Source organism: Neophocaena asiaeorientalis, unplaced genomic scaffold (genome assembly GCF_003031525.2).
Source record: "Neophocaena asiaeorientalis asiaeorientalis breed wild unplaced genomic scaffold, Neophocaena_asiaeorientalis_V1.1 scaffold124, whole genome shotgun sequence".
In the NCBI taxonomy this organism is placed as follows: Eukaryota; Metazoa; Chordata; class Mammalia; order Artiodactyla; family Phocoenidae; genus Neophocaena; species Neophocaena asiaeorientalis.
The window spans coordinates 12,747,637-12,819,559 of record NW_020174135.1 but is presented as its reverse complement, the minus strand read 5'-3'; the positions used below and the strand labels follow the sequence as shown (position 1 = coordinate 12,819,559).

Below are 71,923 nucleotides of genomic sequence, written 5' to 3'. Positions count from 1 at the left end.
CAAACTCTTTATTTAGCGTTTTGGGAAATAGCATAACCAGTTTGCATTCGTGGGGCTCGGCTCAAGGAGGTACATTTATTGAGGCCTTTCTGTTGTTAACTGTCATTGAGCAGAAGGAAGAACACTATGACTTTAAGGCTGAGTTTAAACAGGCACCCTGAGCAGTCTCAGCATAGGGTCCATGTGCCAGTTGGTCCCTGACTCAGGAGGAAAAGAAATGTGACATTTTGAATCATCTTTGCCACTTCCTGAAGCAAAGGCATCTCTGACTCCTCTATGCCACACACACCCCCACCAGAAATAAACTGTACTGTACCACTGACTATAGCCCTGCTCCTGTGTTTGTCAAGACAGTTCACAGGCCATGTTTATCCCACTTCTGCCACCTGCCAGGCTCTGTCCTGGACAGGGTGGGTTGGGGGGAAAGTGCCTCTTCTGATGGGCTTAGGTTTTCTGTGTCCCAGTTGGGATCCCTGTGACCAGGCCGTTGAGGTCCTACTTAGTTGTAAAATTACAAATAACCAAAGCACTAGAATGCACAACCAGTCATTTTTTTTTTTTTTTAAAGAGATTGCAAGTTCTAGAAGGAGGACATTTTTGGGGGGGCGTGCTGCATTGGGTCTTCGTTGCCACGTGGGCTTTCTTTAGTTGTGGCGAGCAGGGGCTACTTTTCGTTGTGGTGCGTGGTCTTCTCATTGCGGTGGCTTCTCTTGTTGCAGAGCACGGGCCCTAGGCACACAGGCTTCAGTAGTTGTGGCTCACGGGCTCTAGAGCGCAGGCTCAGTAGTTGTGGCGCGCGGGCTTAGTTGCTCCACGGGCATGCGGGATCTTCCCGGATCACGGCTCGAACCCGTGTCCCCCGCATTGGCAGGCGGATTCTTAACCACTGCGCCACCAGGGAAGCCCACAACCAGTCATCTTAACTGCATGGAGCAGTCCTCACGGGCAAGGGAGTGCAGGTGTGACTGGCACCCGGCTGGTCTGTGCCTGGACAGCGAGTCCAGGGTGGCCTGGTGAAAGGGGCCTCATCCAGTGTGAGAGGCATTCTGTTCCCAGCATGAGGGGCAGCATAAGAGGCTGGAGGAGCTGTGTTGTGTGTTGATTAGGCGGACCTGTGTTCTATTCCTATTAGAAAAGACAGTTTGAGCCCAGGAAGAGATTTCTGATCTTGATTTTGCCACCCCTTTCCCGCAGGGTGTCTCTAATTTTGCCCCCAATTGGTGCAACCTTTCCAAGTCCATGCTTGGGAGTGTGAATTTGATTCAGAGCTAGTAGGAAACCATCATAGTTTTCTGTAAAGGGAAGTTATAAGATCACAACGGTCCTTCAGGAAAAATTATTCATTAATTTACCTAGAATTAGAGCATTTGCTCTGTGTCTGGCACTGTGCCAGTCGGCTTATCGCTATCTGAATGGGCTGCCTTGTCTCTTTGTGAGGAAGCAGAAATATGAGGAAGGGAAAGCCTCAAGCATGGTGCCTGGCACGCAGTAGGTGTTGCGTGAGGCCCACTCAAGATAAATGTCTGTCTCCAGCGATGGGCGAGGTTGTTCTCAATGTCCATTACGTAAATGGAGACAACTGTACAGCGTTTGGGAATATGAGAAAGTTCTGGCTCTCGGTCTTTAACGTAATCTCTGACCTTGCTATTCAAAGACCAGCAGTGTCAGCATCACCTGGGGGCTTGTTAGAAAATCTGCATTTTAGAAAGATTTCCCGTTGATTCTTTTTCACGGTAAGGATCGAGAGGCACTGCTCTGTGAACATGGCAGTGGAGGAGAGTCAGATTCCCGTACCTGGCACAGTGCAGCACTTAAAAGTACCGAATAATTTTGAGTGGTTGAGTTCGTTTTTTATATTTTTAAAATTCTTTATTGGAGTATAATTGCTTTACAACCTTGTGTTAGTTTCTGCTGTATAACAAAGTGAATCAGCTATACATATACACATATCCCCATATCTCTTCCCTCTTGCGTCTCCCTCCCACCCTCCCTATCCCACCCTTGTAGGTGGTCACAAAGCACCGAGCTGATCTCCCTGTGCTATGCGGCTGCTTCCCACTAGCTATCTGTCTTACATTTGGTAGTGTATATATGTCCATGCCACTCTCTCACTTCATCCAAGCTTACCCTTCCCCTCCCCATGTCCTCAAGTCCATTCTCTATATCTGCGTCTTTATTCCTGTCCTGACCCTAGGTTCATCAGAACCTTTTTTTTTTTTTAGATTCCATATCTATGTGTTAGCGTACGGTATTTGTTTTTCTCTTTCTGACATACTTCACTCTGTATGACAGACTCTAGGTCCATCCACCTCACTACAAATAACTCAATTTCGTTTCTTTTTATGGCTGAGTAATATTCCATTCTATATATGTGCCACATCTTCTTTATCCATTCGTCTGTCAATGGACACTTAGGTGGTTTCCACGTCCTGGCTATTGTAAATAGAGCTGCAGTGAACATTGTGGTACATGACTCTTTTTGAATTATGGTTTGTTTTTTTAAAAAGTGTAGGTTAGTTGTGGCTGAGACAAGAGAAGATGAAGCTCAACTGTGTTAAAAAAAAAAAAAAAGGAAGAAGAGAGACGAGTTCAAACAAGTCCAGGGATAGCAGTAGGTGTGGGGTGTAAAGTCTTGAAAAGCAAGATAGATGAAGGGTGCTGAGCATGACAGTGATTATTCCGGAGGTCAGGGCAGTGGTGTCTGGTGCCCCAGCCACCTCGATGGGGAGGGTCCCCCCGCTGCATCTCCCCCCAGGTCCAGCATCCTGTGAGCACCTGCTCAGTCGCCAGCACTGGCTTATCCTTCCAGAAACTTCGAATCTAGTTGATGTCCTTGCATGTGGCCCTGTGAGGACATCAGAGCGTGTGAGATGTGGGATACATGAGATACATGGTGGGATACAGGAAGGGTGGAGGGTCTCGTGGGTCAGAGTGCCCAGGCAGGGCTCCCCAGGAGAGGTGGGATGGGCTGAGGCAGGAGGGAGTGCTGGCCTTTGGATTGGTGGTAGAGGCGGGGAGAGCCGAGCAAAGCACGGGGACAGGGTTGGCACAGGAGCAGGCGCGCTTAGTAGAGTGGCGTGTGGGTGGTCAGCAGGCACGGGGGACGCAAAACCAGGTGAGGGGGCTTGGAATGCCGGCGAGTTAATCGAGGATCCTGAGCGGGGGGTGACCCTGAAAGTGGTGTAGGGCCATCTGTTGAAAAATGCTGGGGACAGGCGACTGGGGGATGGGGGCGGTGTGCTGAGGGCCTAGTTGCGAGCTTTCAGTCTACCAGGAGGAGCAGACACACGAAAAACAACCGTAGAGCATCAAAGGGATTGGGACAGGAGACAGTCCTGGTGGATGTGAGATCATCTAGTGCAAGGGGCTAACCAGTCCAGGTGTGAGATCTGAGGTTAAACCAAAGTGGCCAGTGTGGGCGAGGTCATGTGTCAGACTGGTTGACTTAGGCTCCAGGGTTGAGTAGGATGACACGGATTGGCTGGACGGTATGGAGCGGGGTGGAGGCCGGGGGCCGCAGTGTGTTTTAGGCCTAGGATCCAGGGCAGGGCTGCCGAGGAGACAGTAGGAGGAGGGGTTGGGGTGAGACTGAGCACACATGCGGGTCCAGGGAGCCTTGCTGAGGCGCTGGACTTCATCTTGGTCTTGAACGATCTCTGACCTTGCCACTCAACAGCCAGCAGTATGGGCATCACCTGAGAGCTTGTTAGAAATGCAGGGTGAGGCCCCACCCCACACCCACCCAATGAAATCACCTTTTAATGAGATTTCCAGGTGATTCTGTGCACTTTTAAGAGGCGGGCGGGGGGAAGTCTAGTCCCTGCCCCTGCCACTTTGGGGGCTAACCACCTTATTAGCTTGGTCCACCCCCAGTATGGAGGCAGAGCCTAGGAGGGTCCTTGGCGTCCAGCAGATCAGCACACGCTTGGAAGCACAGGGGCCATTAGCGCTTACTACAGGAAAGAAGAGAAAGCAGTTCTCATCTCAAATGAATAAAAGTTAAAAAAAAAAAAAAATTCAAGAATGGCAAAAAAAAAAATCCTTTCACACTGGGAGAATAAAGGGGCATTCACTGGAGCCTGTGGGGTGACAATGTGAGGACAAGGCAAACCCATCCTAATTACTGTGTTTAGGAAGCTAACCTTCCTTGGATCTTCAGTTCAGGTAGCTCACGGCTGCAGACTTTTCTCACCCATTATCTCCTCGGAAGACAAAGAAACTTGCAATTAAAGTTTTGGCGTGCAAAGTTATTTCTTCTTTTCCCTTAGGCCCTATGTTTTTTTGTCTAGGAGCAGAGATAATAAATACATTGGGAGGAAAGTAAGAAGGAGAGTTGAGCAAAAATCAATAGACCTTTGATATGCTCCTGTCTAAATAAGTGCAGCACTATTTTTCTTAAAGGAGCTTATCTGGAATCAAGGTGGTCAGAGAAAAAAAATACTGATGGGACCATAAAAAGCAACTTTCAAGACAGCTCATGAAATCAACTGTAAGGTTTGCTAAATCGAAATGGTGAATATACCAAGACTTCTAATAGGCCACAATTACTCTACATTTTTAAGGGTTTTTTTTTTTTCTTTTTTTAATCAAACCTGACCTGAGTCAGATTTTTTTTTCTCTGTATAATATCTATTTTTTTAAAATCTGGTGGCAAAACGGTGAAGACAGCAAATTTTATGTTATGAGTATTTTATCACAATTAAACGTAAAAATTAAAAACTCTTATGGCAAATATTATATTTCCTGCCTGGTGATAAAAATAGTATGAAGTGCTTATTATTTAAAACGTTATGTCCACCACGAACCTAAAGTCAGTATCACACAGTCCTGGAGCTGCAGGTGCATATTAACTCACGATCTGGGTAAATTATGTCATCAGTTGTGTGAGTTTATACTCCAGCCTCTCCTCGCTGCGCTAGTCACACAGGCCTTCCTGCTGTTCCTGGTCCAGCCAGGCACACACCCTCCCGGGGGCATTTGCAAATGCTTTTTTGTCCACCTGAACTACTGCTCTACCTGACACTTGCTATTAATTTGGCTTGTTCCCTCACTTCATGCAGGTCTCCACTCAAAAGTTCATCTCATCTGATGAGGCTCCCCCTCATAATCCCATTACCTTACTTATCCTGTTTTATTTTTTTCATCGCAGTCATTCCAACTAGATTCCGTTACATGTTTGTTTACTGTCACTCTTCTCCCAAGAAGTACAATGTAAGCAAGGACTCTCTCTGTCTAGTATCTACTGTATCCAAAAAACTTAAAATTGTCTCTAGCACATAGGATGTGTTCAGTTAACCTTTGAGGAGTAAGTGAATGCATATTTAATTTGTTCCACTTTTAGGTTGTAAACTCACTGAGCACGTCTTACTTAAATGCTAAACCTCCTTGATTGTTTTCTAGAGAGCCATGCAGTGATGCCGTTTAGACTGGGAAGGTTTTTCTTAAACAGGAAAATCAAAGATTTCTTTCAAGTTGGTAAAAATGAACCCAAGGGTCCTCCTACAGCCCTCTAATAACCATTCCAGTCCTGTATAGTAAGTCAGTGCTGTTGACAGCTAAACTGAGTCCTGTGAACAGGTGCATGCAAAATGAAATTACCCCATAAAAATGGGCAAAGGACTTGAGTGGACATTTCTCCAAAACTGGCCAACAGGCACATAGAAAAGATGTTCAGCATCGTTAGTCATTAGGGAAATGCAAATCAAAACCACACTGAGAGACCACTTCATACCCATTAGGATCGCTATTACCAAAAAAATGGAAAATAGTAAGTGTTGGTAAGGATGTGGAGAAATTGGAACCCTCCCGCATTTCTGGTGGGAATGTATTAAAATAGTGCAGCAACTGTGGAAGAAAGTTTGGTAGTTCCTCAAAAAGCTGAACATAGAATGGCCATATTTGTGTGCCAGTGTTCACTGCAGCACTACTCACAACGCGGAAAAGGTGGAAACAACCCACGTATCCATCAACAGATGAATGGATAAACAAACTGTGATGTATTCATACAATGGAATATCCTTCTGCCATAAAAAGGAATGAAGTTCTGATGTATGCTACAATATGGATGAACCTTGAAGACCATGCTAAGTGAAATAAGCCAGACACAAAGAGACAAATACTGTATGATTCCGCTTATATGGGGTACCTAGAATAGTCAAATTCACAGAGACAGAAAGCAGAATAGAGGTTACCAGGGGCTGGAGAAAATGGGGCATTATTGTTTAACTCCAGGGTTCCCAGGTGGAGGGGAAAATGGGGAGTTACTGTGTAATGGTTAAAAGAGTTTCTGTTTGGGGTGATGAGAATGTTCTGGAAAGAGACCATGGTGACGGTTATACAACATCATGAATGTAATTAATGCCACTGAATTGTACACTAAAAAAATGGTTTAAATGACAAATTCAGTTATATATATATATATATATATATATATAACTGAATTTGTCATTTAAACCATTTTTTTAGTGTACAATTCAGTGGCATTAATTACATTCATGATGTTGTATAACCGTCACCATGGTCTCTTTTTATGCTAACACATATATATGGAATTTAAGAAAAAAAAAATGTCATGAAGAACCTAGGGGTAAGACAGGAATAAAGACATAGACCCACTAGAGAATGGACTTGAGGATATGGGGAGGGGGAAGGATAAGCTGTGACAAAGCGAGAGAGTGGCATGGACATATATACACTACCAAACGTAAGGTAGACAGCTAGTGGGAAGCAGCCGCATAGCACAGGGAGATCAGCTCGGTGCTTTGTGACCACCTAGAGGGGTGGGATAGGGAGGGAGGGAGGGAGGGAGATGCAAGAGGGAAGAGATATGGGAACATATGTATATGTATAACTGATTCACTTTGTTATAAAGCAGAAAGTAACACACCATTGTAAAGCAATTATACCCCAATAAAGATGTAAAAAAAAAAAAAGCTGTGTGTAAAATATATTTCCATAAAGTGAATTGTAGTATTTTGGACACTCAGGGAGTTCTCTACCCTCTGATTCTCTGTATCCACTTCCATCATGACTTAGACCACATACCTGGCTTGCATAACGTGGGGTCTTCACACTCTTAACATGTTCCACAGTTCAGTGTTCTCCAGGGAGTGCGTGGGGTGATCTGCTGGGGTGCACAGGAGATCCCCAAAAACTGCTCCTTTATTTTGTCTCTTTAATTGATAACATACTATCTTCATAGGTGCCTGTGTAATGTTCTGAAGTATGAAATGTGAAGCTTTGGTTTGTGCAGAAGAAAAACAAGTCTGATGTTTTCTCTGTAAACCTGTAAGCTTGAAATTCTTTCTGCTTGAAATTCTGAGTTTTTCTAAAATGAAAATGTCTAGAAGGGCATTTGGTCATAGCTCGATTCTGTCCCAGTTGACAGAAATCACTGACAGAATCTAGCAAACACTTTATCAGCAGAAGCTTTGAGTAAGCTTGCTCCCTCCCCAGCCCAGCTTCCATCCCCATCACCAACTGAAGCTCCAGACAGAAAGCCACTACCATGACTCGGGCCACCTGCCACCATTTCAGTCTCATGAGAAAGCACTTCTTTATGTGAAGTCAAACATGCATTAAAAAAAAAATAAGCCTTTTGGATTAAAAACATGTTTCTCTGGGAATTCCCTGGCGGTGCAGTGGTTAGGACTCCACACTTCCACTGCAGGGGGCACAAGTTCTGTTCCCAGTCAGGGAATTAAGATCCCGCAAGCCTGGAGGTGCAGCCAGAAAAAAACCCCCAAAATCATGTTTTTCCAGTTGCCCAGCTGAAACACTCTGCCGTCAGCTTTTGTCATCAGAGCCATGTTAAAACTAAACAGGGATGGTACGCTCGGGAAAATTGCCAGGCCTTCAGAATTTTTCTACGAGAACGATCTGATAAAAATAATTGGTGTTCACCGATTCTGCCCAGGTGCCTACAGTAGCATCCCCCCTACCGACCGCCAGCCAGGTGTGCGCCCCTCTGCTGAGTGAGTGAGTGACGCAATTCCCGTCCCGCCTCATTCCCCCAGCTACCTGCTAGAAAGTTCCTTCGTTTCAAAGTGAAAAAGCAGAGCCTTCATTTTTCCTGAGTATTGCCACTTGCCATTGATACATCATTTTCCATGAATTATACCGTCTCATCCTCACTGCGGTGGGATGGATGCAATTATTTGCCCCATTTTACAGGTGAAGAGACTGAGGCTTAGAACTGACTTTTTCCCCCCTTGTCCTCAAATTGTAGAAATGTAGACAGTTTTATTAAAGAAATGTCAGGCATTCTTCTATCCAGGCCAATCTGGAAGCTCAACTCTAAGAGCTGCCCTGGTTGGAAGAATCCTGTCCTGAAGTCTGCCCTGCCCTAACCGACCAGGGGAGCTACCTGGCCAGGCAGCTTCTTCCGTCTTCACCAGCACGCTGGTACCATGCTCCCTTCTCCCTGTGTCTTTCTGGCCCTGGCCTCTGCTCTGCTAAATCCCTACATTCTGGCATGTCAGACTTTACTTCAGTTAGTGTTTCATTTTTCTCTTTTCTCTGGAAACCTGCCTTGTCTGATGTGCAAGCTCAAAATGATTCCTCTATGATAAACACTTCCAATTCTGAACTTTTAACCGAGAGGCATGACAGTGGATGCTTTCTTTGCAGTAACAGACATATAACTGTGCCATGTTCAAGAGTAGAAAGCCGGATAAAATAGAGCAGGACCACTGGAAGCTTCTGGAGAAAAGGAGCTAAGAAAGGGACCAAACTGAGCAGGTCCCCTAGAACATCTCGGTTGAAAGGGTCTGTGTTTGGATTCACTAACTGAAATTTTTTGAGGGGAGAAACTCAGACTTCGTCTCTGGCCTGACTGCTCAGCCAGCTAAAAACACAGACATTCAAAGAAATGGACAAGAAGGAACAGCATTTGTTTGTCGGTTCCTCTGGCCTATGACTGAGACCTTTTGTTTCTTTGTTGTTCATTTATTTCTAAAAACAAAAGCCTTCAGATAGAAACAATTTCCTGGTGTGAGACCCTCATAGTAAAGCCGCTTTCTTGGTGTTCTCGGGAACACAGGTCACTAGTAATTGATTTCTATTCTATTCTGGATTAGAGCACTTTTTATTTGTGACTTTTTTTTTTTTTTTTGCGGTACGCGGGCCTCTCACTGCTGTGGTCTCTCCCGTTGCGGAGCACAGGCTCCAGACACGCAGGCTCAGCGGCCATGGCTCACGGGCCCAGCCGCTCCGCGGCAGGTGGGATCTTCCCAGACCGGGGCACGAACCCGTGTACCCTGCACTGGCAGGCAGACTCTTAACCACTACGCCACCAGGGAAGCCCCGTGACTTTCTTCAAGGATATTTTTTTCAAGGGCAGCAGAACTATTAGGTGTTATTTTCACATCTAGTAGTTTCTCTCTTACGAAAAACCACATCTTTCAGTTGACTGTAACATTCAGAAATTTGATACCACCTTTACTTAATTTACAGCCAAATTCTCAAGTATAGTCATGGATGATATTTTATAAAATGAAATCTATGGAAAATCCCTCATTTGTTCGTCTGGGTTGGGTTCTTTTCCCCTTGGTTTGACAGAAGGAGCCAAGCTTCTTTCTGTTTTGTTATATGTCAGCATGAATTTTTAGTAGAGCAGAAAAGTAATTTTAGTATTCATAACGGCTTTCACTACAATTGGGTTGATTAACAGCACGAAAAATAAATATTTAAGTCAACCTTCCCTGCAGGATTCTGAATACAGATCCTCCGGTCTCTGCAGCTCAGCTCACAGAAATGTTTTGTTTCTTCAGCTTGGGTTTTCTCAGGGTTAGACCCAACATGACATTACATTGGGAAATAAATCCGCAGAGCTTTATAAAGACGATTTTGATGTACAATTTATCATCTCCCTCCGGCCTCCCAAAGCCTCGCACGGACTGTAGACATGCTTATTCCAGAAGAGTTTGTCAGCCGTTAAAATTAAATACCAGCCCGTATGCCCTGAAACAAATACACACATGACACAAAACACACAAGAAAGTGAGGCAACAGATGGCCAATAAATCAGATGTATTGTCTTGCCATTTTAACTCCTGTATTTAGACTTTCCAAGGAATTTATATGGGGGGAAGGAAAGGCAGGGGATGTAAAGGCTATTTGCCATAAACAGACTCTAGTGTTTCTTACACATTCAGGGGAAGTCTGTCAGAAAGCAGAAGTTAGTCGATGTAAACTCTGGGGGCCAAACATTACTTTTGTAGTTTATTGATTAAGAACTGTGGTTGGTAGGACATGGCTGGATTTTTACGAGACTTCTAAGTACCATGCATGAATCAAATCATATTCCCCAAAACACAAGCGCTGCAACAGACCTGATTTTGAATGTATGTGACTATATTCTTTATTCAATAAATAGACATTTTGGAAGTGGTTCTGCTTTATTTGCTTAATGAAAACAACGATGGTTCCGAAGCTCTGTTGTTTTAGAGGGAAACAAGTCAATCCAGAAGGCAAACTAGACAAAAACGTAGGTAACTCAAAGTTTGTACGTCTCAACTCGGTCACCAAAAGCCTTCTGTTGCTACATCTTGGGCAAAGAGAGGAGACTGGAGGTGGTTGACAAAATCACCCGATGAACTGAAAATCTGCAGCCTTCTGCTGAATCCCCCCATTCCCTGGGAGGTTGCTTCCGAAACACTGAAGCAGGAACATGTTTTTATCAAATTACTGCCTTACTAGGATTGCTACCAATAATAAGAGCTACTGCCTCATAACCGTTGGGAGTTTGGTCTTGGGGGCTAGAGTCAGGCCCAAATTCTGAGCTGTTGGGAGGGAAGGGCCAGAGGACCAGGAGGGGCTTGAGCAGCCTGGAGGCTCTCCCAGCTGCTGTTGAGATGGGAGATGTCAGAGCTAGAATCTGTAGGAAAAAGAAGGGGTCATACCATACGCTAACACATATATATATTGAGTCTAAAAAAAAATGGTTCTGAAGAACCTAGGGGCAGGACAGGAATAAAGATGCAAACATAGAGAATGAACTTGAGGACACGGGGAGGGGGAAGGGTAAGCTGGGACGAAGTGAGAGAGTGGCATGGACATATGTACACTACCAAAGGTAAAATAGATAGCTAGTGGGAAGCAGCCGCATAGCACAGGGAGATCAGCTCAGCGAGGTGCTTTGTGACCACCTAGAGGGGTGGGATAGGGAGGGTGTGAGGGAGATGCAAGAGGGAGGGGATATGGGGATATGTGTATATGTATAGCTGATTCACTTTGTTATACAGCAGAAACTAACACACCATTGTAAAGCAGTTATACTCCGATAAACATGTTAAAAAAGAAAAAGAAGGGGTCAGACTGGGAGGGGCTGAAGGGCATTCGTTCATTCACATCAAAAAAACGCCAGTCTGGGGATGTATTTGGCAGGCTATCCAGACAGGGAGGCTGGTGTCAAGGAGATCCAGCTCAGGCTAACCGGAAACCGAGCCCAAGAAGGTTGGATGTGGGAACTTGGGATCCAGGAGGCAGGCAGGTAGAGCCCTTCTGGCCTGTAGCATGGAGGGACAAGTCCTCAGGGGATCAGCAAAAGGTGACAGGCCAGGGTGTCCAAGATCTGGACTTCCTAATAGTTACAAATGCGGGGACTGCAGTGCAGAGAGCAAACCACAGGGTTCCTGGATGTGGAGCTTAGGATCAGGGTGAGACCAGCACAGGGCAAGCTTTACATGCTATGTGAGGTCCGGGGAGCTGCAGATCCTCTAATAAGAAGGTCATCCTAGAGCTGCAGCTCTGCCAGTGGTGGAAAAGAAGCAGAGAGCTTCTTAGAAGCAGAGAGGCAGAACAAGAGAAGGAAAAAAAACAACAAAGGCACATCTTGCCTTCTGAAGGTGTAGGCCTACAGAGAGTTTTCCAGATTCTTTTTATTTACCCACAAACCACATTTCCTTAACCGTATCTATGTATGTATGTTGCCTTTTGAGTTGTATATTTATTGCCATTTTGAAGGTTTGAAGGTGTACTGCAAAGTATCTGATGTAACTCAAGAATAAAATAGGGTTCAGTTTAAGCTATACCTTAAATTAGATTAATTCCATAATTTTCTGCCTCACCATAGCCAATTCTCCCAGTAGCAGAATTGCTTATGCAACTTAAAAGATCTGTGATCCTAGAGCTGTGTCAAACAGACATATCAGTTTTGGAGTGATGCAGGTGTTCTGGAGTTAGCAGCGGTGGTCGCACAACTTTGTGTATATACAAAAAAAACACAAAACAAAACACTGAATCGCAGCCTTTGAAAGGGTGAGTTTCATGGTGTGTGAATTATATCTCCATTTTTAAAAAAGAAGACATGTCCAGGTGTAAAGTCACAGTAAGCTTAGGAGACAGATACGGATTCTAAGGAATAATCTGTGAAAATCTGTTTCAGAGCTAAGACATCTGGTTACCTCTGGAATCAGTAGCTTCCCCATTTTTGCTAGGAGGTATTACGCTCCTGGGTTAGACGGTGGATGGGTTGAATGAATCACTGCCACTCTCCTAAACGTGTAAACAAATTGTCCACATATTCAGGTCAGTGATGCTCACCAGGTACCAGGATTTGGAGCCCAGGGCACAGCCTGTAGCACCTGACAGACCTTCTAAGCTGCTGCCTGGGGGGAGTCCTTTTACCAAATCCCCCTAAAGAGAAGCTGTGTGTGTAATACAGACAAAGTCTGTGCTCATCTTACAGAGACTCTTGCAGCTTTCTTATGGGTCTCAGGCTCAGACAGATCCTGTGTGTGAGACAAAAGTTGTCCTGGCCGAATTCAGCTTCACCGTTTTGCCTCTGCGTGTCTTTCTTCTGTGTGCACACGTTACCGTGCCAGGCGCAGAGAAACAGATTCCTATAAAAACAGAGAGAAAAAGACCCGAAAGGAGCGGTGGGGTGATTTCCGTTACATCATTCTTCCTAGTGTCCAGTGGGCTCACTGCACTGTCCACCAGACCCTGTCATGTGGTGAATGCTCGGGGAACATCAGTCCATGTTATCAGGGGTCCACAGAGAGTGTTAGACAGGTCTCGGAAGCAAGTCCGAATACAACCTTCCTGGCATACCTGGCTCCAGAAGCACATTTGACATTCTCATCAGCCTCAGTGTAACTGTCCCTGGCCCCAGCCCTCCCGGAAGCCCTTTACCTGGCCTGGGGGAGGTCGGAGAGGTCCATACTGGGGGCATCCTGCACACCCTACTCAGCTAGCCTGGGTTTTTCTGGGTGTGGTGCTCTCTCTAGAAAACTTCCTTCATAACTGAGGTACTGTGAGGATGCATGACTTCTTCCAGGCTACGCTATTTCTACACCTCCCATCCAAGCTCTTGAATAGGCAGGTGAAGCCCTCTGATTGCTCTGACCATCCTTGGTCTCGTCTCCCAGGACTCTGCTGATGGTCTCCACTGCCAGCCCCACCCGACATGCCACTTCAGGCCTCAGTATCCCTGTTTGAACATCTCATACTCTGCCAAAGACAGCTGCCTTGCCCTGCCCTCCACTTCCACGGGCCAGCTCCTTTTTCCTCATCTGGCTGAGTTCTTTTTTATCCTGCCAACCTGTGCTCACTTGTCACACTCCTTGGGACACCTCCCATGGCCTTCAGCTGAGGGAGGGACCCACCTGGCTCCATCATAGCACACACCCTGGTGTGCGGAAGTCCCTTGAGGGCAAGGTTGTAACTCTGGATCCCTGGGACCCAGCAGGAGCCGGACTCTTGGTACGCACAGTGTGAAGTCTGCAGCTGAGCCCAACGCTTCCACTACTGCCTGCCTGTCAACAGGAATGTGTGGTTTTTTTTCTGACACTGAGAAAGCTGATAAAGAAAAGAGCTTTTCTGTGGCAAACTGAGAAGAATCTGAGTGATTGTAGGGGACTTGGCTTTTTGTTTTGTTCTGCTTAGATGAGCAGACTTGGAAATTAGTATTGGTATTAGAATCATACAGAAAGGAGACAAGGTTCAAAGAGCTGAAGCAGCTTGTCAGGGATCCCTCAGCCAGCGGGCGGTAAGCCAGAAGGCTTCCTGTAACCCCTTGCTGTCCCACTTTTTCAGATTCTCTGCATGTTTAAAATCTTAAAAGGTAAGCGGTATTAAGCATCTTTTTAAAATCAGAGTTAGCTTGTAAGACCACAGTTGGCCTCCCCTGGTATGAGACACATGTTAAGGGGCCCCATTCTGTCCTTCTACAGTTTTATGACCAAAGTGGACTGACCAAACTGTCCACCATGTGATGACACAGAAGTGGGACCAATTTCGTACGTGGGTTGTGTAAAGTGGTTTTCAACCTTCTGTGTACCATTTGTAAATTTCCCTTTCATCCATCCTATTACCATGAGCATGACCGATATTGTTTTAAATGCTTTTAAATGGATTTGGGTGCCAGAATCATTGGTTTTGTACATTGTTAGGGAGAAATGGGCTAGAATAGGAAAGCGACATCTTTGGGAGGGGGGTGGTATTATGCAGAGCTGTTTCAGGACTGTTTATGGTGATTTCTTATACTTTTCAGAAATGTGAGTCAGTAATTCATTTTCTGTTTTCTCTAGAAAGAACTTGTGCCTAATCTCTACCTGATGCGCACTTTCTCTTTAGGTGACTTTTCAGATCACCTCTCCGTGTACTAGCGAGAGGCATTACGAGCACCTTGGACGATGCTGTAACAAATGTGAACCAGGTTTGTACTTCTAAACCTCCTGTCATTGTACTCCACAAGCGGGTGGGGTTCTTTTTTTAATCTAAGGAACCATTTCTATCCTGCCAGATAAAAAAAAGAAATTGGGTAGGCTTTTTATGGCGGTGGCAGGTAGTGGTGTTTGTCACTCTGAAGACAAAAACTTTTCTCTCAGTAGATGAGATCACCTAAAAATCAAGAACAATTTCAGAAACTGGTACTTGAATTAAGTACATGCTGGAACATGAATTAAGTACCAGCTTTCCAAAACGCTGTTTCTTGAGAAGGCAAGATGGTTTCTGAAACTCTGTTTTAGAAGTTTGTGATTCAAACTCTCAAAATATGAGATACAACTCTTATTTAAAAGTATTATTTTGCAAAATTCCCTGGCGGTCCAGTGGTTAGGACTCGGCACTTTCACTGCCAGGGGCCCAGGTTTGATTCCTGGTGGGAGAACTAAGATCCTGCAAGCCATGCGGTGTGGCCAAAAAAAAAAAGTATTATTTTCACAGAAATTAGCGGAGAATGGGGGTGGTAATCTATCCTAGAATCACTGCTAAAAATTGCCGAAACCCTGTTATAACTCCTCCCCACAATACCTGCTGAGGGGTAGAAGGTGGACTGGTCACCACTTCCCCAAAGTTGTTCTGCCAGAAGGTGACCAAGTATTTCTATGGCCTCAGTGAAGCCCCAGGTCCAGAGGGTCCTCACTCACTCACTGTTCTGGGGAGAGGAGGAGAGCTTTGAGGAAAAGGTGCTTACCTTATAACAAGATCCTTTAGATATTTCAGCTACAAATACTTTTTGGGTTCGTAGAATGAAGATCCAGTGATTTTCATGCGTGCATGTGTGTGTGTATTACTCTCTGATCAAACTAAGTTAACCGTGAGCCCACAGTATACTTGGGACAAAAGAAGTTAACTATCCAGGTTGACAGTAGAGGGGTTTTGAAGATGGGAGGGGAGAGGTGAGAGGAAGTTCCTCTTGCTTAGCCCCCAGGGAACCCCTCAAGTTCTGTAGGCACCAGTTTGAAAACCATAGTTCTTTTTCTTAGTCAGCAGAGGTTTGGGGTGGAAGGGGTGATCTTTTACTTAGAAGATCTAAAAGACTGCCATGAACACAGGCACAGCAAACCCAGGAGAGGTTACCTGAGCCAGCCGGGAGGGCTGAGGAGCCGTCTCTGTGAGATGTGGTCTTATCTCATGTATCAGTCTACCTTTGGGGGATGTCCTGGGATTATGGTCATGTAAGGGGTCCAGTAGATTGGTGCTTGTTTTTTTTTTTTGGCCACACCCCGTGGCTTGCAGGATCTTAGTTCCCTGACCAGGGATTGAGCCTGGGCCCACAACAATGAAAGCACGGAGTCCTTACCACTGGACCACCAGGGAATTCCCAGATTGGTACATTTTTTGTTGATTTGTTGGCTTTTTTGGGAGGAAGTATTTTTGATTGGTACATGTTTCCCCTTCTAATTCAAGGAAAGTACTTGTCTTCCAAATGCACTGCTACCTCTGAAAGCGTCTGTCTGCCCTGTGGCCCGGATGAATACCTGGACACCTGGAATGAAGAAGATAAATGCTTGCTGCATAAAGTTTGTGATACAGGTGAGTCAGTCATGTCGGGGGCTGTGTGGATAAATGATATTTTTAGATACAGCAATATTGTCTCTTTTAGGGGCCATGGGAAGAAGTTTTGACCACAGACACCCAGAAAGATGTGCTTCGGATCCCAGAAGGATTGTGTTAAAATTCTTCATGTAGAACTTCTGTTCTGGAATAGTTTTGTTTTGTTTTGTTTTTATTGAAGTATAGTTGATTTACAGTGTTGTGTTAGTTTCAGCTATACAGCAAAGTGATTCAGATATATATATATATATATATGAATGAATATTTATATCTCCGATATTTCCTGTAAAGGGGTTATTAGATCTAGAAGGCTGATCAGAATCTGGGTTTTTCTGCTTTGTTTTTGACAAAACTCCTTCAAAGGTGAGCATAATGTGATGATGTCAGTACTCACAGAGTAGCTGCTGCTCTCTCTTTTGGGTGATATTAGCAGCTGTTGATGATCATGGCCTAGATCCATTTTCATTAGGGGCTGCAGAAAGGTGATGTTCTAATTCCATCATCCCTTCTTCCTTTATTGGCTGGAATGCTTTCTAAAGAGAAACTTCCCTCATCAACGGGTTGTTACCCTGAAGTACAGTATATACAGGAAAGGCAGAATGAATGCTTGTAACTTTATTTACCACTTTTCAAAATAATGACTTGATCACCAAGTTGTCTCCAAAGGAATTGTACGAATGTTATGAACTCATGCATTTACGTCTTTGAGGTGTTTTAATCTATTGCGGTTACTAGTTTTACTGGTGCTTGGATTATCTCACCTCTCCCAGGTGGCCCCCAAGTCTTTTGATGTGGACCCCGGTGTCCTGAGCTCTCTTGCTCCCAGCCTCACCTTGGACGTTTCCTGCCCTAAAGGTGGAATCAGCCATTTCTCCAAGGATTTCTCATTGCTTTCAGCAGAACATCTTATTTAGCAGCTTCAGTCTGGGTGCTGGGAAGCACTCATTGCTACTGGATTGATCCTTGTATATAGGTTGGTTTGTTTGCTTTTTCAGTAGACAGAACTAGGAAATAAGCATTTTTCTAAACATCGTAATTTTTCTAAAGTGTTAGAGACAGCTGGCGGACTTTGTCCAGAGAAGGTAACGTGGAAACTCCATTGAGCAGAAGCGTCTGATCGTCTTTTTTCTTTCCCACTGCTTAGTAATGAGCTTGACTCATTGCTGTCTCTTGGAAAGAAAGATTCACTCTGTCTACTGCCAAAACTGATGAAAGCCCCAAACCTAGCGCATTAAGATATTTTAAAATGTAGTTGTGGCGCACGGACTTAGTTGCTCCCCAGCACGTGGGATCTTCCTGGACCAGGGCTCGAACCCGTGTCCCCTGCATTGGCAGGCAGATTCTTAACCACTGTGCCACCAGGGAAGTCCACATGCACTTACTTTTGAGTGGGATACTGGAATTCAAATTTTCCAAGGAAAATGACACTTGTTCGTATGTTCCAGACAGTATGTCCATGTTTATGCAAGTTGGTCTTGGTGCTTCAGAGCTGACCTGGGCCTTGGAGAGTGGACACAGAAGGGAGTGGAGACTTCTCAGGTTCACCCAGCTCTGGTCTGAAAAGAATGGGAACAGGAAGCATTCCCTCCCTGCTGGTTATAACTTGAGACAGTGAAGGAGGGAACAGGTTTCTGGTTTCTTTGTTTTCTCTTGGAACTCTGTCCTAGGCAGTTCAGGCTGCTATAACAGAATACCACAGACTCAGTGGCTTAAACAACAAATATATATACAGAACAGTTCTGTAGGCTGAAAGTCTGGGATAAGGGTGCCAGCATGGCGGGGCTCTTGGTGTGTTCCCTATTCTTTGTTTCAAGACAGCCACTTTCTTGTGTCCTCACGTGGTGGTGAATGGAGAGAGAGCGGAAGCAAGCTTTGTGCCGTCTCTTATTATAAGGACACTAATCCCATTCATGGGGGCTCCACCCTCATGACCTAATCACCTCCCAAAGCCCCCACCTCCTAATATCATCACACTGCGGTGGGGGGGGGGGTTAGGATTTCAACATATGAATTTTGAGAGGACACAAACATCAGCCCATAACAAACTCTGATAAGTATTCAGAAATATAAAGTACAAGGGCTGTTTGGATAATCCAGGTGAGATGGGGATGTATAGGAGGAGTAGGAAGTCTGTTTTAAATAAACGTTATTGTGTTGTTTCATGTATGCATGTGTGTGTGCAGGTAATTCTTGTTATTCATGGTAGTTATGTTCTATAAAGTCACCACAAACACTGAGCTAGCAAATACTGAACCACCACTCCTGGGTAGGTGAACATAACCTCATTTTGTATGTGTTTCTGTTTAAAGACACCTTATTTAAGAAATATTTTGATTCATTAACAATGAACTCACAATAAACAGCCTTGAACAAAGTTTATCTAATGCATGGACTTTCTCCAGAAGACAAATCATGGCCTTCTTGGACTTAGAAACACTCGACAGCACTTCAGCCCTATGCTTGGGGGCCATTTTAAACAGTGAACTCACCAATAAAAAGCACAAAAATGCCAAAAATAGGACACTAAATAGCCCACAAAAAGAACTCTGATTTCCAGTGTGACAGCTAAAACTAGAAGGCAGTGTCACCCCATTTGCCCTTGGCTGGGGACATCCACGTCCAGCCGGTGACTCAAAATTTTTTCACTGTTCTGCATGTGTTGGAGGATAACTGCAAAAGTACCAGGAGTTATTGATTTGGGGGTTACGATTAAGTTTTAACTAGTAGGCGAAATTGCCTACATGAACCAGCGAATAATGAAGGTCGACTGTGTGTGAGCATTTACCTCTATTCCACAAAAACTGGAAAGGGCCAGGAGGTTTGAGATAAGGAGAGAGTGCTTTGCTATGTGTTGTGAGAAAAGAGACAACGAACGTGTTATCCTAAGTTTGGGGGGAGAGATTAATTTCCAAGTTTGTCACCAGGCCCAACCTCCTTACTTTGCCCGTATCTAATCCCACAGTGACGCCTGTTTTCAGGACTCTGAATAATCCTGCAGTCCTGCGGGATCCCAAGATGACTCCCCAGTCTCCAGAAACCCAATTCTCTTAGGTCTGATCTAGCATTGGTGTTAAGAATGTTTATCACATTTGAATTTACTAAAACTCAAGAAGCTGTAAGTCGATTATTTTGCATTCGTCAAAATAGTCAATGATCAGAAACTCCCCAGGCCTTAATCTTCCTACCAACATGAAAACTGACTTTTCAAAAACCACAAGGCTCTTAATTATTGAGAGAGAGAGAAAAAAAAACCCAACAAAACCTTCTAGGATGTTTTAGTGCCAACACAGGAAGTGTGAGGGGGAACTTGGGAGTTCCTGAATCCCAGTGTCCTGAGTGATTCATCCGTGCGCTGCGTCCGGGGGGGTCTGGGTGGTTTGGGGCTGGTGGTGCTGGAGAGCGAGTGGCACGAGGTGGAAGGTGTGTATCCGCCCTTGCTCCCGCTGCCTCGCTGCCCTCTTTCTCTCCCGCAGGCAAGGCCCTGGTGGCCGTGGAGCCCGGCAACCGGACGGCTCCGCGGCGCTGCGCCTGCACCGCCGGGTACCACTGGAGCGAGGACTGCCGCTGCTGCCGCCGCAACGCCGAGTGCGCGCCCGGCTTCGGCGCCCGGCTCCCGGGTACGAGCCGGGGTCCCGCGTCGGGCGGCGCTCCCAAAGCCGTGCAAGTACCCCCAGGCCAAAGCGGCCTCTCAGACGGCTTCCCTGAGTCATGACACTCTTCGGGACCAGGGGGCGCTGGAGGAGGCTTAGGGTTCCCTGGGAACGGACTGCAGGTTGTGCGCCTCCGGGGGAATGTGAGAGCTGGGCCCACGCGCTCTTATCAAGGCTCCTCCTTTTGAACCTTCCCATGCCCACTAAGGGGGGAACCGGATCATGCAGGGGTCCCCAAACTTTTTTTAAAACATGTGCACCCTCTTAGGAGAATTTTGAAAAGCTGTGCACCTCCTGCCAACATTTTAAATAGACAGCTATACATTTTTATTACAAATTGAAAGAGTCGCTTAAGGACTTAGTTTCCAGGGAATTGGAACAGCAGTAAGTTACACTTTCTAAAATATTCAGCGGAATCAAAACATGGGATAGCAACTGAATAGCCATCATCATCCATTTAAAAATGCACTGATCGTCTTTAACTGTTGGAAATTTTATATAGTTCTTTTCTCTCCTTTGATTTGTATCCATTTCACCTTCCCCACAGAGTTTTATCATAATGTATTTTTAGGCTCGGGGAGGTTTATGCTAATCACCTTTTCATACTCTTTCACATGAAAAAAAAATGCGCCTATTTGAAATTTTTATTTTTAAAAATTTCTTGTGACTCAGGGGTTCTAAGCGTAAAAACATTTCTTCTGGACTGAGTTGTTACTACAGTTATTATACACAGTCGGTCCAAAACCCGAATATATTATATTTTGCTCTATTATAATTACAAAAGTAAAACACAGGGTTGGGAGAATTTAAAATATTATTCATTTCATTTCGTATGGAGGAAAATGTCCATCACAGAGTCTGACACAGTCAGTCCTTCAATTAAACCAGACAGGCTTTCTCGTGGGAAGAAGTCTGACGATTTTTTAATTACTAAAATAAATCTCCCTATGACAGCCTGCTCCCTTCTGAATTCTGGTTCTGAGATATAGGCAAGACCCAGAGCCTTTCCAAAAGTTTGTTAGCTGCATGAAAAAAGGTGCTGGTAAAAAAAAAAAACAAAAAAATAAAAAGGTGCTGGTCCCTTTCTGCTTTTTTTTTTCCTCTGCTCAATGTCCTCTCTGCTTTGCTCCTTTGGAAATGGTGCATTCTTCAGCAATAGGTGGAGGGTAGAGGGGGTGACGTGGATGACTGAAAATTTTACCCCTGCCTTGCAGTATATTTGAACTCAGAACAACTGAACCTGATCCCAAATACCCCATATCTGTTGTCACACCCTTGCCCATGTACTTCCCACTTGACTTTGGACAAAGAAAATGTAATTCCTTATTTTAGGGTTTTATTCATGAAAGTAAACCACAGAAGTGCTACTAATTTCAAGAGTGATTTGTGGTTTTGGCACAAGCCAGTTGCTTATTATGATATCACATGGTAGCCAGTGTCCTTTTTTACTGGAATTACCAAAGGGTCATCATGTGTCAATTGCAGTAAAGGTAATAGACATAGGAAATCTGAGACATTTCCTATTTTGATAATGTAGTTCATGTGGAATATGAGAGGTAAAGACAGCTTACTAACCAGGATCAATTCCTGCTTTCAGTGCTATGGCTTAAGGCAGGGGTCCAAAATCCATCCCACCACTTTTGTTTGTGTAAGTAGGATGTTATTGGGACACAGCCCCATCCATTTATTTTTAACACATTATCTGTGACTTCTTTCACACTACAAGTAATTTGCAGAGACCAGAGGGCCTGCAAAGCCTAAGATATTTATTGTATGGCTCTTTATAGAAAACTGTTACTACCAACCCTTGGTTTAGGGGAAAGAGACCTATATTGTAGGTTGGTTCGTTTTTTTCTTTTCTCTTTGTTTTGTTTTGTCAACACTCTGATACTTAGACTGGTGAGAGTATTGATCAGAAAGGGTCAAGACAAGAAGTTTCCTTTAAAAGCGGTAAATGGGCTGCCATTCTCTGTACCCAAAGCCTGGTGTAAGCCCCAAAGGAGAGACAGGGGAGAACAGACAGGTGCTTGATTAAAACAGAACAGATAGCAGGCTCCCTGGCCAGGAAACGAAGGATCGGTGACCAGGACGGTGGCTTTGACCGGCAGAGGGTCCGGACCAGAGAGCTAGATCTAATTCAGATCTGGCGTTGGCGCCCTGACAGTGAGCCAGTTCCCCTCTGGACACAGTGCTGTCACCTGCTGTGGGGTCTCGGGCCCTCTGAAGTCTGTGAGGACTTCGGCCACTGGCCGCAGGTGGTGAGGGCAGGAATGGGGAGGCAAGAGGCAGGCGGGGCGCTTCTGATCTCTGGTCCTCTGGACCATCCTCCTGGCCGATCTCTAAGTGTCCTCGTTTGTCTTGTGTTCTTTTGTCCGTTGGTCTTTTTGACAGTGCAGCTCAACAAGGACACGGTGTGCGAGCCCTGCCTCGCAGGCTACTTCTCCGACGCCTCTTCCTCCACAGAAGAGTGCAAACCCTGGACCAAGTAAGTGACAACGAAGGAACCCAGAGGGTTTGTTGATTTTAAACCCAACTCAGCCTCTGCTGTCTCGTCTGTTTTGAAAACAGACTGATTCCGTTTGATGAGGCTTCCTCTGGAAGCCAGGTTCACAACAGAAAAAGTCTGTCAATTGGGCGTGAGGGCCATAAACCAGTGCAGCCAATCTTCTCCCTGATGTGTGACAGGAGCTGTGTATTGCTTGTTAGATTCAGTCTGACTGAAGCTTTGACTTATAGTTGCAGCTGCTTTTTCCCTTTTTCTAACCTTATTTAGTTGCAAATTACTTAACGATGCTTATTATCACTCACCAGTCCCACTTTTCCCAGCTTCCCAGCATCACTGGTTTACTTGTACAAAGATGAGTGTGTGTGTGTGTGTGTGTGTGTGTGTGGTGTATGTGCAAATAGAAGCCTCCTGTTTAAATGTTTACACACTTGGGTTTTTTTTTTCCGCATAATATATCCTGAAGGAAGCTCATTCCATATTAGTTCACTTAGATCTTTGTGGCTTTTTATAGCTACATAGTATGTCATCATAGAGATGTACCATAATTTATTTAATAAGCTCTCTATTGATAGTCATTTAAGTGGTTTGCAGTCTTTTGGAGTAGTAACTAAGTTTGCAATGAATCATCTTTTCTATATACTATCTCACACTTATGTGAGTATATCCAGAGTGAAATTCCTGAGTCCTTTCATGGCATGCTTGTTGTTGAATACTCATAATGAATCTCATGATTCTTTTAGTTCCCAATAAATGAATTCTCGTAAAATATTTATTTTCTGATCCACTTATCCAAGTTTTGTTTTGAAAAGATTTTCTGTGATTTCAACTTCGAAAGGGTATTCATCCAAAGTTTATCACTTAGCCATGGTAATTGAATTTGGAATCTTCTTTACTGCAGCCATCAGTCTTTTCTCTTTTGGACCATGCTCTCAGAGTAGTTCTTAGAGAACACTGGCCGTAGTTACTATTGGCTTTGTCCACCTTAATGATGTGTGGCTAGACACTGGCAATTCAAACATCCACAAAGACCTGGTTCCTCTCCTGAATGAGCTTGCAATCTAAAGGGATAGAACCTTTTGTAGCTTTAATAAGAATATAAAACCAAAGCACTTACCTACCTTTCCCCTCACAGCTGTACCATTCTTGGAGAGACAGAAGCACTTCACGGGACCGATAAATCAGATGTGGTTTGTAGTTCTCTTCCACCTACAAAACCACCAAATGGTATGTTGAATAGAGCAGGTTGGTTGGGTAGATGTGCCCCAGTCTAGTCAGCTCTTCTAGATTTCTCCCGAATTACATGCTATATCCAGAGGCGTCCATTTCTCCCTTTTCATCTCGTCCTATCCATGATCAGCTCAGTATTTCATTTTTATTAGTATTTTAATTCCAGATATGTTGTTTATTTGATAATTTTCTACTGTGGAATGGATAACTAGTAATTTATTCGTATGTGCCCAAAAAAGGAATGGATAACTAGTAATTTATTCGTGTATGCCAAAACCAGAAAGAAAACTGAGGTGCAAACATAAATTAAAATGCCCAAATGTGATAGGATGTTGGTTGTCACAGTGGTCACAGCAGGGTACCTATGGGAGATTTTGGTCACCAGCCAGAGTTAGCAACTTATTAGAAGGTAGTCATCATTATTTCTGGAACATCCTGTGGATCAAATCAATCTCAAGTACAGTTTCAATGATTGACAGAAAGTTGACAGTTAATGGCGGAAGCTGCTTACCCAGGTGAGCGAGATGCTGTGAAGGTGGGTCCAGGTATCACAGCACAGGAGGAGGCATAAGTGGCAAGAAAACCTTTCTAATGAGGCAAGAGAACCTAGGCCACAGAGCGATGGGGTTGATGAACGTTGACTAAGAAAATCAAGGCCTTAGCTTTGACATTTTGGCAAACGGGAGAACATCAAAGCGTTCTGGATAAGGAATTGCACGGTCAGAGCAGCATTTTAAAAAGACCATTAAGAGGACATTCAGAATAACGGAGGGAATAAAAAACTGTCTTGAAAAAAAACAGAAGGAGAGGACTTCCCTGGTGGCACCATGGTTGGGAATCCTGCCAATGCAGGGGACACGGGTTCAAGCCCTGGTCCAGGAAGATCCCACATGCCAAGGAGCAACTAAGCCCGTGCGCCACAACTACTGAGCCTGCACTCTAGAGCCTGTGAGCCACAGCTACTGAGCCCGTGTGCCACAACTACTGAAGCCTGTGCACCTAGAGCCCAAGCTCTGCAACAAGAGAAGCCACAGCAATGAGAAACCCACGCACCGCAACGAAGAGTAGCCCCCGCTCGCCGCAACAAGAGAAAGCCCGCGTGCAGCAGCAATGCAGCCAAAAAAAAAAAAAAAGACAGAAGGAGAGGAAAAGCAAGAGTCCGGAAACCAGGTCTTGTAAACCAAGAGCTTATAATATAAAGGTACTAGCATTTAAGTGATCAAGGGGGGATGAAAAAAATGGTTGAGTCCACACTGTGTTGTAGATGAAGTGCCTGAAACACTTTGCAGGATGGCTATGGTTCTGTTCTCATGACCAGCAAAACCTGGTGCCATGTTGTTATTTGGAAAGAGATTTGATAAGGGGCTTCCTTTTGCCTCCAGAGCCCATCCACCTAGACAGAGTGAAGTGTTCTGTAGGTAAACAAAGATGATGGATGGTGTGCTCATCCCTATTAGAGTTGTTCTAAAGTAGAAGCATTTAGATATGGTCCTGGGCTGGCCCCTCAGAGCTATGGCAGCCGGCAGGACCGGGCTGCATTGTTGATTTCACCCTTCTGAACGGGAGCTCTTCCTGACAAATTCTACAGTCAGGGCCGGGGACCTTCCTATTGTTCTTACTCCACACCAACACCCTTGATTCTGGGGTTTGATTGAAAGGGTTATGGGTTTTGTTTTTGGTTTTGGTTTTTTTTGGGTTACACAGGCCTCACTGTTGCAGCCTCTCCCGTTGCGGAGCACAGGCTCCGGACGCGCAGGCTCAGCGGCCATGGCACACGGGCCTAGCCGCTCCGTGGCATGTGGGATCTTACCCGGACAGGGGCACGAACCCGTGTCCCCTGCATCGGCAGGCGGACTCTCAACCAGTGCGCCACCAGGGAAGGCCCAGGGTTATGTTTTTAAATGGAGAAAGTAAAAATAAACCATCTTTAATGCTATTTTTCTCATTTTCTTCCAACACAGAACCCCAGATTTACTTGCCCAGTTTAATTATTCTGCTTCTCTTCATATCTGTGGCATTAGTTGCTGCTGTCATCTTTGGTGTTTACTATAGGAAAAAAGGGAAAGCACTAACAGGTATTGTGTCTATGGTGGGTTTTGAAAATGAATCTTAAAGCCAATAGATACATTTCTAGGTGTATGCTTTGAAGAGGCGTATATTGCCCTCCGACTGCCTCTGGTGATCTGTTTAAACTAAGGTGACACACGCTTTATACCTAATTCATTGTTCTCTGGCAAAACAAACAAATGAACAAAAATCCATTGTGCCTGTTTATGTGTATGCAAACAAAAATATTCTAGGTGCAGGAAACCAATGACTGTTGTATAGATTATATACTGTCAGATATACAGAGGTTGCATTTATCCTAGAACACACATTTTTAATTACTTAAATTTAATTAATTACTTAATTAAAACAGAGACAAAATGTTCAGGTAAATGACAGATGGAAAGTTTTGACTGGGGTGTTACCCTGATAGGTGAATTTAAAATTCTGGAAATAAGTGGTCTTATATTCAGTAAAATGCAGGTGATCATTCTTAGAATGAGTAATCAAGTGTTGTCTTGTTTATTGGGAATAGTTTTTCCACAAAAAAAAATGGTTTGATAGTGTCTTTTAACATCACATCCTGTTTGACTTTTATACTACAAAGCTACAAAGGGTAATTTTTAAGAAACTGTCCAAGGCTTCGCTACGTTTCCTAAACCTAGTGCACATCATTGTCTTTTGAAGCACCTGTGGTCTCACCATCCTTTCCCATTTTCAGTTGCTCACTTGTTTTGTCCACCTTTGCTTTGCTGTGATTCCATCAGTTCTCTCACAGTCACATCCATAGACTTCATGAAATCCTGCGTATCTTACTATTTCCATTAACATTCCATTGTCTAATGTAACACTGGGCAATCAAAAGATTAAAGAGGGAAGATGGTGACTGAAGATGCCAGTGTTAAGCAGAGAGTATTTGAAGAGGAAAAGTTGGAATTAACTTTTTAAAAAGTCTATCATTATTGAATATTGTCATTTAATGCAACTTCACCTCCCCAGCATCAGAACTGGGGATTTGAATAATGCATGTTCAGAGATGCTGATGGATTGCTCACTCATATAGCCATGTTTTCAGGAGATAAACAGACCCCCAGTGTTTTATTCTTTAGTTTTTTTCTCTGTGATAATCTCTTTTGGCCATATCTTACCAATGGCAAAGGCAATGGGCCCGCCCATCACTAGGTCGGGATGTGTGACTGTCAGCTTTCTTTTCATCCCTTCATTCAACACGTTTTTTGGCTACCAGGGACTGGACAGACACTGGGGTCTCAAAACCTTGAGCAACACAAACAGAGCCAGTGCCCTCATGGAAGAAGCTTCTCTGTGAGCAAGGCAAGGATTGGCCCATAGAATGAGGCTGAGTGTGGAAAGGGAGGTGCAAGAGCTCCAGGGGTGACAGAGTTGCCTGTCCAGCCTCAGGGTCAGCCAGGGCCTCCCAGGGCGGAGTCAGGGGACCTGAGATCTGAAAGACAAGTTGCAATGAACTAGCCCAAGGGGAGCTAAGGAGAATCAAAAGCATTCCATGCAAAGAGAACTGCATGATTGGAGGGAGCAGAGCAAGTTGGGGGGATTGGAAGGTTAGCGCAGCTGGAACAGAAAGTCAGAACCAGTGTGACATGAAACTGCTAAGAAATGTGCTCCCATCCTGAGCAGAGGGAGGCAGAACAACCCTGTGGTTTTCGTATTTGGCTATTTTAGTAATTAAAACAAATTTGGGGGGTACAGAAAGAGTGGATGCAGACCCACCAGTAAGGAGGGCTTTTGCAATCAACCAGGAGAGAGATTATCACAGTAGTTAGGAGCAATTACCACCTCTGTGTACAAATGTTATTTTTAGTATCATCTGTAATTGTCTACTCCTGATCCCTAAAAGGAAAGAGCTGCAACTTTCCTTTTATTTGGAGTATCTTTATTTTTATATAATTTTAAAGTGATAGAAAATAAGCACGAATAGTAATGATGATGACAGTCGTAACTGACATATTAAATATTTATCATGTGCCAACACTGCTCTACATATTTTACGTGTCCTAAGTCTCCACAGCAGCACTGAGAGGGAGGCGTTATTATTTCCCCCATTTTATGATGTGGAAACTGAGGCTCAGAGAGGTTAAATAGACCAGGCAAGGTCACATAAGAGGCATCATTACCTATTATGATGACGTCATTATCTTCCAGTGGAAAATTGACAACCTCTTAGCTTTAGTCTTTATAGTGAATTCACCATCAGATATTCAGTGGACGTAGGATAAAATTTTATCTTTGTATTCTATACATTCATAGATTTTTTTAATTCATAGATTTGACCTTTTAAGTTTCATCAGTTCTGTTTTAAAAAGTTAAGGAAGATATACTTTGTACATGCCACAGAACATATTCTTCTTTCTTCTGAGAAGCAGCAGGGTGTGGGGGAAAAGGATTCGGGGCCTGCTGGAATTCAGTGGGGCCTGACAGAGCATTCTGGCATGCACTTGACTTTTATCACACATATATTTGTGCTAAGTCCCCTAGACCCACGTCACCTTTGTTCCCCTACAATACCTAACAGCGTCCCTAATAGTCAAAGAAAAATTGCTAAGGGCATGAGAATGTCTGTAGTCAAAACAGCAGCTCTGACAGCCCTCAGATGTGCCTGAAGGTATTCAGTGGAACATTAGGGCATCAGATTTGGCTTTACGTAGATCAAAAAGTTCTGTTTTTGATAGGAGGAGGAAGATGCCTTCATAGTCTTTAAATTGGTTGATTTTCTTTTAAATGTTTCACTCTCAGATTTGCAGACGATTTTGTTTAAAGACAATATTGATCTGACATAGTGGTCAATAATGCTGAATTAGAAATAGGAAATAATAATGTGAAGCGCTTATCCTTACTTTGTTTTTCTAGCTAATTTGTGGCACTGGGTCAATGAAGCTTGCGGCCGCCTAAGTGGAAATAAGGTAAATTTAAAAGTCTTAAGTGCCTCCTTTAAGTACTGTTAACAATTTGGGGGAATTCCCTGATGGTCCAGTGGTTAGGACTCGGTGCTTTCACTGTCAGGGCCCAGGTTCCATCCCTGGTCGGGGAACTAAGATCCCACAAAGCCGAGTGCACGAGGCCAAAAAAAAAAAAAAAATTGGCTGATATAACTATTATTAGTCAAATATTGAGTCAAATTGTGAATAGGTACTTCGTTGAGAGGATGGAACATCAAATCCCAGGATTGATCCCCACAGAGTAACCCAAAGCCCAAGTCAGTGCTCATCCTAAATGCTGTTTTCTTTGTATTTCATTCCATTTCTGTCATCTCTCTGCCCATGTATTATTTATATTATTATTTTAATGCCAATCTCTATTGCCTAGGACAGATTCCTAGGAGGGAAGAGCAGTCACATTCCTGTACTCTGTAGTTATTTTGGTGGCTTTTAATTTTGGTATAACTTCAGAATTGTAGGAAAGCAGTGAGATAGTACAAAAAACTTCCACCTGCCCTATACTCAGATCCACCGATTGTTTATATTTTCACATTGCTTTATTATTTGCTATCTGTACGTTTGTGTATGCATATGTATATTTTTTCTCTTGAACCATTTTTTTAAAGTTTATTTATTTATTTATTTATTTTTTGTGGTACGCGGGCCTCTCACTGTTGTGGCCTCTCCTATTGCGGAGCACAGGCTCCGGACGCGCAGGCTCAGCGGCCATGGATCACGGGCCCAGCCGCTCCACGGCATGTGGGATCTTCCCGGACCGGGGCACGAACCTGTGTCCCCTGCATCGGCAGGCGGACTCTCAACCACTGTGCCACCAGGGAAGCCCTAAAGTTTATTTATTTAATTAATTTATTTTTTGGCTGCGTTGGGTCTTTGTTGCTGCGCGCGGCTTTCTCTAGTTGTGGCTAGCGGGGGCTACTCTTCACTGCGGTGTGCAGCCTTCTCACTGCAGTGGATTCTCTTGTTGCGGAGCACGGGCTCTAGGCGTGCGGGCTTCAGTAGCTGTGGCTCATGGGCTCTAGAGCACAGTCTCAGTAGCTGTGGCGCATGGACTTACTTGCTCCCTGGCATGTGGGATCTTCCCAGACCAGGGCTCAAACCTGTGTCCCCTGCATTGGCAGGTGGATTCTTAACCACTGTGCTACCAGGGAAGCCCTCTTGAACCATTTTAGAGTGTGTGGCAGACATCATGTTCCTCTACCCTTAAATACTCATGTGAATTTCTTAAGAACAAGGACATTCTCTTATATATCCATAGTACCTTTATCAAAACCAAAAGATTTAGTAATGGTACAATACTATTATATATCAATAATTTACATTTGATCTTAAAATTTCATTAATTATCCCACTATATCCTTTAGGTCTAGGTTCTTAAGTATAAAGATATATACATTTTTTAAAATTTATTTATTTATTTTTGTCTGTGTTGGGTCTTTGTTGCTGCACGCAAGCTTTCTCTAGTTGCGGCGAGCGGGGGCTACTCTTCGTTGCGGTGCTCGGGCTTCTCATTGTGGTGGCTTCTCTTGTTGCGGAGCACGGGCTCTAGGCACGTGGCCGTCAGTAGTTGTGGCTTGCGACCTCAGTAGTTGTGGCGCACGGGCTTAGTTGCTTTGTGGCATGTGGGATCTTCCCGGACCAGGGCTTAAACCTGTGTCCACTGCATTGGCAGGTGGATTCTTAACCACTGTGCCACCAGGGAAGTCCCTAAAGACATACAAATTGTAAACCTTGAGCTCATACTGATTTCTCCAATTCTGGTCCCAACACTACAGGATTTATTGTAGTCTTTCTATAGCTGTATTTGAATCTTCCCTTCTCCAACAGTAAGAAACCCAGCTCCGATTATTCTCAGTATATTTACTCAGTTCCAGAATACACAGAGAGTAGTTTCAGAATCCCTAAGCCATACCACAGCAAAAAGCAAAGCTACTAACCAGAGTTCAATATTTGTTTACAGGGTTTTTTAAAAATTTAGATTGAGGGTATAGACAAAATCCTGTGTTCTAAAGTTATTTGGGTCAGCTCTCCCCCTTGCTTCAGTGTAAACATGCTATCCCATTGGAAATGCAGTTAGATTCATCTGATTCTGGTTGTACTCTATCTGAGGGTTCTCCCCACCCCCTAATCTTAAATAACCCAAATAAAGCGACATAGTGAGTATTCCATCTGTACTTGTTATGGTGGAAATAATTACGAGAAGCACCATTTTCAGCCACGTTTAGCAGACCCATGCTCTAACATCGCTGGATTAATGCTCTGCCTTCTGAATTTAAATCAGCAGGAGTCCTCAGGCAGCAATCTTAGCTGCACTCGTGTGGAAGCCCCTAGTCAGCGTGAAATCTGTGAGGGTGTCTTACTGCTGACTCTGGAACAGAAGATGTTTTCTGAAGATATGTGCTGTCCTGACAGTGGAGGTGCGTGTGCAGATGGCGGTCCCTGTGTGCCGGGAGAAGATGCCGGGATGCTCACCCTGGTCAGCGAGATTGAGGGGGACCCCTTCAGGCAGATTCCCACGGAAGACGAATACGTGGACAGGCCCCCCCGGACCCCAGACTCTACATTATTCTTCACTCAGCCTGGAAGCACATCCACACCGCCTTTCCCTGAACCCCTGGAGGTGGGAGAGAATGACAGTCTAAGCCAGTGCTTCACTGGGACAGAGAGCTTGGTGGATTCCGAAAGCTGCCACTTCGCTGAGCCTCTGTGCAGGACTGACTGGATTCCTATGTCCTCCGAAAAGTACTTGCAAAGAGAAGTGGAGGGTGGCAATTGGCCCCACTGGGCAGCCAGCTCCAACTCTGCAGATGGCTGTGCCGGCTGCAGGAGCCCTGCTGGGGAGGACCGGGAACCCCTGATGGGTTGCCCCCAAAGTGGACCCTTGCCCCAGAGCGCCTATGGCATGGGCCTTCCTCCCGAAGCAGCTGAAGGGGCAGAGGCGGGAGGCCAGCCCATGGATGGGGCTGATGCACGGCTTCCCAGCTCCACGAGGGGAGGTCCTGGCTCTGGAGGCCCTTCCAGTGAGCAGCCACCTGCATCAGGTAAGTGACTCTGCTGGTTTCTCCCTTCTGAGCAAAAAGGCCTGGTCTCTGTGCAGTATCTGGGGACAAGCGTCACGTGCCGTTCAGGAAAGAGGGACACTAATGTGGGAAAAGTTCAGCTCGAGCATTTCCTCCTGATAAGCCTCTTTACAGGCTGGGTTTTGAGTCAGTCCACATGTTGGGTTTGTGGATTGTACCCCTGGGGCTCTCTCTTGGTTTATATGTGCCCCATGCCCTTTTGCATTCAGGTTTCTCACAATGGGATTAGACCTCAAATCCCCGCATTGACCCCTGAAGACAATGCCAACATTGACCACAGGACTGGCTGAAGGCAAGGCGTTCCCTCAGATTTCCGGGTTTGGGTTTTTTCTTTAAAGCGACCTAGGCCTCAAATTTCGCCCTAAAAAAGCTCTTATAAATTTCAGGACAACAAACAAAATTGTTTAGTTAATCATTGATTAATTAATATTTATTGAGTGTAGCTTGTTGATTCTGGGCCAGATTAATGAGGCAGTGGCTGTCCTTTGATGCTTTTTATGAGAAGCCCCTTTTATAAACACCGCATAGGATATATTTATGGAACCAGGAGGATGGTTTTACAATTTAAAATCATTATAGAGATTAATGCTGCACCACTGCTTGAGCGTGAATAGCCCACCAGTTGTAATATTATAACTTTTTTCTGCGAAGGTAGAACATCCTCTGTTTTATTATGTAGTTACAGGGAGCTTTTCTGCTGATGGTGAGGGCTTCCTCTGGTTCCGGGGATTATTTGCTGTATTATGGGAAGGGGGTGGTCAGGGATCTCTGAGAATTTTCTGAAAGCTATAGACCCTCTCTCCAGAAAAATGAATATATGCATATGTACTATTTAAGGGGCTTCACAGAATCCTCCCAAACTCTAAAACCACAAAGCCCGTTCATGGACCACCTTCATCCTGGGATGCTTTTTCTTTTTCTTTCCTGCCTCTTTATTTAGACCGCCACCGGGTCTAGCAGCTGGTCTTTGAATTATTTTATAACCATGAGGTAGCTCAGTCAGGCCCTAAATGGAGACTGTTTTGCCCCATGCTGATGGTAGCTCCTGGCTTATTGGGTAGAACAGTGAATTTGAATCTGTTCTCCAAGGTCTGTGGTTTTGCCGCAACTACACAGATTCACTGAGGTGTAAATTCTCTATCAGTTCTCAGTCCAACTGAAAGGAGGAGGTGGGCTTGGGGATATTTTTCAAAGAACTGATGTGTTTTTCCTCCAGAAGACCTCAACTTATTTTTTCAAAGATTTTAAGTAATTTCCGTGTCTAAAAGTTTGGCTCTGTGGTTCGTTTGTATTGTTCTCTTTCTTTTCTACGGGTTAATTTTCTTCCCACTGGTTGCACACACAGAGAGAACACGAGTATTTGGGGGTGTGGGGAGGAGGGAGGCGGAACCTCAGTTTGGCAGCTGCCACGTCTCTTGATGCTGCCAGGGGACAGACCTGTTTTTCAGTTGCTAACATCAGGAAGGTGATGTTTGCTGCTGTGTGAAAAGCAGCAGCAGTTCTTGGAAGAACAGCACTGGCCAAAGTGAAGGAGATCAATTTTTTCATTGTGTCATGAAACCAAAAAGGCGGATCTGAGCTCTCCTATAAGGAGTTAAAGCAGTGCCCATCTCTGCTTTTTTTATCTTTCTTTTCTCCAGCACTAAACATCTAGGCATGGAAAGAAGAAGAAAAAAAAAAAAAAAAAGCGTGTCATCAACTAAGTGGTATTAATTTGCAAAAAGTTGACACTGCTTTTTCTGTCTTAATCTGGTGCTCAGCCATGTAAAACACCCGTAGACAGTTGCCAGCAAGTGGGCCAAATTCATGTTCGCCTGAGGAGATTTTTGAGGCTGTGCAGGTCTCTCCATAATTACTTCTACATAAACAGGCCTTCTGATTCCTGGTCAAAATAGCACTTTCTCATTATTGCTTTTTTTTTGGGTCATAGTTTATCTTCTATAAAATGTGTGAAAGAGGATGGAGCTTGGGTGGGGTTAATTCTACATGATCTCCTGAAAGCCACTGTGCTCTCAGGACTTGAGGGAGGTGACCTTTTTATCGGCTTTTGGAATTTTATATGTGAGTATTTAAGAAGAAAACTTACAGCCAAATCAAGTGGTTTCTGCAGAAATGACAGGATGGGCACCACCTAAGTAGGGAAAAGTATCTCCTTTGCACCCAGCTTCCTTTTGAAGAGGATGATTGTTCTTCAAACAGCTCCACAAGCCCATCTTTCAAAAATAATACCCGACGCTAAGTCGGTGTTAGCAGTGTCACAGCTCTTAAAGCACAAGGAGGGTTATCAGCAAAAACCAATGAAAGGGGAAAACATACTTGTGGTTTTGTTTTGCGTAACCATGTCTTGATTTACATCTTAAATTATCCTGATGACATGACGGTGGTTACCTTGGTTATAAGCCCTTTCACCTGGAGTTTGGAGAATTCTGTGTCTAGAAAATGATGTCATGTGAAGAAACAGCTTCTTATGATTAATGGATCACTAGTTGGCCTGTGACTTGCTTCTGGCTCCTGAGATCACTTAATTGGTTCAGACACTTCTGAACTGGAGAGAGGTGTTTGTTCCCAGGGCCCACAACGATTCTTCATGAGCACCAGCTACATGATTCTCTATCAAATCTTTATTGAGGGTCCACTGAGACACGGAGACTTGGAAAAGCTTGGAAAACAAGTAGGGATTGGTGCTAGGGAATGGACAACACAAAAAGAATCAATAATTTGAGAAAGCAATGCCCTCCATGGCCAGCCCCCCTAAACTGCAGCCTCTTCACCTGCTCACCCACCTAAGTTTGGCCAACGCCAGCCTCAGCCATTTTTGGTGGGAATCTCTCACTTTCCGGCTTCTGCACTGTAAAAGGCCTCCCCAAGTGTGGCCACCCTGTCCCCGCACGGTCCCCTTTTCCAGAGCACCCAGCTCCTCCTGACCTTCAAGTCCCAGCTCAAATGCTGCTTCCTAAACCAGGGATGCACGCTGGCTGCCTGGGTGGCCACTCTCCCCTTCCATGCCCTCGGCAGCCCCTCGTAATTCGTCTTGGCATCTTTCTCACCGAGCCCAGCACACTCATACCTTTAGCAACAGCCATCTTCAGGCAGCCACGAACAGTTAGTTGGTAGGAATTGCCGTGACCTTCACCACTCCCGATCTTTCTAGTCTCTCCCATGGCAGCTTACTCACAGTATAAATGAATAAATGTTCATAAGCTCATTCATTCATTCATTCATTCATTCCTCCATCCATCCAGTCATGAATAACTAAAGGAATAAGAGCCCATAGCTTCCTGTTTGTTCCCTAACTCACTCTCAGCCTCCTACCTCTTCGGTCTGTTCAGGGGAGCAGGGGACCAGGCAGGGGATGGAAGGATGGCCGCTAGCTGTCCTGGGCAGACTTAGGTGTCCTGGGCAGAGGAGGCAGAGATGGCAGAAAAAAGGATGCCCTGGTCCATCCAAGTGGCATAGACGTACCTAGGCTAATGCCTGGGAGCCAAGGGCACTGGAAGATTAGGGTACATGCCTGACTCCCACATCCCCCACCCTTAGTCTCCCATCCCTGGGCCCCACCCCGTCCTGAAATGACTATTCTTGACCATCCACTTCCATCCTGAAAGACAGATAAACGTTCTCTTACCTCAGTTTTCTTCCTGTTCCTCCCCACCCCCTGAGCAAAGGACAGTCCTCTGTTTCTAACTGTCTTCTCTGTCCTGTTGCAATGCCATCCACTAACTTGTTTTTGACTTTTAGCTAAGTATCATAAGGGCAGGTATTAGCTCACAGATTCTGTAAGTTAAAAATATTTTTAAATTCAGTTATTTGGTAATAAAACTCAGCATTCATTGATGCTAAAGGTCAATGCATTATTTCAAAATATAAGAAAAATTTGTTCACTGTATCTTTTAGTTTAGCCCTACTTCCCTTCCTTCTCTTCTAATTTTGGAAGGGTTTCATTTGTCAGCCATTCTAAGTAATTTTCAAGCATGATTCAGAATGGAACTATTAAACACTGTTTCCCTTCCCATATCATCATAGACCCAGTTTCTTCCAAATGCCTGAAACAGATCTTGCATTTCCATAAAAAGGAAAATCACATGAGAAGCATATGGGTTAAATATAAAATAAGTTTTTAAAAAATTCCAAAAGAACCCAATATAGCCTGGGTAATTTGAGTGGATTTGTATATATTTTTAGTTCTTTTCCTTGGAAGAAAATCTACATGACAATTGGGTGATATTATTTGCTATAGTTCTTGTGATTTAATATTCATACGTTATACATTTTAAACAACATAATAAGCCTTTGAGAAGACAAGTATGCGTTACCTTGCTTAAAAAATGTAAATTGTGTCAAGGTTTGAGTTCTTAAAAGGAATTTTGTTCTCTCTGCCGGAGAAATAGGGATTCCACGGGGCCTGCTATGCAAAGCAGAGACTTAGCAAACTATAAACACCTTTCTGGTCATGATGAGATACTTCATTTATTCATTGTTTCTGTTGACTTAAAATGCTATTTTTAACTCTCTCAAGTGACCTGAAAATTCTTCTAGCTAAGTCATATTAAATATTAATGCTAAGCCAACCAACCCATTTTAAATGTTAGAAACTCTTCAGATTTTCTAATTTAATAAAAACCCTCATGTCATGCTAATTCTCAAATCATCCTTTTGGGTAGCCTTCACATAGAAGTAAATCCCCTTGTGTTCAGAGACACATTAAGACACATTATCAATCCCCTTGTGTTCAGAGACACATTAAGCCTGTTCTGACATCCTGAAGGTTGCATTTTTATCAATGACATCATAGGTATTAGTTAGCAGGTGCTGGCTAAGTGCTTCGTGTAGGTATTACCTTCCCACTTCCTCACAGGAATCCTATGGGCAAGTTCCTCGCCCAGGACCACACAGCGAGTCAGCGATGAAACCATGACTCAACTCTCTGATTCTGAAGCCTGTGCCTTCAACCATGGCACTGTCTCCCCATAAATCAGTGCCAATGTTACTGATTTCATTTGTTTACCATGCACTGGAGAATCCTCAGTGTGCTGTAGAATAAGGGCAAACTCGGGCTGGGATCATTGGCTCCTCAGGCTGAGCGCAGGGCAGTGGCCAGGCCAGGCCCAGACGATTCTATAGGAAGGGGCGCTAGTGTCTGTGCAGGTGATGGCTACTTTGACCTCTGAGTCCCCTTTCTTCTGCCAGTTGTCTCAGGAAGTTACTGTTTTCACTGTCACCGGTTCTTTTGGGAGGAAAGCTCTTTCTTCCACATGCCTCCAACCCCATCTTTTTTTGAAAGTAAAATAAAACTAAAATAAATGCCAGAGGCAGCTTGCTGGGGAAAGCTGGCGGAAAGCCAGCTCCGGAGAGTAGGGAAGAGGGAAGTGACAGGCCTGGCTTTGCTCGTATTCCCAGAGGTCTGTGGACTAATGGGACCTATGAAAGCCTTGAGCCTTCTTAAGGCATCTTGGACAAGCCTGATGCACCCCATCCCTCCCTTTCCACATTCCCCCCTTAGCCAGCCACCAGCAAGGGAGAAGGTCTCCCCTGACATCAGAACGTCCTGGGGTTTCCTTGGCTCTCAGTGGAGAGGGCTACCCCTTCCGGGCATGTACCAACTGTGGAAACCCCGGCAACCATGCTGATGAGGGGGCCCGCAGCACCCACCTTGCTGATGTGGGATCCTTTTGACTTGCCATCCCAGGGCCTTGGCCTCTCAGGTCCGTTCACACAACCGTGTAAAACCCTCTGAAAGGCAGAAAGCTGATTTCAAGGAACGATTGTTTGTAAACAAAGACAGTTCAGGACTGAGGCGTAATACAGGGTAAGGATATTACCAACTCATTCAAAACCTTGACCTACTCTAGTGCTACATTCAACTAGCTGCTGACTTGCACGATGAGAAATGAGATGGTGGGGGATTTGTGTAGAATTACATAGATGAGTGTTCAAACCAGAGACTGTCAGAATGATGTATTATTTCAGCAAAGAAAATAAAAGTTGGTTAGATTGCTAGAGGTAAGTGCCCTTTCAGTCTTCAAGGTATTCTGAAGTCCTTCAACAAGACAGGGATGGAAAGATAACATGACCGCTCAGTACATTTCCCGAATCTCGTTTCCTGGGGAGTTCCATGAGCACAAACATTACATTCTGGGAGTAATAATGCCAGCATTGCACCTGTGAGAAATTCTGTGCTATTTCCCAAGCATTTTCAAATCCACTGTCTCGTTTGACCCTATGCCATCCTGCTGGCTATTCACACATTCATTTATTCATTCATTTATCATATGCCTGCTCTGGGCGGCTGCACGCTGCCAGGCTAGCTGGGCTTGAAAATTGATGCTCATTTCATAAAGAGGAGACCGAGTTCTTAGGTAGTTTGTCCCAACTCCACAGCTAGTGGAGGCCGAGCCAGGGCAGGACCAGAGCTTTCAGGGTCCTGCGCTCTCCTCTGTCCCAACCCCATTTCTGTCCCTCCTGTACTCGGGCAGCCACGGAAACCACCACCCTTTTAGTCACCAGTCATGCTCTTCAGAGCGTGAAACACCACTCTAAGCTGCTGAAACCTCTTCGCTATTGAAGTTGAGACAGGTGAGACTAGGATGCCATGGATGTTAGTAGATTACTTGCAGGTGAGTCTGTATTGTGATGAGGCTGGAGAAAGAAGGCTGGACAGTTTTCATCCCTGAAGCCATGTCAGTCAGTAGAGGGGGAAAAAGAAGCCTGGAATGCTCACATGCGGAGGAACTGCGAGCTGGCGTTTGTAATGCAGCCAGCCTGGCACAGAGGGAGCACGCAGTAAATTCTGGATTTGAGGTGTTCCATCACTATTAGTATTATAATAGTGATCTAGCTTAATCTTAATCTAGCTTCACTTAACCATAGATTAGCCCACATCCCCCTAACCTCTGTAGAGTGACCTGACGGAAGCCGACAGCACACTGATTACTCACAACTAATGGGTCACTTTAGGACACCCCGGACCTTCTGCTCCCGCCCAGAGAATGGCCGCGCTTACTAAAATCCATAGATCTGCCCAGTCTTATGAGTGTGAGCTGATCCTGTTGTAATTTAAAACTTTAACTGTTGCATTAACTAGTTAAAAAAGAAAAGAATGAAGTTGATAAGCATGAGAATTATTTCTATGAAACTATTAAGTGCTTCAGGAAGATTCAGAGAATGAGCTGCTAAAATCTTTTTGCTGTTGAAGTTGAGAGGGTGAGGTGATGAAAGATTGAGGCAATAAAACTCTGGAAGGATTCTGCACTTAGACTGCTCGGCAGCTGGCTTGGTTCTCATTTCACTTTAAAGAAACCAAAACGAGATCAGAGGCAAAGCCTGACAGGTATAACTGATACAGTCAGCAGACCTTTTCTCAAAGGGACAAGCCTCAGTTCTCTATCAGAAAGTGGGTGTTGAAAGTTTTATAGCAGGTGGCAAGTGGCTTGAACACCAGGGAAACATATCATAGAGTCCACGTTTTAGGAGCACCGGTGGGTAGCCTCTGCAACTCAGAGTTTTACTGAACGTTGAGTTCTTTATCAATAGAGAAAATTAGATCGGCAAATGTGTCTGCAATATTGAAACATGTCCAACTTATAAGATGTTACCTCCAAAAAGAGTAGCATTAAATTAGAGCATCAGTGAGGGGGGGAGGGGGAAACAGAGCAGCACTCCTTATAGCTGTCTGCCATCTGCTACAAAGTTTCCAGAGCCCAGTGAAAAGTGAATATATGAAGCCCCTTGTGCAAAAATTAGTAAGAATTTCAAGATGATGACAACAGAACATTAAACAAGCACGGGGCCCTGTGCAACTGCACAAGTCACATGCCCCGAAGATGGCTCTGCTGTCACTTACTGTTACTGGCAAATAAGTAGAGCTTTTTAAAGTTTAGTCTGTACCAGTTTACTACTCTCATAAAAGTCAGTGTGAATGGAACAGACTTGGACTTGATCGAAGGTCGTTTTTGTCATTAATTGTACTTTTGATGAAGAAACACGTGAAGAATAAAATTGAGAATCTCATATACTTTCTAGGTAGCTTTTCTTTACATCCTATTCGTCAGGAGTTTAAAGGCCTTTTTTTGGTCCTCCCCTCCCTACTGTGCCCCCCGCAAGAATAATATTCTTGATCCAGTCTGTGGATCGAAGAATTATGAAATGTTTACATATATTTCTTAGGAAAAAGGGTTTGAATTCCATTTTGGAAAAAAAATAGAAAATAAGTATATCGATCCTACAGAATATATCAAATATATATTGTTTACCATGAGGCAAAGGCATGGAATGAAAATTTTTTTTTTTTTTGGTTTTTTGGCTGCATGGCATGTGGGATCTTAGTTCCCTGACCAGGGATCAATCCCATGCCCCTTATGTTGGAAGCGTGCAGTCTTAACCACTGGACCGCCAGGGAAGTCCCCTGGAATGAAATTCTTAAGAAGAAAAGTTTAACACAAAATCTTGATGTGTAAGATAATGGTTAAAAAAAAAAAGGGTTTTTATCTGAGTTCAGACAAACTGAAGATTCTGACGAGGAAGGTAAACAACAATGGAGTCATGATGATGATTTGTTGGAAATAAAATTTTAAATGATGGAGAAATTATATATACCATGACATAAACAGATAAATCCATATGAAGAGGACAAAAAAGATATTAAATTCATGTAGCTTTACAAGATACTGAAGAACAACAGAACCATGTTGTTCTTCAATGTTGTAATAATAAAAAGCTAAAGGAATTATACCAAGAAAAAAAATCATACTTTAAAGCAACTTAAATTTGCTGCTCTTATTAAATAATCATCGTATTTTATTTTATTTTTTATTTTATTTTTTATTTTTAAACACAGTACATTTTAAATTGGAATATGGTTTATGGTATACACATACTATTTTTGATTTCTCACTTTTTTTCTGTTAACTAGTGATCCCTCAACTAGGAAGACTTCTCCTGTGTTAGTTATTATGCTCATTCATGCTGCTGCTGCTATAGTAGAGACCTTATATCAGCTCTCAGTTAGCAGCTGTTGAGTTACTTGAAAAAGTCATTTACAAGTTCACCTCTTCAACATCTTTTTAAACTTAAAACATATAACTTGCATTCACACATTGATTTTTTAGTATAGGGACATGTGTGTTGGCTGAATATAGTTTCCTGAGCCTTTTTCACGTTAACCACACCATCTTAATTTCCAGGCATAACAAGTCTGAATGCAAACTCCTTCTGCATTTTTAAAGCCTCTTTTTCATTTTTTCTTTTAACAGCTGCCACCACACACCAGTTCAGCAGCTTGCTGATGTCTTTTGTTTTGCGTTTAGTGGCTCACATTTATTTGGGTCCTTGCAAAGCATTCAGTTTTCTTAGAAACATTTGCCTTTTTTTCACACTTACTCACATTTCGCAACTTTACATAAAGACAGACCTTGGAGATACTGCAGGTTCAGTTCCAGACCACCACAATAAAGCAAACACCACAATAAAGTGAGTCACACGAATTTTTTTGGTTTCCCAGTGCATATAAAGTTATGTTTACACTATAGTCTATTAAGTGTGCAATGGCATGTCTAAAAAAATAATGTACATACTCAGTTTAAAAATACTTTATTGCCGGGCTTCCCTGGTGGCGCAGTGGTTGAGAGTCCGCCGCCAATGCAGGGGACACGGGTTCGTGCCCCGGTCCGGGAAGATCCCACATGCCGCAGAGCGGCTGGGCCCGTGAGCCATGGCCGCTGAGCCTGCGCGTCCAGAGCCTGTGCTCCGCAACGGGAGAGGCCACAACAGCGAGAGGCCCGCGTACCGCAAAAAAAACAAAAACAAAAACAAAAACAAAAACTTTATTGCCAAAAATGCTAACCATCATCTGACAATGCAGGGTTGCCACAGACCTTCAACTTGTAAAAAACGCAGTATTTTCAAAGCACAATAAACCCAAGAGCAAGAAGACAAGGTACGCTTGTATTTCATTAGATTTCCTAATAGGTTCAACTAGTTAAAAACAGACTTAAGAACTAACTTGGTAACTGGTGAGAGCAGAAAAGACATAGGCATAATAGAGAGTAGACCTGTAGCATAGAGTATGCTCAATGTTATGAACACCTATGTTTTTTTAAAATTTTTATTTTATATTGGAGGATAGTTGATTCACAATGTTGTGTTAGTTTCAGGTGTACAGCAAAGTGATTCAGTTATACATATACATATATCTATTCTTTTTCAAATTCTTTCCCAACTTAGGTTATTGCGAATGTTGAGTAGTTACATATGCTATACAGGTCTCTGTTGGTTATCTATTTTAAATATAGTAGTGTGTATATGTCAATACCAAACCTCCAATTTATCCCCCCCTCCACCTTTCCTTAAGTTTGTTTTCTAAGTCTATGAGTCCATTTCTGTTTTGTAAACAAGTTCATTTAACTTCACTTAGTATGATAATCTCTAGGTCCATCCATGTTGCTGCAAATGGCATTATTTCATTCTTTTTAATGGCTGAGTAATATTCCGTTGTATATATGTACCACAATGGATTTTCTTTATCCATTCATCTGTTGATGGACATTTAGGTTGTTTCCATGTCTTGGCTCTTGTAAACAGCACTGCAATGAACATTGGGGTGCATGTATCCTTTCCAACCATAGTTTTCTCTGGATATATGCCCAGGAATGGGATTGTGGGATCATGTCTGTGTATTTTAGAGGGAATGGAGAACATGGGTCAATCTGACTAGTTAGTGAATGGAATACTAGCTGTACTTGCCCAAGTCGCTTGGGGAAATTAATAGGCAAATAAATCCCTGCCACCATCCATCTAGTAACATCCCCAATACAACTGCCAACGGGAGAAGGAGCGTGAGTCACAAATCCTCCCTTGTGACTTTCAATTTGTTGCTCATATTTGAAATCTCTGTTTTCATTGAAATCCCTGTAATGGGCCACTGTGCTTGTCTCAGGATCTGTGAAGGTACCCTGTGGGTGCAGGGAAGGCTCCTGGTATTTCCTGTATGCTGTTGGTATTTCAGTGAGACCATCCAAAATATGCCTTCCACATTTGGGAGAAATCTCTTCATGGAGAGTAATGACAGAAACGATTTTATTTGTGTAAGTTATTATTAAGCTTTGTCACAACAGAGAAGAAAAAAAAAAGATGAGGTTAATAGTGAGGCACTGTTTTTATGTTCACCTTCCCTGGTCAGACTGAAAGATTCTGCTGGCGATGCTGAGTGTTCGGGCATTTCTGCATCTGCTTGGTTTGTGGCATTTATTTTCACCTGGGTCATTTGTAGAGCATCAGTCTTTGACATAGGAGAATAAGAGGCAGTAGGTTTCCTAACATTTGTTGAACTTTCTATTTGTTTTTCAAAAGGCCCACTAATTAAAGACTGGCTAAATACAGTCACCCACAAAAAGTGATGACAGAACCCCCTGAGGACAAAACACCTCCCAGGGATGGAAGGAAAGAGTGATTTGTAAGATTGTTTTTCTTTGGTTGGTTGGCTTTTCTCCATTTTAGTCTTGTGCATCTCTCTTTTTTCTAGGAGTTTGAAAAAATGTTAAGGAAATTAATTTCTGCTAAATACTGAGCCCGGGTGGCCCCATGGCCCACCAGGGCTGAGCTTAGGGACCTCTCCAGGGAGGGTGAAAAGATGTGAAAGAGTCTGGTCAGAGAGGAGGCTGGGCTGCGGTGGGCTCCAGGGTCCTAACAGGCTGCAACCTTCGCTCCAGCCTTTGCTTCCCTTCCTGATGCATTTGACCATTGCCGAACCATTGGCTGTGTTTGCTGCGTTATCCATCATGTGCGCACACCCTTTTGCAACATCTAAATCCCGTCGTGATTCTGCGATGCGGGCGGGCTCTCCTGCCAGTGTCCCCCGAGGTCATTGTGTCCAACGACAAAACCTGAGGATGGCCCACTGTCTTGCTTCTCTTCCCTCGTCTTCTTTCTCTCTCCCTCCCTTTTTCCTTCCTCCACCTCAGTCAGGCCCGGTGAGACGGCAAAGGAAGGAACCACGGGGAGTGCCCCACGCATTTTAGGGGACAGGTGGGTGAGGAAGGGCCGCCCGTGAGAGGGCCGGGCCCCCCATGCATTGGGAAACTTTCCTCTCACAAGACCAAGTTCTCGCCCAGAACTGATGACTCACCCTCTGCGTGTTCTCTCTTCCTCTCCCCTTGTAGGAAATGTGACTGGAAACAGTAACTCCACGTTTATTTCCAGCGGGCAGGTGATGAATTTCAAGGGCGACATCATCGTGGTCTACGTCAGTCAGAACTCGCAGGAGGGTCCGGCGGGGCCGGGCGGCTGCGCGGGGGAGCCGGTGGGCTGCCCGGTGCAGGAGGAGAGCCCGCCGTGCTGCGACTCGTTCGCGGCCTCTGACGATGCCGCCGCGCACCCGCGCCTGGGCGGGGCTGAGGGCGGGGCCTGGGATGGGGCGGGGCCGTGGCCCCAGAGGTGTGCCGTTGAGCCCCTCCGTTCGGTACACCTGCGTCAAATGACCGGACGTTCTTTATCCATCTTGTTCTAAATAGAATCAGGGACTTTAAAAACAAACAAGCAAACAAAAGTACATTTGTTATTACTACTCACTTCCATCCACGGTCACGTGTCTACTAATTGCACAGGTACACGTTGCTCTCTTCTGTTACTCCACTTTTTACCTCCTTCTATAGTTTTTCCTCTTCCACTTCCACCTCCCATTATTAGTTCGTCAGTAGTTTGTCTCTTTACGACATCTGTTTTATGGCCGTCCTGTTCTATTTGGATCTGTATCCCTTCCCCCACCCCGTCCTCCATGTTTGATATTTGTATTTCACTGTCTCTCATAACGTTTCTCTTGATACTGTCCGCCCTTTTTTCTTTTTACTATTTAACGATTTTGTTGAAAAGTCTCCTAAGGGTGATGGTCTTCTTTATATGTTTTCTTTTGGTCCCTTCTCACAAGTAGATGACTGTGTTTTGGTGATGGCGGGGGCGGGGAGAGGTGAGGAGTCTGTACTAAGCACTTTTGGAAGAAGGCTAGAAATGTGAAGCCTGGGGGGAGGCTCAGAGAACAAGAGGAGGGACTTGTAGCTTTCGAAAACTTTTCTGAGTTCTCAGTTTTCTAAAGGAAGGAAAAGGGGAAATCCCATTTTCACCCTGAATGTTTTTTAAGTTTGTGTTAATTTCTAGGCAGCACTAAGTTGCAATTCGTGTCTGCCTCCTTTACTCCATCTCAAAATGGTTCATTTCCCCCGGGTGAATGTAGTACCCTTCCCAGCAGAGGCAATCAGGTACTTGGGAAACTAAATCTCAAAAATCCAAGTTGCTGCACTTGGCATTCTTATTCTTGATGTGTCCCTGGAAAAGGTGTGGAAAATGAGTAGGACATGGGATGGCCTGCACACACGGTGAAAGGAAGGTGCCAGGAAAGTTCAAGAAAGGAAGAATAAAGTTGTGCGTTTGTTTTCTTTCTAAACAAGAATAGCATAAATGTGTTTAGGCAGTAGGCACCATTTTCTTCCTAAAAAATCGTGTATCTGTAATTTAGCCTTGTAGAAGTGGAAAACATTCTTATTATTTTCCATGCGTTTACATTAAAAACCCAAATCCTTATATTGTGAACTTAAGAAAACTTACCATAGAGGTGCTTTTCTCTTAGCATCAGTGCTCTTGTGAGGAAACGTACAATGTGAGTCAGAGTGAAAGGAATTACCTAGGATGTTTCATCTGTTGTGGCCAGTGAGCATTTGTTCTCCTCAAATACTAAAGTTAAAATATCTAAGCACATTAAAATTAATTTTGCAGATCTGGTTGGTTTTAAGAGTGGTGATAGCAGTCACTGTCCAGACTTTAATGGCCGCAAATGCCCAGCTGAAGGGAATGATCGTTGATCACTGGTTTCTCCCTGTCGGTTGCAGGTCTCTTGGAAATGCTAGAATAGTAGCCATCAATTATGACTTTTAATGGAGAAGCAGAGGTGGTTCTATAATTTATGGGGCTTCTTAGCTGACATGAAAAACTGCAGGAAATAACTGTGTTGCCAGGATGATCCGTTGGTGGGAATTTACTGTCTGTGCTGCCCTTTTAGTTCACATCCATCCAAAGAGAGATGTTATAAAAATGGAAGAAGCCATTAAACCTTTTGACATATTAAACAAAGTATAGTTTACAAAGGAGAAGGCTGAGCTAAAGACCCAAGTTTCTACTGTGACTGTCATCATCTCACTAATACTTTCCTTTTCTTTCCTATAAAAAGGCACTAATTTTTGACATTTTCCCAAACTAGAGATAACATAAGGATGCTACAGTGAATGTTAAAGTATTTTGAGATCCTTAAATAAAAGGTGCTAAATAAATACATAAGAATCTACTTTCAGAAAAAGGTAGTATTCTTTCCCATGCTGATCCCTACTAATTCTATATTGATCCAAAGACAATTAATGATAAGAGGTATATAGCAAATATAGGTCTGTGTCTGTATATTATAGAGATGTATATGACAAATGTAAACAGAATGAAATGAAGACAATAATGAAAAACTGGGGAATGTGATAAAGAGATTATTAAACATATTTGATGATAAAAAAATTTTTTCACGGCTTGTTTAAACAAAGCTTTTTGTGAAATAATGATCTGACTTCTTTCTGATCTCTATGATGTACTGTGGTATCAAATGTTGGTTATATGGTGTCATTGGTGGAAACCTCAACAAGAGTTGGGACAGAAAGTGCCATTTTAAAATAATATATCTACCATTGATCTCATAAGTAAAATTCTTTAAAATGTAGGTTGGCTAGGCAGTGAAAGAGTTGAAACAGAAATGGAGTCTAGTGTTTTCTACCCACACCTAATTCAGCTATCAGAAGTAGGAAGAATTAATTTCTTCTCTCTGCCTGCAAGCACAAAGAGTAGTTTGAATGTGAGGTATTGGAACCTTCCTATGGCAAAGGAAAAGAGGGCTCTTGCTGTGTAACAAGCTACCCCAAAACTCAGTGGTTTAAAACAATCACCATTGATTTAGCTCCCAGCCCTGTGGGTTGGCTCAGCTTGGTTTGTTCATTAGGCCTGGAGGAGCCCAGCTGGGCTGGCTGACCTGCGTGCAGTCTGCAAGCTGACTGGCTCGGGGAAGGCTGGCTGGACTGAACCCTGTCCACGCAGTCCCTCATCCTCCCAGCAGGCTGCCGTGGCCTTCTTCTCATGGTGGTGCCTAGGTTCTGAGAGCAAACAAAACCATATCAGGCTTTTTGAGACCTAGGCTTGAACTGGTGTGCTGTCATTTCTGCCACATTCTGTTGGCCAAAGTAAGACACAGGGTAGCCAGATTGAAGGGGTGAGTACACAGAGTTGCAGGGTGACACTGAGAGAGTGGTAGGTACAAGGAGGGGAGAATGGGGCCCTTTTGCCACCTCCATCACAGGAACATTGTTCATAACCAAATGGTGCTGGGGAGAGTGCAGCTGGGAGCAGGAGAGGAACGTTTCCCAGCCCCCAGTAAGTGCTTCCTTCTCTGGTGACCAGATGCCTTGATGCAGAGTACAGTCAGTTCCTACAAATGAGTATTGAGGTTCCTTCCAAAGCCAGACATCCATGATGAGGGAACTGGGTCTATGGTACTACTGCATTCCATTGGCACAGATCGTGGAAAAGTGACGATTTGTAAAATCAAGAAAACTGGTCAGATACTTTGGGTAGAAGAACCTGCTACATAAACAGATAAACGATGTCGTGTTCACCCTTTAGGCTGATTCAACAAACAAACTCTTTATGGTTGGGTACTGGGCAAAAGGGTGAGCTTGAGCAGAAGTACTGTCTTTGGTGGAAGAGGCATAATTTTGAAATGTTTGCTCTTTGACCATCTCTGATGGCACATGACTCTCCTTGGCCATCTGCTTTGGGGAACTCTGGGGTTCTCTGGGCATGAGTTGCATAACCTTTTGTGCGAAAGGGTAAATCATTCAAAGGCCTAAACATTCGGTTGGTGAGTCATCATTTTTATTTAATGTGCTTTTGATGCTTGGGCCCCGAGCATCCCTGAGAAAGGAGATGAAGATAGCTGCAGAGTCCCAGGGAGTCTGGGATGTCCTAGATTTCTGGGGAAGACTGTGGACATTGCTGTGCTCCAGGGCACAAGGATGGGTTATCTGTGGAATTCCTGACTCCCCAGGGCTATGCTGGTGAAGAGACTACTTTGCAACTACTAAAGCCTTTCCAAAAATAGGTGGGTAGGACTTCCGTGCTAGCACAGTGGTTAAGAATCTGTCTGCCAATGCAGGGGACATGGGTCCGAGCCCTGGTCTGGGAAGATCCCACATGCCGTGGTGCAGCTAAGCCCGTGCGCCACAACTACTGAGCCAGCACTCTACAGCTTGCAAGCCACAACTACTGAGCCTACATGCCACAACTACTGAGCCCGCGTGCCACAACTACTGAAGCCCGTGCACCTAGAGCCCATGCTCCGCAGCAAGAGAAGCCACTGCAGTGAGAAGCCCGTGCCCCACAACGAAGAGTAGCCCCCACTCGCCACAACTAGACAAAGCCCACGTGCAGCAACAAAGACCCAATGCAGCCATAAATAAATAAATAAATAAATTTATTTTTAAAAAAATAGGTGGGTATCTGAAATTGAGCAGGGGTGGGGTCAGCAGTGGGCACAAGCATGTAAGGTGGTATCACTGAAGCCAAGCTCAGAAGTGCAGGGGAGCCACATATTCTGGAAACCCTGGACCAATGCTCCCATGGCAGCTCCTGCTATGGAGCTGAATTAATATAATGAAATGGGTTATTCCTTCCTTCATAACTTTATTTAATTTAAAAGAATTCCTTAACCCTTTCAGCCTACATTATGGCTTGATATCACTGTTTATAGTGAAAATTTCTCTAAAAACCTTTTTGTATAGAAATAGCTATATTTATAATTTAGACTCTTTAAATATTATAGCATAATACCCTTGAGATCCATCCAAGTTATTGGGTACATCAGCAGTTAGTTCATTTTTATTGCTGAGTAGTATTCTGTTGTTCTGTTGTATGGATGTACCACCGCTTATTCACCCACACTTGGATTCTTTCCGGCTTGAGGCAGTTACAAATAAAGCTGCTATAATAATTTGTGCGGACATGTGTTTTCATTTCTCTTGGGTAAATACCCAGGTGTGGAATTGTGGGATCATATGGTAAATATATATTTAACTCTATAAGAAACTGTGAAATTATTTTCCAAAGTGGCTGTACCATTTTACATTCCTTTCATTTCATCAGCGATGAAGGGGAGAGTTCCAGTTGCTCCATAGCCTCAGCAGCACTTGGTAGCATCAGTTGTTGATTTATTTTAATTTTAGCCATTCTAATAGATGTCATTGTGACTTTAACTGAGCATCTTTTCATATGTTTATTTGGCCATCTTTATCTCTTATTTGGTGAAGTGTGTGTTTGAATCTTTTGCCTATATTTTAATTGGTTTGGTTATTTTCCTATTGTGTTTTGAAAGTTCTTTATATATTCTGGATATGAGAATATATAGGTTTTTAGGGTCTTTTATTTCAATGACCAAGAAGCCATGGAAAAATACATATTTAAAGCTTTTAGAGCATTCTGAAAGTATATTTAATACCGTTAGTAAAAAAGTAAAGATGTCGCAATTTTTCATTTTATTAATAAATTAAGGTTCAGGATATGTATACCAGTAACATTTTTTCAGAGTAAATGTTTCTACAATAAAACCTCTCTTCACAGTGGGACTCGCAGTGGCAGGGCCCAGAGCTGTCGCTTGCTCTGTGGGCTGCTATGTCCTATAAGGCTTTATGGAATGCATCAGTTACGCTTCTAGGGAGCACATTCACCCATGGAAACTGTGAGTTTTGTGTTATACATGCTGGTATAAATGTCTTTATTTGGTTGGAAACGTGGAATGTTTTTCTATTGAAATTTTCTGATTTCATCATTTTATATATTAATAATATTATAATAATGAGGTGCTGGAGAGGGAAACCATGAAAACAAACTCCAAATGCCACCATCACCTATGTCTGGAAATAGAGGGAGCTGGTACCCATAGCCATAGGATAGACTTTGTTATCATGGGAAAGGTTGTTTGGTCTTATGAAGTTAAGGCCAGTTGGTATCTGTTGGCTGAAGTGTAATGGGATCCGTTGTGCCCTGACAAAAATGCTCCACAGTTGCCCTTGGTCTACAGAAGTAGTGGAGGGGAGGGGAGTAAGGCCGGGCTTCATGGAGACGTTCCACACTCAGGAGCTTTGTGAAGGGTTAGGAGCATCCATGTGGGGTCCCCTGGGAGAAAGGACACCAAGGGTTCTAGGAGCACTGGGCTGGTGCTGAACAGTTGGGGCTGACAGGTGGACACTTCTGCAGGCCCAGCCACGTCCCACTCAGCTCTGGGGACAGTGGCTGAGCGTGAGCGAGGTAAGTCCAAATTATCCCTGGAGGCTCTCCTCCCCTCAACAGCACTCAAGTATCTATATGTGTGGGGCAGTGCTCGACAGTGACCAGAGGCTTGGCAGACCACAACTGAGCTCACTAGCTTTTCTCATCTTCTCTGGGGTATTTGGAAGGAGACCAATTCCCCTTTGGACCAAGTAAGACCTTGGGGTTCTTGGATGCCTGGATGGAGAGGCTTTACATGTGAGCTGTTTGACATATGGGGGCTCCAGCAATTAATAGGAAAAAGAAAAGAGGTGCAGCTGTGTTTATACTTGCAACTGGTGAAGCAGGCATGCCAGAGATGGACAGATAATGGAAAAGAGGAATCAGGACTTTATGAATTTGACCACAACTAGCCCAAAGAGATCAAAACCTTTCACATGGACTCCACGGCCCCCAGCCCTCCAGGTTCATCCCACACCACCCTCCTCCATTCGAGCTGCACTGGTCTCCCAGTGCACACGCTGCAGAATGGTGCAGTCAGAGAAAATAGTATGTGCGAAGGGGTAGGATGTGTGTTCCCCTGGTCCTGACTTCCCTCTGAGATAGACTGGGATGGTATTAGTAGCTCTTTTTTTAACCAATCAGAAAACAAGGACAATCTAGATGGGGAGAGGCCATGCCATGGAGCAGGGGCCACCGATGAGAATGTGTCAGAACCAGGGAGTCTTGTCTCTGTGTGTGTCTGTGCCCACCCCCATCCTCCTGCACTCTTCCTTTCCAACTTCCGTGACCTCTTCTCTGTCCCCTAACTCTGTGTCGCTTTCTCCCTCTTTTCCTGTTGCTCAAGCCATTCTCTGGCTCTCTGACTCTTCCCCCAGGCACTTGGTCTGCTTCCCCTTTTCCAGCCTTCCATGTGGCTCCCACATGCCTTATTGTTCCCTCTACGCCTCTTCTGTCCCTCCCTGCCTCCTGGGCCCTCAGAGCCTCCCCTGCCCAGATTCCTCATGTGCTGTGTCCAATCCCTGCTCTGGTCCCCTCCGCCAGGCCTTCCATTTCCCTCCTCCACCCCGGGACTTCGGGCTGCAGAGGGTGCTGTGCTGAGGTCTTCCTGCTGAAGCTAAACCTTCTACCCATCACTCTCTAAGAATGTGACTTTTTCTTGGAAATTACCCTGTTTATTCCTCTTGCACCAGTGAGCATATTGCTTTCATGTCAAGCCAAAGTCCAGATCCCACTTTCCTTAGGAAAGGACCCCTCAGTCACAAAGGTGGGATTTGGACTCGAATCTCACCATTTCAACCTCTGGCTGCGTGTATGGATCCATAGCATTGTGTTTTATTTATTTTTAAAAATTAGTTAATTCGTTTATTTTTAGCTGTGTTGGGTCTTCATTGCTGCGTGCGGGCTTTCTCTAGTTGGGGCGTGCCGGGGCTACTCTTCATTGCGGTACACGGGCTTCTCATTGCGGTGGCTTCTCTTGTTGTGGAGCACGGGCTCTAGGCGCACGGGCTTCAGTAGTTGTGGCACACGGGCTCTAGAGCGCAGGCTCGGTAGTTGTGGCGCATGGGTTTAGTTGCTCCGCGGCATGTGGGATCTTCCTGGACCAGGGCTCGAACCCGTGTCCCCTGCATTGGCAGGCGGATTCTTAGCCATTGCGCCACCAGGGAAGCCCAGCACTGTGTTTTAAATGGTTGTTTAAACCCTTAAAGCCTGCTCAGTGGTAGTTGAAACCAACAACTATTTCTGACTGCCTCAAAGTCAAGCTTACACAAAGGAACCCACTGTGGTGAAATCAGGTCAATTCAGGGAGGGATTTCAAAGACGAACCTTAGATGTTGGAAGGGCAGGAAGGAGGCAGCTCCAGAGATAGCCCCTCTGTTCTTGCCCCTTCACGTTCCCCCTCAGACTCAGTTTCTCTCTGTCTCCCTTGTAGCTTTGCTATGCGTGGTGCAGGTAATAGCTGCTCTCTTCCCAAATCTTCAGCGCCCAAATCCTTTCATTTCCAGTGTCCACTATCCACTGGCCAGATGTATTTGTGTATATGTGTATGTGAGTATAGATAAACCTTATAGATATAAACTACACCCAGTTTATACATAAGACAGTTCCAAATTCTATGAGATAACACTCTAGGTATCTCAACACAACTTTCCAACCAGAATACCACTCATAGGTCACATGAACCAGTCCAATCAGTGGCCAAGGAGGGCCACTAACATAAAACAAGGCACTCATTTTATGGGACAGTCAGGCCTGTGGGCAGAAGTGTGTCCAGAGGAAGATGGAGGATGCTGGACCCCTGAGCCATGTGTAGCCCTGACTGCTGAGGTCGGATAACATGAGCAAACACAGTGAGGACAAGATCATTATAGGACTTTCATTCTCTTCCAATTTCTGTTCTATCAACAATGACTCAAGAAAACATACCTTTCTAGTTGGAAGACACAATTTAAGGTTCTGCTCTGAAGACATTGGTGGGAAAGTGGGACTATTTAGAAAAGAGTTCTTCGAGTGCCTTCCTTTTTAAAATAAGCATTTTTATTAAGCCAGAGCTGGCTATGCTTCTGAAGGTAAGGTAAAGTTAGAGCAGTAATTCCTGACAATATATTACTCAGCCATAAAAGAAGAAGGAAATTCTGCCATTTGCAACAACATGGATGGACCTCGAGGGCAGTATGCTAAGTGAAATAAGTCAGAGAAAGACAAATCCTGTGTGATGTCACTTGCATGTGGAATCTAAAAAAGCCAAACTCACAGATACGGAGACCAGAAGTAGCTGCCAGGGGGCTGGAGGTGGGGAACTGGGGAGATGCTGGTCAAAGTTACAAAATCCCAGTTATAAGAGGAATAACTTCTGGAGATCTAATGTGCAGCATGGTGATTCTAGTTAGCAATACTCTTAAATAATTGAAAGTTGCTGGGAGAGTAGATCTTAAATGTTCTCATCACAGAAAATTATGTGAGGTGATGGAGGTGTTAACTAAGTTTACTGTGGTAATCATTTCACAATATACATGTGTATCAAATCATGACGTTGTATATGTTAAACTTAACGCAATGTTATATGTCAGCCAATAAATCTGGGGAAAAAATAATTCCCAGTGATAAAAGAAACAAACCTTAGGCGCCGCGAGAGTTCACATGTCAGGACTGAGGTGCAGTGTGACAGCAGAGCCAGGGGCCCTAAGCTCTGACCAGAATCCTTGCCCAATGCTGAGCTGTCATTTGTCACTAAGCCCCGGCCTCTCACACTGACAGCGGACTCTGCTCTTGAGAGTCAATTCCTGCTGTAAATAAATCCACCTGTGGCAGCCACCAGGGGAGGGGCAACAGCAGTGATCACTGACAATCCTCTTACAGGAAGACAAGAATGTGGGTTTGACCCACAGTAAAGAGAGAGCCTCACCTCACGTGGGTTATAGGTAACATCTGGGCAAATAACTACCATTTGTTGAAGCCACCTGCAAAGTTATATACATACATACATATATATATATAATCCCATTTAATCATCACAGCAAATCCAAAGTGACTATTGTTATCTTTACAGTAGGGAGAATAGGGTCAGTGAAATTAATGAACTTCCACAAGCTCACAAAACTAGTGTGTGGGTTTTACACCCAAGCCCCAAGGTTTGCGTTCCTGCCCACTATTATAATGACTTTGTGGATTGTGGTCATATTTATATCCACTCTGTTTTGCTTCCTCTATAGTGTTCTGTTTTGGGCTATAGCAAATTTATGTACACTAGAGTAGAACTGATGCGGGTGGAATAAATCAATGATGCGAATATTTTTTTAAAACCCCAAACCCTCTTATTATAAACAGACTTAGTTTCCCAAATTCATTAGTGAGCCCTAAAACTTTGCATTAGACACTTTATATCCTAAGCATACAGTCTGTTGGCCCTATGTCCCCAAAGGGATTCCTTTCTGTGAATAAGATGATGTTGGTTTTCCTTTTTTCGCACCTAGAGCAAGTGTAGACTCGCAACGTCAGAAGGATGAGCAGCCCCACTGGCGGCAGCTCATGGGCACTTGTCTGTGATTGCATCCACTGGGTGAATGCTGCAGGGCTCTATACATCTGTGTCAATGACTGTATATTCATTACAGTATTTATGATAAACAATGAAACAGCCCCCATGGCATGGTTGAGAGATCTTTAAAGTCGAGCAAATACAAACTCAGCAGTTATCTGACACTTCATATCTGAGCATCCATGGATGGTGCAGATGGTGAGCAGATGTCCATGGGATAGAGGACATCTTCCAGGAGGGGCAGATGGTGGCCTCTGTTCTCCAAGAGCACTTCAGTCAGTCAGGGCCCTGTCAACCTGTGCATCTGTCTCCCGGTCAGACGGAACACAGCAGCTATAGCAGAACATCTGGGCTAGTTACTTGAAGAACAGAGGACCTGCCCACCTTCCCCACACTTGTTTGCATCAAGAGTGTTCATGAAAGCTTATTCAGCATCAGCATGATACTTAGGAAGTCACAAAATGACTGGTTTTTAAATCGGTTTTATTGAGTCAGTATCATCTAGTACCTGCAGTAAAATTCACCTTTTCTAGGACTGCGGTTCTGTGAATTCTAACACATGCATGTCGTCATGTAACCACCACCACAATCAAGACAGCATTTCCATCTTTGCAAAAGCCCCCCCTTGCTCCTTTGTAGAAAACTGCCCACCTCCCACCAGCCCCTGCCACCTGCAGATCCGTTCTGTGTCCCTAGAGCTTTGCCTTTCCCACCGTGGATGGAACCATACAGTGTGCAGCTATTTGAGTCTGGGCTCTTTCACTTCGCACGGTGTTCGTTTTTGCACGTACCAGTAGTTTGTTCCTTTTTATTGCTGAGTAGTATTCTTTTGCATGGATATAGTTTGTTTATCCATTCACCAGTTGAGTGACATTTGGGTTCTTTTCAGTTTGGGGTAATTGTGAATAAAGCTGCTATGAATCTTCACATCCAGGATTTTGTGTGGATATAGTTTTCATTTCTCTTGAGTAAATAGCTAGGAGTGGGATTGTTGGACTCTCTGGTAAGCGTGTGTTTGCAATATGGCAACGTATGAGAGTCAGTTACCCACCCTCCCTCCTCGCCAGCACTTGGTATTGTCCACAACCTGGCTCTAAACACAGTTTCAAATATTTACTAATGATGAGCGGACTTTGTATTGTTTTGTTTCCTAAAAGCAAGGCTTCTGAGGACTTTAGATCTATCCACAGAAGTTAATAATGAGGTAAATTATTCTGGGTAATTGCACTCTTAAATTATGGCTTTTTCCCTCTTATTATGTAATTAAAACTTTTGCAACCAACATCCTTGATACCCATGCAGTAAGTAGTCTAGCAATTGCTCCTGTGTTCAAAGGGTATTTTTTTTTTTTTTTTTTTTTTTTGCGGTACACGGGCCTCTCACTGTTGTGGCCTCTCCCGTTGCGGAGCACAGGCTCTGGACGGCCATGGCTCACGGGCCTAGCTGCTCCGCGGCACGTGGGATCTTCCCGGACCGGGGCACAAACCCGTGTCCCCTGCATCGGCAGGCGGACTCTCAACCACTACGCCACCAGGGAAGCCCCCAAGGGGTATTTTTAAACATTCAAAATGAGGTTATACTTTCATTGAAAGGAAGCTTTCAACTTCCTTAGTGCTGTTTTGAAAAGAATGTGAAGATTCCTGTGCTCTGGGGAAAACTGAAACCATAATAAGAACATTGGTAACCTTGGACTGTTCTCATTTCTCTTGTAGGAAATGGCTTTTTTTTTTTTAAGCTAGCTGTCTATATGATACATGTGGATTATCTGCTTCCAGAATTCTGCACAGCCAATCTAGAATACATACTGAGTTGTCCCCAATTTGCCTCTAATTCCCCTCATTGCCCAACTGATTTTTTCCTAGTCAATCCAGGCATGCTACAAACAAATTTTAAATAATCAGCATTAGTGCAAAGGGAACATAATTAGAGAATCAACACTTTGTAATCAAAATAATTATGTAAAGCAGTATTAAGAAAGAGACTCACAGCTTGAAGTAGTCACCATCTTTGGAACATGGATTGGGCAGTTCTTGGTTACCCGGGGAAATTGAGAGTAATGTGACGTTGTGTCGGCCACAGGGTGACAGGGAAACACGTGGAGAGCCACCTGGGCAGGACTCTCCCTTCCCCCTTGGCAGCAATTCTCAAGCCAAGCAAACATTATTTGTAAAATCAGCACTTTACAAATAAAACATGGAGGCTTCTGTGACGATTTTAACTAATTGTCACTGGTAGAACTGTCGAGTGTTTGAATTACTAGGTAGGCAAGGGGCTCCTGGTTGAGTCTCGCCAGAACGGCCTCCAGATGGGCCCGTTATCTTCAGGCCTGAAGGGCTGACCCGCGAATTGTCAGTCAGGTTCTGCCTCTGAACTACTGAAGCCCCACAGAAGCTGAAAGGGAGGAGATGGAAGTTTCACAAGTGGCTAGAGTGCTCACCATATCCCTCAGAATTCCAGCAAAATTGTTTCCTCAGTGATTGATCCCAAATAAGAGAGGGAGATGTGAGGAGAGGTTGGCACTAACGTTGATTAAGCAACGACTATGTGCTAATTTGTACTAGAGTCTGTTTCATGAATTTTCAAATTTAATTCTATCAACCACTCACGAGGGAAGTGTCATCTCCCATAACTACATATAGCTGGAGAAATTGAGTCTCAGCGAGGTTAGCTAACTTGCTCATGTTGCTAATTAAGTGACAAAACTCAGTCCCACCAAATCCGACTCTAGAACTTGTTCGTTTCCCACCGCCCCACAACTGCCTCCCCGAAGACCTGACAGCATCCCTTCAAAAACCTGCCTTCACTTGGTGTCCCAGGAATATGCAGGATGCCCAGTTAACTTTTCAGATAAACAACAAATACATTTTCAGTATTTGGATGTCCCAAATATTGCATGAAGCATGAAGATTCTAAAAATTATTCCGTGTTTATCCGAAATGCAAATGTCACTAGGCATCCTCCATTTCTATTTGCTAAATATAGCAACCCTGGCTCTCAATGATGCTTTCAGGCCATAATGGAGATGCCAGTAGTCTGCAGATCACTCTTCACTGCAAAAACATTTTTTCCCGTTGTGTATTTTGGGTGTGGAGTGAGAAGGATGGGCTGTAAAGGAGAGCTCCATCACATGTGCGAAAATAACAAGCGTTTCCCTCTGTAAGGATCACAGAACTATGATCGAGCTGGAAAACGCTGGGCTGGATTTCCATGATCCCCATGTGCCTAGTTTAGAGCTTTGCAAAGTTTGTTTTTGTGGAGTCCTAGCCCATGAGCGATTTTGTGGAAAAATAACTTTGGGAAATGCTGCATACGGGACCCCCTGGGAGAGTTCTGGGCACATTAGATCATTGAAGGTCCTGAGAAATCCTATAGGAAAGACTGCTGTTAACTTTCTGAAGCTGAGAGCTTCTCAGTCTCTCCAAAGACAACAGTTGGAGCCCCTGCCTGGGGGATGACTGGAAACCCAATCCTTCCTCAGGTTCCCCTCTGAGAGTGTTTCTGAGAATCTGCAAGGAATATGTGCACGTATACCTTTTTATTTGGGGGGGGGTCTCAGAATGGAGGTGAGCCACCAGTACTCTGTTGCTAACACCGATCTTACACAGTCTATAAATCCTTAGAGGTGTCGGCTCTCTGGGCTGGGCTGTCTCCGCCTACACGTCACCTCTTTCCACCTTGTCACCTGCTTGTTCAGGCAGCTGGGCTCTGCCATATTGATTTGTCCTGTGTGTAGACACTAGCCTGCTCCTTTATTCCCCTTTTCCAGCACAGAAAAGACAGTCAGCCTTGGAAACCAAACAACTCCCAGAGCCAGCAGTTCAGTCGCCTCACAGTGTTCCCCATCAGTGGAGTGCTGGTAGATAGTTAACAACTGAATGGAGGGGGCTGATTTCTCATCTTTGCACTTCCCATGGTGTACATCCCACCATGGCCAATTTCAAGCTGCCAGCTGTGATGTCATTGAATGGAAGTTGGGAGGAGATGTATGGTAGCACACCCTACATAACCTGATATATTATTTCCACCAACTGACACATTAGACTTTGAGAATCATCTGCCTCCAAAGATGACTTCTAGCCTCTAGCAGGGAGTCAGCACAATGGAGAACCATTGAAACTTTGGAATTTGGGGGTCACTTTTCCCCCCAGAATATCAAGGACTTCAGGATCCAGTCTTAGATGGGGCCCCAGGTCTCTCACTCAGGGATCCCTGTCCTCAGAAACTATGGAAAAAGGCTTTTCCCATATAGGAGGCCCATGGGGGTGTTGTAAGTTGAATTGGGTTCCCCCCAAACATGTTGAAGTCCTAACACCTGGCACCTATAAATGTGACCTTATTTGAGGAGTGGGAGGTTCCTGCCTCCTGTCTTTTTGTTTGTTTGTTCGTTTTGTTTTTGCGGTACGCGGGCCTCTCACTGTTGTGGCCTCTCCCATTGTGGAACCCAGGCTCCGGACGCGCAGGCTCAGCGGCCATGGCTCACGGGCCCAGCCGCTCCGTGGCATGTGGGATCTTCCCGGACCGGAGCACGAACCCGCGTCCCCCGCATCGGCAGGCGGACTCCCAACCACTGCGCCACCAGGGAAGCCCCCTGCCTCCTGTCTTATCACTGTGGACTGCATTGCTCCAAAGAATGTAGAAGCCCACCCAGGACTAAACAGATCCCTCTACATAATTAACCCCTGGGTTGTTCTGTCCTGATCTTAACTTATCCTTGATTTGTAACCCATGCAAATGGGAATTCACCTCTACTCCAAAGGTTTGTCATTAGTTGTGGACAGCCCTCTTCCTCCCTGCCCCCCCATTGCCTCCCAAATAAATCACTTCCCAGAAGGGGCCTCAGAGTTCTGGAAGTCTCAGTCTTTAAAATAGTTTACCTTGGAAATTCTTAATTCAGTTGATTTTTTTTTCATAGCAGATGTTATATAAATATTTGATTATTAAAGATATTCTCAATTTGCATAAATGTTTATACCATGTTAAAGGAGATGAGAAGAGAAATTATATAATTACTGCAAACTAATTTTACTAATTATTCAGAGTGTGACATAATCAGTGGTTTCAAAAGAGCAGAGAGAGGGAATTTCCTGGCAGTCCAGTGGTTAAGACTCCATGCTTTCCTTCGATGCCTGGTGGGGGAACTAAGATCCCACAGCAGTGTGGCCGAAAGCACAAGAAGAACGGAGAGAGCCCCCAAGTGCCAAGCACTGAGGATTCGTGGTGCACGGGGGACCGAGCACTGGGTGTGTGAGGTGGACGAACAGCCAGGGTCCTTCACCAGCGAACTCAGGAGCCAGTGGTGTGGCTGAGCCTTTCCTGGTACCAGCTCCCAGGCCTGCAGTGGCCCCTTGCCCCCAGTCTGGATGGCCAGGCCCAGCACCCCTGGAGTTCTAGGAGGACATGGAACTCCTGAGCCGGCCTAATAAGCTCAGAGGAGGTCGTTGACCAGAAGCCACCAGCTCTTTCCATATATTGCATTTGATTATTATGTCTCAAGTCCTTTTTATTCTATTTATCCTATTATAGACTTTTTTTTTAAATAGTGCCATTGATTTGTTTGGAAATGAGTCGTTTAGCCTGTAGAATGTTGTACATCCTGGGCTTATCTGATTCCTTCCTCGGGCTGTCATTTAACTAGTTCCTCCTACTGTTTCTCCTGTAAAATAATATTTACAACTAGCGTCACCATTAGATTCAGGTTTAATTATTCTAGGCAATTCCTGGGTGGTGGCATGTCCTACTTATTACGTCTTGTCATGAGATATGTTGTGTCTGACAGTCTCACGTTCTTCTGATGCCTGTGTTCTAGATGGAGCAGCCGATTCAGCTGGTCTGATGATCACTCCATTAGAAAGACTCTTTATTTTTTTTAATGGGAATGTTTTATTATCTTTTCATTCTAGTCAGCAACAAATATTCTAAAGGAGGTAAATACCTCAGAGAAAGAGGAATCTGTGTAAGGCAACTCTAAGTAGTCTGTGGTCATTTTTTTCTTTTGTATTTACTATTTTTTTATTGAAGTATAGTTGACGTATAATGTCATATAAGTTACAGGTGTACAATATAGTAATTCACAATTCTTAAAGGTTATGCTCCATTTATAGTTATTATAAAATATTGGCTATATTCCTCGTGTTGTACAATATATCCTTGTAGCTTATTTTATACCTAATAGTTTGTACCTCTTACTTCCCCACCCATGTATTGCCTCTTCCCCCTTTCCTCTTCCCACTGGTAACCACTAGTTTGTTCTCTATATCTGTGAGTCTGCTTCTTTTTTGTTATATTTGTTGCATCTTTTAGATTCCACATATAAGTGATATCATACAGTATTTGTCTTTCTCTGACTCACTTCACTTAGCATAATGCCCTCCAAGTCCATCCATGTTGCTGCAAATGGCAACATTTCATTCTTTTTTATGGCTGAGTAGTATTCCACTGTACGTGTGTGTGTGTGTGTGTGTGTGTGTGTGTGTGTGTGTGTATATCTCCACATCTTCTTTATCCATACATCTGTCCATGGACACTTAAGTTGCTTCCATATCTTGGCAATTGTAAATAATGCTGCTATGAACATTGAGGTGCATGTATCTTTTCGAATTAGTGGTTTTGTTTTTTAGAAAGCCTTTATCTTTACGACGTTCTTTCCTAGAAGTGTCATCTCCTCCTGCCCTCAAAGGCTCACTTGATGGTTGCAGCATCCACCAGTGAGTGCCGTTTAGTTCTATTATTTCAAAGTGGCAAAATGGCAATTATTAAATTCTATTATCCCCTCTAAAGTTATCGGCCGGAAGTCTTTTGTTAAAACAAAAAACCTCTCCTCGTCAACTCTTGGGCAAGAATCCATTTTAGTGCTATTCTTGTGTGTGATATTGCTTGATTAATGTTTACGAAGGTACCTCTAAAGAAAAGCATGATTTAAGCATACACAGCAGCAGAGTTGGGGGAGAGCCTGGCCTCTGTGACTGTGTGCTTGATGCCTTTCTCTTCTTCCTTGGTCTTTCCAAGGTTAAGTCCTTGGTTAGTGCTTTAAATTGCATTTCCTGCTACATCACTTTGGACCTTGCTATAGCAGTCGTACTATCTGATCTTTGTCTTTAAACTCTTATGTCTTGATAGTTTCTCTCCTCTGCCTAAAAATATACAGTCGTTTTCCCTATTCTGGAAAAAAAAAAAATCCTTCTCTTGTGATCTAGTGCTGAATTCATCAGCCTGGCATGAGGCTTCCTTCTGACCTGAGCCTCCCCATCTCTCCAGCTTGGGTTCCCTTCCTCTCTTCTTACCCCTCATGTCTTGGCCCAAACGAATCGTATTATCTCCCCAAAATGGCCTGTGCATTCTTTCCATCACTCTTTTATGCATACCTTCTTCTGCCAGTAACATTCTTCCCAATGTTCAACCCTACCTGTGCTCAAAGACTTGGTTCAAATGCCATGTGTTCATGAAACCATTCCTGGTGATGCTGCCAGAAGAAAATGATCCTGACCCTGATCACCCCAGGAAGTGTGTACCTCTTCAGGCTATAATCTACTAAACTTTTGAAAAGGATCAACTAAGTGAAAAACGGATTCAAAGAGACAGTAACAGACATACACAAAATGTAATGAGATAGAAAATACAGATTAAGGAATAAAGAGGATGTAAGCATACCAACTATTCTGGTGAACAGAGTTGCTGGGCTATGGATGCATTTCTCAGCTTCCCAATAGCTTGAGAAAATGAGGGAAATGCTTAAATTCTGTGATTTTCATTACTGAAAGAAATCCCTTCAGTTCTGTGGTGTTCTGGGAAAATTTTCTTGGCCCCAGTTTCTGAAACAGACTTTCCAGTTGGCTTTATATAGGTGGTGTAGTGAAGAACATTTTATAGCAACTGCAGAAGCAAATTTCATATGACCATTTCCTATAGCAACATCAGATAAAAGCTAAGGCAATTAAGGATAATCTTCTGATGGGCTAATCTAATATACTTCAAATATCGAGGCTTCTGGTGTTCTAATCTGATCAAAGGATAAAACTCAGAATACTTAAAGGAATAAATGGAATGTACAAGCTGTATGGACAATCAGCTCTGTTTATCACATTACCAATCCAGTGATATGAGCTGAGTGAATGCTAATTTAAATAGAACCTATTGGTGAGAATCTAGAGTACTTGTCTCCTGTATTGCTGCATGAGGGTAGATGCATATAATTTGGAAACCAAGTAAGTAGATGGTAGGGTTGATTACCCTCTAAGGGAGTTGAGAAGTTAATCTCCGTTTTCACTCAGATGGAAGGTCATTCTGCCAGCTATCCAGAAAGCCAGCAGTCCCCTAAAAAGGCAGTTTTTATTGGCTCCTAAAATTGAACACAAGGATCTCTAGAAAAAAAACATTTTAGGGCCTGGAAATTTTTCCGAATTAAAAAAAATTTTCCTACAATAATATAAGACCTCGGTGGTGTTCTCGTAGAACAACTGGTCCTCTGCAGTTTGTCTCCTGTCTGCCTCCATGGGAATGGCCCCATGCAAGCTTTCTTTAAGGAATTATTACGTACCATCCAATTATTCAACATTGGGTTTTAGAGAATATCTGACAAAGATGATGATTTGCTTGCTTTAATTTATAAAAAAATTTTATTCTAAAAGATTTCAAAATACACAAAAGTAGAAATAATGTAACAAACCCCAGCTTCAACAATTATATATATATTTTTTAATTTGCTTGTTTTTAATTATAACAGTACTAAGCACACATAATAAAAAAAAAATCAAAGAATGTCAAAAGACGTTAAATTCAAAGTCCCTTCTACCTTCTACCCCAAGATAACCACTTTTACAGTTTCTTGAGTACCCTTTCAGAAATGTTCTGTGTATATATGTGTGTACACTTGTCCTTTTTTAAAAGTGTGATCATAGTGGGGTTTATTTTAGAGTTTTTATTTTTTCCTCTTTTTTCGGCCATGCCCTCGAGGCTTGCGGGCTCTTAGTTCCTGACCAAGGATTGAACCCTGGCCCTTGGCTGTGAAAGCACAGAGTCCTAATCACTGGACCACCAGGAAATTCCCATGATCATAGTCCCTCATAGTGTTTTTATATGTTTTTTTTTCTTTTATGCATAAGAAAGGTGTTTTTCACCTTTCTTATGCATAAAAAGGTGTTTTTCACCTTTTTAAACTAATAACATACCTTGGAGAGAAAGCCATATCTTCATGTATAAATGCACTTCATTCTTTTATTAATAACACTCTTATGTACTCCTAACTATGTACCTGCAATTGCTCATCTTGCTTTACATATTCTTTACTGTTAATTCTCACAACAGCTCTACAAGGTAGGAACTATCATCCCATTTTATAGATGGGGAAACTGGGTGGGGAGGTAAAGTAACTCACCCGAAGTTACACAGCTGGTGAGTGTCAGAATCTTGTTCTTAGCCGCCACACTAGCCTGCCTCTGTGTAACACAATGTTGTACATCTGTGTGGTATTCCATTGTGTGGACCTACTATGCTTTATTCCTGTGGGTGGATGTTTAGGTTGCTTCCAATTGTTCTTGCTATCATAAACAATACTGCTGTGACTTCCGTTTAAACACAGATATTTGAACTTGTATTTATTGCCTCTCCCCACTGAAACCCACCAGTGTGACAATAAAAGTGTACACACACATACACACACACACGGACAAAGATAACAGGGAAAACAGATGAAAGCTCCAACATTTGGAAGCTGAAAAGCATATGACTGGATGCAGATGGTAGTTGACTGAGAGCAGATCAGAAAAAGTTGAAACCTTCACTGGTAGAGGGTGAAACCAAGAAGCAGGTCTGTAGGTGTTTTAGAATCCCAGAAAAGCTCAGGCACCGGGAGCCTCTGAAAGAAAGGGTACAGGTGGGGCTGGGTTTAAAATGTTTGAGATGATAACACTTTAAAATGTTAATAAAGCAGAATATAAACAGCCCTCCAAATCTATGGGTTCTGTATCCACGGAGTCAGTCAACCTCAGATGGAAACTATTCAGGGGAAAATATTCCAGAAAGTTCCCAAAAGCAAAACTTGAATTTGCTGGGAATTCCCTGGCAGTCCAGTGGTTAGGACTCCGTGCTCTCACTGCCGAGGGCCTGGATTTGATCCCTGGGCAGGGAACTAAGATCTCATAAGTTGCGTTGCGTGGCTAAAAAAAAAAAAAAGTCACCACAGAATTTGCTATGCAACAGCAACTATTTACATAGCATTTGCATTGTATTAGGTATCGTAAGTAATCTAGAGATGATTTAAACTATACAGGAAAATATGTGTTGGTTACATGCAAATACTATGCCATTTTATATGAAGGACTTGAGAATCCAAGGATTTTGGTATCTCTGGGGGTCCTGGAACCAGGCCCCCAGGGATTCTGAGGGATGACTATTGTCATGTCTTTAAGGAAGGATTTCATAAAGAAGACACAAAAGGCACTAATCATTTAAAAAAAAAAAACTGGTAAATTCAACTACACAGAAAGAATTTCTCTTCATCAAAAGACATCATAGGGGCTTCCCTGGTGGCACAGTAGTTAAGAATCCGCCTGCCAGTGCAGGGGACACAGGTTTGAGCCCTGGTCCAGGAAGATCCCACATGCCACAGAGCAATTAGCCCGTGCACCACAACTACTGAGCCTGCACTCTAGACCCCACGTGCCACAGCTACTGAAGCCCGCGTGCCTAGAGCCCGTGCTCTGCAACAAGAGAAGCCACCGCAATAAGAAGCCTACGCACCGCAACGAAGAGTAGCCCCCATTCGCCCCAACTGGAGAAAGCCCGTGCGCAGCAACAAAGACCCAACGCAGTCAAGAATAAATAAATAAATAAATAAATTTTTTTTTTAATTAAAAAAAAAAAGACATCGTAAAGAACACAAATGAAAACCAGAGTGGGAAAAAATATTTGAAATATGTATAACTTACAAAGGACTAGCATTCAAAATATGTAAAGGATTCCTGGCAATAAGAAAACAAACATTTAAAAAATAAACGTAAGACTTAGGTACTTCCCAAAAGAGAAAATCCAAATAGTTGATAAAAGTGTGAAAAGCTACCCAATGTCATTTTTCATCAAGAAAATGCAGAGTAAAGCTACGATGAGAGATAATTACATACCCAACAGATTGGCAGATTTTGAACATTTCTAACAATAACAATGGTTGATGAGGAAACAAAGACACAGGCACTTTTTACACTACTGGTGGGAATGAGAGTCAGGAACAGCCACCAAGGAGAACAGTCTGGTGTTATGACAAAGCTCAAGGTACGCATCCCCCATGACCCAGAATTCACTACCAGCTGTACACCCTAGAGAAACCTTTGCAGACATGTAACAGGACACACGAACAAAGAGGGTCGGAGCGCCATTCCTCAAAATAGCCCCAAAGTGGAAACAACCCAAATGTCCATTAACAATAGAATAGATAAGTTCTGGCATAGTCCTTCAGTGGGATACTGTGTGACAGTGAAAATGAATATACGATTCATACAATAATATGGATGTACTATATAAAAAATAGATAATAGGGACCTACTGTATAATACAGGGAACTCTACTCAGTATTCTATAATGGCCTATATAGGAAAAGAATCTAAAAAAGAGTTGATATACATATATGTATAACTGATTCACTTTGCTGTACCTCTGAAACTAACACAACATTGTAAATCAACTATTCACCAAAGAAACTTTTTAAAAATAATAATAATATGGGGCTTCCCTGGTGGCGCAGTGGTTGGGAGTCCGCCTGCCGATGCAGGGAACGCGGGTTCATGCCCCGGTCCGAGAGCATCCCACGTGCTGCGGAGCGGCTGGGCCCATGGGCCGTGGCCGCTGGGCCTGCACATCCGGAGCCTGTGCTCCGCGGCAGGAGGGGCCGCAGCGGTGAGAGGCCCACGTACCGCAAAAATAATAATAATATGGATGAACTGCATAAAAAGGTTGAAAAAAAGCAAGACACACAAAAATGCAATATGATGCCACTTATAAATCTTTTGAAACATCTGGTAAGAGCTGAAAAATATTCTGATAACTTTATTTTATCTAGTTGAGCAAAACACAGAGTCTAGAAGTCCCTCAGGGGAATACATGGAGCCCAAGCTCCAAGCTGTGTCCCATGAACATTTCCCAGCATTTCTGTGAATCCCCGATCTCAAGAGGTCTCCTGGCCCTCTGCGTCCAGGCTGGTTCGTGCTAATCTGGCCACCTGCCAGAGCTCTTCTCATGTCTCTGCTGCACCACCCTAGGCAAGAGCCCAGCGGGCTTTTATTGCCCAGCCCTCTCCCCAATGGCGCACGTGTGTGTGTGTGGCGCGCACCGGCACAGCGGACCTGCTGACATGTCGTTGGGTGGGCAGGAGGGTGGACGGGGCCCTGGGCTTAGACTTGGGGTCCTGGCACCATCACCTAAAGGCTTTGTGATCCTGAGCAAGTCACTTAACCCTTTTGCACTTGCACTGTCACCCCCAAAACAAGCATATTAACAGAACCCACTTCATACTGGCTCTCGTGAGAAGTAAATGAGGTGAACCACATAGGGTGCCTGGCACAGCCTATGTGCCTATTAAATATTCAGTATTATCAGCCCCTGCAGAAGTACAAATAACGTAAAGGAATGTTATCCGGGCCTCCAATGCTGGGGATTTCTCCCGGCACGGACTTCTCTGCAGCCTCTGTTATCTTTCTTGTCATGTCCGTGGCCACTCCCACCCCCAGCCAAGTCTTTCCTGAGGCTGTGCTTTTCCAGTTCTGGACTTGCTTCGCCCCTAGCCTCCGTCTCAGTTCTGTTATTTCTGAGAGCAGTGCAGTCCCCTCCTCAGCCCCTGGCCTGCCTCGGCACAGCCCAAGGTACCCGTGTGCCCCTCTAAGCACAAGGCCATCCTCTCCTGGTGACAACCAACAGGTGAGGCTGAGACGCTTCAGTCTCCCTGGCTCTCCGCCCCCCACTGCCCATCCCTCTACGTGGACTGAGCAGGAGGGAATTTATTTTCCCATGGAAATGAACGATGCCACTGCCCTTCTAATGGAGAGGCCACTACAGTCACCTCAGGTCTTAAATAACAAAATTTCCATTCTCGCTTATACGTGAGCCGGTCCAGGTCCCTGTTGGATTTGCTTCCGCTGTCCTCCCAGCTAAACATTTCCCGGCGGGGTGGTGAGACTTTGCTCCTTCCGCTACTGTATTTGCAGCTCTCGTCCCTCCGTCGCTGGGTGGCGGCAGTCTGTGGAGTCCAAGACTGGTCAGGCCTGAACCTGAACCTGAAGGTACACCTCCTCTTTCTCAGGAGGGCAATTAAACTGGGGGAGCGACAGAGGGTTCTTGTTACAGGAGCCTGGGAGCTCTGGTCTGGCCCACTTGGTACTGAGATTAAAGTGGCCAAACCACAAGGCATGTCTCTGCGTGTTGCTTTTTGGATTTTTTTCCCCTGTAAGCTAGAAAAGAAAAGGACCTCAAGCCTTGGAGATAAGAAAATTCATTTTGTAAAATGCAGGCCTCTGGGAGCAGGTAATCATAACGTAGGAAGGCTGACCTGTCAGGGCGTTTGCTTTAGAAGCAACCATGCCCCGTCTCCAAGCAGGTGTGAATTGGTTCCACATTCAGGAGCAAAACATGTCGTATTACTACATTTTTTTCTAAATCAAATTAAACGTGACCCTGAGCCTCCACTTGACAAGGGTAGTGAGAAATTCGCTACCAGCCAGGTTATGGGGTGCCTCTCTGCCTACCTGGGGAACTGTGAGTCTGTCCAGAAAATGTGGGGAGAGGCCTTTGGTTTCTAGTCCATCCTTGACGGTGCTCTGGGTCCTCACAGGCTTACTGTCCCAGCTCCTGTGGCCCTCAAACGTGGGCTGCCGCGTTCTTACCGAGCGGAGCTTGCACACAGACGTCTTTAGTCTCGTGGTTTAGGGACTGGCCTTTTGGTTATCCCACTGGAATATCCCACTGGGTGCTGTATAGGAAGGGGGTGGGGGGAGAAGTGCACCCCATTCGGGCTTGGAAAATCTAACCCCTCTCTCGGGGGTCACGCCGGTGGTTCCTCACTTCCTCAGCCCCCTCAACCCCTTGGTCAGCTGAGTAATGGTCTCCTAAGATGTCCACATTCTAATTCCAACCTGGGAGCTCCTCCATGGGTGTCCATTTCTGGCTCCCGTAGCCAAGGGGTGGGATAAGCCCTTTTACTCCCCAGGGCGACTCCTTAGAGATGTCTGAAGCTGACCCTTGTTCTAGTCGTCAGCACTGAGTTCAGAAACATCCCTGGACCAGGCTGTGCTAGCCGGAATCTGAGGATGCTGAGTGCACTGTGTACTGTAGCCTGTATAACTGAGACGGATCAGGTGCACCCAGCGCAGGTAAGATAGTTTCCGGCATATACGCAAATTAGGCTACATCATGCCTGCTTTAACCATATATAAATGGTTAGGTTTCCAGAGGTGTTGTGTGACCCTCATTCTCTCAGACCAAATGTGCACACCTTTCCCTGATGAGGACTTAATAATCTAAATCTGGGCTGTGGCCATTTACATCTAAATGATTTAAAATTAAATCAAATTTAAAATTCATTTGCTCGGTGGCACTAGCCACATTTCAAGTGCTCAACAACCATATGTGGCTGGTGGCTACCATGTTCGACAACACAGGTTCGGAACATTTCCATCATCTCAAAGTTCTGCAGGACAGCTCTGATCTAGATGCTTGTACCTCCGTCTTTGATAGTATTTCTGATTTTCCACAGGTCCCCTAGCTGATCTGACCTCCTTCTTGATCCTTTAGAGATGAAATCCTGTTGATGTCATACAAACCATCTCTGAATCTGCTCTTGTCAGAAGTTTGTGAGCCTGCGTTAACATTTGTCATCACAACGTAGACCGTCATGCTTCATTTCTTAAGTGCTGGCATTTCTGACATTTTTGCTGATTTTATATTTTATGCATAACATTTCCTTTCTCAGTCACAGTGATGAATGAAAAATTGTCAAAATTTGGAGAAAAATGTACAAAAACTAAAGAGAGCCATTAGAGAGATGCATTAGCTCGAGGTGTGGGTACTGGCGACTTCTGCTGGCCGTTAGGCAGACATGGATATGAGTTTGGTTATTAATGAGGGTATCATTTATGATAAAGGAGTTGTGACAGCAAGCATTACAAGTAATCATAATATTGCCAGTGTTGACTAGACACACCGTGATCGCTACAGCCAACATGACTGATTTCAATGTCTTCATAGCTGGATATTCAAATAAATTGGTAGTTAATGAAGCCATGCCCATTGAAGATTTCAGTCTAGAGTGAAAAATCCATAGTCCTAGTAGAAGGGGATCACAGTGAGGATTTCTTCCCCTTTTCTACCTATGCTGGAGGACTCCTATCAAAGCATCTCAGACTGTAGAAATTGCCTTCTCCAAGTGATTTTCAGGGAGGCAAAACCTGTTCTCCTAAAACACTACTTTTAACTATTCAATTAAATCCTCCTTGAAATGTATTTTTGTTAGTCAAATAGCGGCATCATCACTGCCCAGGCAATTCCCCGAGGATCCCCATTAAGGATATTTCTGGGAGTCTTTTTCCTGAAGAGGTAACTCTTTAAAAGTTATGCTCAGACACCTAGAACTTCCCTGAAAGATTACAGGAGAATACTCCTGGCAGGGGTTTGACATTACAGCCCATGCTAGCCGGGCTAATAGCTACTACACATCATCTCATGCAGGAAGTGCTAGCATACTGTATGAATTTAAATTGAAATGCAGAAATATGGCTGGTGTAGTAATAAAAATATTTTGGCAGAAGCAATGTGGAGCCCCTGACAATTACAGCTGAGAAAATATAGTGAGATGGCTGGAACATCAATTACAAAATAACCTTCCAACTTGACATTTTTGGAATTTCATATTTTCCAGGGTTCCAAATGGGAAGACAGACTGCTCTAGTAGTCAGACTTATCTTTCAGTATATTCAGTATATTGAGAAGCCAAAGTTAAGGCAAAAACGTAGTGCATACTGGACAGAGAGAAGCGGGCAGACATGGGTGGTGCTGGTTGACTGCTGTAGTAAAGGCAAATTCTTTGGGCCAAAGTTTCCAATCTTTTATGAGATATGAGATAGTAGGAGGTTAAAGACATTGGATCAATCGTTTATTCATACATTCATTAAATTATTTATATATTCAATTGATTATCTGTGGAAGAATGGAATTTTCTCTCCCCCTTACAGCCTGCCTTCCTTCTGCTCCTATCCCAGTGAGGAGAAGGTTTTGGAAAGACAGCTGAGCTAGGCAGGCATGTTAAATATGATAATATATATTTAGTGGTCAACCTTAGCAAGAAGGGTTTGTCTTGTTCACATCTTGCTCTGAGAAACCCAGAAAGTCTTAGGACTTATGCTGAGCAGGGCAACAGGGTGGGATGGAGCTTTGCCTTCCTGGACAGAGCAGGATGAATGGCCCCCATGACCCTGTGGGCTGCTGCTGGGATGATGCCGGGATCCTGGGGAAGGGGCGGCAAAGGAAGGAGAAAAGGGAGCAGAGAGAGCAGGGACCCTCTCAGGAGCCCAGTGAGGAAGGCTTCCTATGAAGGGACACAGATGGAAAAGGAAAGAAGTGTCTGGCCCCATCTTTTGGGCCAGACAGTTCTGTAACCAACACTTGGAAAATTACCGGGAAACATGATAGAGGAAAGCTAGTGTTCGAGACAAGTATGAATTTATTCAGGACCTCTTCAAACAAAGAAAAGGAATAAGAATAATGTAATGAAGGTCTCTGTAGCTATCAAACAAGTTCAATAACCAACAACATGTGGCCAGTCTTGTTTGTTTTACACTTCAACCCACTTTCCCCCATCCTCAATGCATTATTTTAAAGTAAATTCCAGACAAATATTTCATCTGAAAAATACATCAGTTTGCATCTCTAAAGATAAGACTATTTTTTAAATTAATTTATTTATTTTTGGCTGCGATGGGTCTTCGTTGCTGCACGCGGGCTTTCTCTAGTTGCATTGAGCGGGGGCTACTCTTCATTGCGGTGTGCGGGCTTCTCATGGCAGTGGCTTCTCTTGTTGCAGAGCATGGGCTCTAGGCAGGCGGGCTTCAGTAGTTGTGGCGCATGGGCTTAGTTGCTCCATGGCATGTGGGATCTTCCTGGACCAAGAGTCGAACCCGTGTCCCCTGCATTGGCAGGTGGATTCCTAACCACTGTACCACCAGGGAAGTCCAAGATAAGACTGTTTTAAACATACCATAATATTATCCCATATAAAAATAATAATTCCTTAATATCAGCAAATGTCTCCAGTTCTCTTATGAGCTTTTAACAGTTTGTACAATCCAAGACCCAAACAAGACTCATACATTGCATTGGGTTAGTATGTCTTTTATGGAGATTTTAGTCTCTCTCTTCCTCTTCCCTCTCAAAAAAAAAAAAGAGGGAAAATTGTCTTGCCATCTATTTATTTAAATACACTGCATCATTTGTCCTATAGATTCTCCTACATTCGGAATTTTTCTGACTATGTCCTTGGTGTCATTTAACATGTTTCTCTGTTCTCTGTATTTTTTGTAAAGATACAAAATACCTTTATAAAATTTTTGAAATAGTGGCTGGAATTCTTCTTTAAAGAGTAACTTGCCTTTAGCAAATATTTGGTTACCTTAAGGTATCACGTATACAGAAAAGATAAGATACACACTTGATTCTCTCCCCTTATTTACCAGTTTTCAGAAAAATGAGTGGTGCCCTAGCAATCTTCTAAAGCGACCAGTAGAAGCTTTTTATGAACTCATGGATTTTAACATAATGTATGTG

General features: G+C 44.0%; 1 protein-coding gene across 1 annotated transcript; it reads left to right on the top strand.

The window, feature by feature from the left end:
- The first annotated feature begins 11,287 nt into the window (after positions 1-11,287).
- TNFRSF11A (TNF receptor superfamily member 11a) lies at positions 11,288-57,998 on the top strand. Its single transcript, XM_024754863.1, has 11 exons — positions 11,288-11,491; positions 14,578-14,659; positions 16,135-16,260; positions 19,755-19,898; positions 22,323-22,416; positions 23,570-23,661; positions 25,626-25,739; positions 28,594-28,646; positions 30,961-31,720; positions 43,912-44,210; positions 57,897-57,998. Exons 1-11 carry the CDS (start codon positions 11,288-11,290, stop codon positions 57,996-57,998), a joined length of 2,070 nt encoding a protein of 689 aa, XP_024610631.1.
- The last annotated feature ends 13,925 nt before the right edge of the window (positions 57,999-71,923 follow it).

Bases quoted from the DNA above. Each gene is read 5' to 3' on its own strand.
- TNFRSF11A (XM_024754863.1), top strand. From the start codon at position 11,288: ATGTTAAAAAAGAAAAAGAAGGGGTCAGACTGGGAGGGGCTGAAGGGC. The intron at 14,660-16,134 runs GTTTGTACTTCT...TTCTAATTCAAG, and splicing joins CTGTAACAAATGTGAACCAG to GAAAGTACTTGTCTTCCAAA. The intron at 19,899-22,322 runs GTACGAGCCGGG...TCTTTTTGACAG, and splicing joins CTTCGGCGCCCGGCTCCCGG to TGCAGCTCAACAAGGACACG.